Source organism: Halichoerus grypus, chromosome 4 (assembly GCF_964656455.1).
Source record: "Halichoerus grypus chromosome 4, mHalGry1.hap1.1, whole genome shotgun sequence".
Taxonomy (NCBI): Eukaryota; Metazoa; Chordata; class Mammalia; order Carnivora; family Phocidae; genus Halichoerus; species Halichoerus grypus.
Window position 1 is genome coordinate 73,046,461 of NC_135715.1, and position 71,518 is coordinate 73,117,978.

Here is a 71,518-nt window from a genome sequence, read left to right on the forward strand (position 1 = left end):
TTAGGACAGGGAGAAAAAAGCCCTCATTTTGTCCAGGACAAGTTTGCAAGCCAGCTTTGTTGTTCTACAGCTCATCCTCTGACACTCTGGCCCCGTAGCCATTCTCAGCTGGGTGGAACTTAGAAGCCAGGGCCAGGAGTAACGGGAATCCTGTGACCACGGTGCCGTCATTTACAAAACATCTAGGAGGTCCTTTTAAACTAACTCAGTGTTTCCATCTTTGCAGTTTGATAGGTAGACTAAGAAATATTTACCTGGCATGACTCCCGTACATCCTGCTAATAGGTGAGAAAGTGGGGGTGGTTTCAGCCCCAGCGACACTTAGGGGAGCAGGCTGCTCTCCTCAGTGTCGCTGGGGCTGAAACGCACCAGCATCAGGTTCAGCTGCTTCCAGCAGGGGGGTGGCTCAGGAGGTACTGCTAGGAGACTAGAGAAAGAAAAGGAGAAGCCAGGACTCTCCTCCCCGCCCTCCGTGCTCCTCTAGGGCCCTGGGTCCACCAGAAAGGAGTTCCTGCAGAGTCACCACTTTGTCCCTGCAACCTAGAGGTGATGGTGACTTCCTGCTAGTGCTAATCAGAGTCCCCTGTTGGCTCCTCAGCAGGGAAACCAGTCTCGTATATTTCTTTCCCTCTGTTTGCAATACTAGATGTTTCCATTGTCCTAGTTGGACCTTGCCTGATAATAAAGTTAAATTGTCAGCTTAAAGCCCAAGAGTGGAGGCATTCCACGGTCCCAGAGTTCTCAGTCAGACCCAGGATGTGGCAGAGGGCTGTGGGTGAGAGACCCAGAAAATCACCAGAAAGCTGTGACATTTCTTCCCTGTCACCACGGCCTCCCCCCTACCCTCAGATACTGGTATCCCGTTCTATTTCTCCGAGGCCTTGCTCTGAGCTGCCTGTTCATTGATTCCTCTGAAAATGTCGCCTGATAATTAATTAAGAATTAACCAGTTTCCAGGGTACTTTTACAGAGGAAATAAAATGTTTTTTCCCCCTGATTAGTAATATAGTCTCCTATAGACCTTTGGAAAGAATGTAAAAAGGAAACTAAAAGCCAATTATAATTCTGACTCTTCAGAGCTAACTTCTTTTAATACTACGGTGATAATGTGCAGTCTTTCTTCTTCAACTGCACGTGTGCACAAGTGTGCGTGCGTATTCGTAGCTGAGATTATATATAGCTTGTATATGGTTCTGTACCCTCGCTTTTACCACTTCAGAAACAAAGGCTCTTCAAAGCCAGAGAATCCCTACCTCCCACCCCAACACGTGAAATTCACTCAATATAACAAACACTGATTGAGTGCTCGCCCACGTCTCCCTACTAAGTGCTGGGATCGTGTTGGTACAACGAAAGAATGGGCTTGGAGACAGGCTGACAGGAGCCACATACAGAATCCAAAAGAATGGTCCGTGTGTGCATGCAAATCAAGTGACAAACTGAAACCACGGCATTTGGGGGAAGTGGGAAGCTGCCGAATAAGGCTCTGGGGGTGCCCCCCTATCTGCCTCGTTCTTAGCTGGCAGAGAAGTAAACCATGCTCTCCCAGAAGAAGAAGCAGGGGTGGAAAATGTGCCTCCAGCCTCCCCTACACAGAATAAATCCTCCATCTGGAGGAGAGGCGTCTTCGGTAATAAGTGTCTTTTGCAATAAGCACATCGTTTGTACAATTTAGCTTTGGGTTCTACCTGGTGTCCGGCCCATCTCCTGCAGAGTGAGCATAGCATTGTGTAGAGTGAGCTACACATAGAATTCAGAACTCCCTTGGGATTGCTTGGCTTCTTAATCCAGGAATAGTTAATCTCAGCTTTATTTTGTTTGTTTGTTTGTTTATTGAAAAAATAAAGCCTCTTACATGTGGATATTGTATACAGTAACATACAGCGGCCAGAGGAGACGTCAATAAAAATCCCACCTCCTTCACAAAGATGCAGGGATTCCCCTCCCCCATTGGGAGATTTTCTTGCCTGGGAAATGTTTCAGAGAGAGGCCAGGATGATGACCCAGGAGATATTATGTTAATGAAAAGCAAGATAAATGCTCAAAATGATTTGCATAGAAGGAACCTGACCCAGCTGATATTTGAAGAGGAAGTCCCAGAGGAGATGCCCCACATAATGGGCCTTCCTTTGTCAGCCCTAAATCGGGGAGAAGTGTCTGACTCTAGAAAAACAACTTCACAGCCTGTCCCCTCCAGCCGATGCTCGCAAGGCTCCAGACCAGCGTTTGCAATCGGAGCAGTCATGCTGCGGTGGTCTGTGTGTTTGTACTAATGTTTGCCCTGGTAATGCCTGGTGACACCTCTAGGGCACTGCTCCCCGTGGGGCCCGGGGAAGCCCTGGGCTCTGGCACAGCCTGCCGAGGACAGAGAAGGGTGTCGCCAACGGCTGGTTATTTCACGGTCACCTGGAGCCTTCCTCGTGGTGGGAGTAGTTCAATGGCAAGTTACCAACCTCCAGGGAGGATTTCCAGCCGCCCTCCCATCCTCTACTTCCCTACTCCCATCCCTGCTGACAACAGCATCTAGGGCTAAGAATAGGGTCCGGCCATGGAATTGCCGATGGAGACCAGGCAGGGGGTTCAGGACTCGCAAAGAGGTTCTCTGGACCTCATAAGGTGCCCGGAGCCTCGGAACCTTCCCACCACCCTCTCTTTGCGGGAAACACCACCTTTCACGGGAGCCATGATAATTTGGGATGCTTAGAGAAGCAAACGCGTCCTGACCCTTGGTGAGAGAAAAGATGGGCAGTGCCAGTGCTGAGCGCCTGCTGTGTGCTGGGCAGGTTGCTGGGCCATGGTTCCCTTGACTCTCCCCAAACACCTGCCACCTTGGTGCAAGAGCCTGCTGCAGGTGCGGAAGCGAAAACTGGGGAACGCTCAAGGTCCTCCAAGCTGTGGTTCCGGTCTGCCTCAGCCCACTTCCCTCAGCGCACCTGCCCACAGTCATTCCTTCGTGATGTTGACATCTGTCGAGCCCCTACTGCCTGTCAGGCTCTCCCCGAAGCGCTAGGACTACAGAGGTAGGCAGTCTAGCGGCGGAACCCAGTCTCACGCGCAGAGCCAGATGGACGGCACCAGGTGCGCGCGGCGCCAGGACGAAACCTGAAGGCGCGCGGAGAGAGGAGAGCTGCCCTCCTGATTTGGAAGTGACCCCGGAGGCAGCGAGGAGGCAGACACTGCGGGGTGAATGACCCAGGGGATGAGGGTGGGAACAGCCCCCGAGCTGAGACCCAGCCAGCACCCGGAGGAATGTGAGCTCAGCGGCGGGCCCCAGGGGTGATGTCCCCGGGAGGCAGCAGGGTGGTGACACAACTCTGGAAAGGTTGCACAGCATTGCCAGCTCGCTAAAGGCTTGGGGGCTTATCTCACCTGCAGGAATATAATCAGATTAGCGTTAAAAAAAATATTCTGACACAACCCAAATGTCCACTGATGGATGTGGATAAATATCCATTTAATGGATAAACAAAATATGATATACCCATACAATGGAACTTTTTTTCAGCTTTACCAAGGAAGGCAAATCTGCCACATGCTACGTGGGGGAACCTTGAGGACACGATGCTAAGTGAAATAAGCCCCTCACAAATGGACAAATACTCATATGAGGTAAATTCATAGAGGCAGAAAGGAGAATGGGGGTTGCCGGGCTGGGGAGGAAAGGGGATGGGGAGTCGGTGTTTACTGGGGACAGAGTTTCAGTGTGGGAAGATGAAAAAGCTCTGGAGATGAATGGTGGCCATGGTCACAAGACTGTGTGAATGTGTCTATGCCCTTAACGTGGTGAAAATGGTAAGTTTTAGGTTACGTATATTCTCTCTCTCTCTCTCTCTCTCTCTCTCACACACACACACACACACACACACACAAGACCATGCCAGTTGCCACCTCCTTAATCCCTCTACATGGAAACATCTCCACCTAAAACTCACCAGGGGAATAGTCTTAGCACTCCAGAATGTCTGGCTGGTGTTTGTCTTGATGAGGACGGTGGTGGGTTCCTGTGCAGATCCACCAGGGGGCTGCCTGTGGCGTGAAGCCCCCAGCCACGTGGACTTTGAGTCATAGACCTTTGAGGGTGAAGGCAGGACTGTGGCTCCCATCCCCAGTGAGTCACTTGGGGCAAGTCCTTTCTACAGTTTTGAAGCTCTGGCTATGTAAATGTAAACATGACCAAATGAGGCTGGTTGTGGGCAGGACCCAGCACGTGGTGGGCATGGGGGAGATTTGGCTCCCCCACACTTCACCAGGCCTTCCTGGGTCTCAGGAGGAAGATGCCCTCAGGGCAACATCTCTTCCGGCCCCCCCCCTTACTTTAGCCGATCAAGTTATGGGGTGTGTCCTGATGCTCACCCTCTCCCCAGACATTTTCACTGAGGAGCATCCAAGGCTGGCCTCCTGGCAGTGAGGAAGTTACATAACAGGGTTAAACACATCTATGAGGTCTGTTCTTATAGAAGAATAATGTTCTGACTCACAAACAAGCACGCTCCTAGGTCTTGCTAATTCCTTTCTGAACTGCGCCCTTCCCCATTCAAACAAAACCACAAGGCTCTCTTTGTTTCAGGAATGGATGAACCAGCAGAAAAGCACAGACTTAAGGAGTCTTTGCCTGCCTTTCCATTTCAGAAACCAAAGCATTTGTATATCAAGGGCCAAGGTCATGAAGAATGCAGGCCTTAATCACCAGATTTAGCTGAAAAGTGAGCAATCAGAAGCAGTTTCCAGGGCTCCCGTGGGGGGCTAATAATTGATTTGGCTGAGGAGACAGAGGAGTCTGAGGGCTTGAGTCCCTCACCAACTGGTTCTCTGACCACGGGTAGGTCAAGTCACTGGGGGCCTCAGTTTCTCACCTGTGTCCAGGGCTCCTGCACCACCCACCCCGAGCCACTCCAGTGTCAGGGTCATCCATAGACCCTGACATTGGAAAACCCTCAACTGAATCATTTCTCCCAGCTGTGACATCTTAAGTCTGTCTCCAAAAGGACTTCCTCCACGTGCCAGGCCAATTTGTGTCTCCACATGGATGCCGACTTTGCCAGGAGAGGGTGTGGGATAGTGGGAAAGACCTGGCCAGGGAATTGGACAGAGGTGGGTTCAGAATTCTGAGCCAATCGCTTTTAGCTCTGTGTCATCTGAGCCCCAGTCCCTCACCTGGAAAATGGAGACAAAAGACTATGTCTGAGGCCATCGTAAGGATGAGAAACAGCATGAGCACCCAGCACAGTGCTGACACCGACCCACGGCAGCCTTAGAACGTAATGGCTAAAAGCTCAGCCTATGGGGTCAAACAGACTTGGATTTAAACCCATTTCCATCACTTCTGGCTGGAGATCATGGGCAAGCACTAAATAAGAATCATATTCATTATTGGCGATTGTTGGGGGAGGGATTTTAGCAATACGTAGAGGTTAAGAGGGGCTTCTTGTTTTCAAGTGGGTTTTGAGGACTATAGTCATAAATCACAATGCATTACAGAGCTCAGAGTCGCAAAAATAGGGCACAGGAAACTTAATCTAAAGGAGCAGAAATCGCCAGTAGTAGTGATTTTACATAGATAATCCATAGATCGAAAGCTCCTTCCACCCGGTAATCTTAGTGTCTTCTCTTGTGAAAAGATTCTTTCAGCTTCTGGGTTCTACGCCCATAAAGCCAGGCTCCAGGGTAAGCCCAAGAGCAGCCACTTCAGAAGGAGTGGATTGTTTCCAATAAACAAGGCAGGGTTCACCCCTGGGGCTTCCCCCACCCGAGGTGTGGCCGTCCCCCAGAGGCTGGGGTTCCTACAGGGACACCTATCTGGTCATCAGCCCCACAGAGACAGCCGATTCTGGAAGGTCAGGTGACCACTGTGGAAGGATGTTGCTGCAGCCCATGCCCAGAGGGCTGTGCTTTGCTCCCCAGGAGATCAGGGGGGCGCACCTGGCCCCTCTTCCCAGATGAGTCCCCAGCAGACTTTCTTACACTCTAATGCAGATTCTGATTCTGCTGATCTGGGGGACAGCCTGAGGGGTGTGCCAATGCTGCTGGACCCAGAGCCCTCCCCCGGGGAGACCAGTTCTTCCTTGAGAATCCCAGATGAGTCTGGGCAATCCAGACAGAGCAGAGGACCCCGGAGTGACCTCCACCATCTTGCAGAGACCATGACGAGAGGCAGCTGGTTTGGCCCAGTTCCTGTCCTTGCTGATGTTACAATCACACAATCACACAATCGAATTAAAGGTGACATAAACCATTGAAATAGGACTGCAGAAAAGGCAATAAAAACCAAATTGCAAATCTCAGTAAGAGTGAGTCACTAAAAATAAAGACTGTTGAAATCAATGTCGGGGGGTAACTATAAAAACCAAGGTGGGGGGGGATCTAGATGATTCTACATTCCTATTGCTCCCCAGATGTCTTTAATTCCCGACAGCACAGTGTGGAGTGGGTGTGACTTGCACAAGACTACATGGCATTTGAGGTAGCGGACTCACACTCAGAAGGCTTTAGACTCCACATAAAAAGGCTGGAAAAGAAATGTATCTGTGTATTTTTGAAGTAAAAATAAATACTGTCCTTGAAATATGTACTTTTTTTTAATCACTGGTTCCAACTGAATTGCACGGAAGGGTTCCCTTGTATCACTTCAAAAAGCAAGTTAATATTCCCATGTATCATAATTCAGTACATTGTTGGGTTTTGCCGTCACTAATGCTCCATTATATCATTCGTAAATTTTTTTAATCATGCAACAATAAACACTTTTTAGTCATACGGTTTTTTGCTTATTGAACAATGTTTTTATGATAATATTCGAGGAATAGGATATCTGCTTCAAAATGCCTTTCTAGATTTAGGTTAAGGATTACTTTCTGCTTTCCAAAAGAGTAATTATTTCCCCTTCCTTAATATAAGTCTAACCCCCATAACTTCGTGGATTAAAATTACCAGCATTTCGTTATTTCCTGTGGTTCTGACGGTTGACCAGGGCTCAGTTGGACGGTTCTTCTGTTAGTCTCCTTTGGGGTCTCTCCTTCAGCCACCTAGTCAGTGAGCACCTGAGCATGTCCAGAGAATTTGGTGTGAAATCTCCAGGCTCCTGGCAAATAAACTGCTGAGCTAGGCATGGGTTTTCAGAAGGCCAAGAATTCAAAAGTGTGAGAAGGAAAGAATGCTTTTAAGATCAGACATTTCAATCTACACCTTCTCCCTCACCCCCTGCCCCAGTTGTGCGTGAGGGATGAGGGATAAAGCATCACAGCACAAGTCAGAGCGTGGGCCCAAACCCCAAGACATGGGTGGATTTCAAGGGCACTGAAGTCCTTATTTAATTTATGCCAAGAACCTTGCTTTAGCTAGAAATGAGGATTCCAGCTTCCCCCTAAAGCAGTGGGAGTAGAAAGCTTATGTGAAAGCTTTTGTTCTGAATTTGTTCTGATCCCCACATTGGGGTGTGCAGTTAATAATTACTACTTTCTTTTTTAAACACCACTTTGGCAAAGCTGGAGTGTCACCAATATAGGAGGCAAACGTTGACACGGAGACCAAAATGTATAAATAGCCCCTCTGAAAGCACAACAAAGGCTGGGCTGTGACCTCCAGGGAGGAATCAACATTTCAAATGAGCCTCAGTGCTTCTGGAAACATAATTCTGTCTTCTCAGCCAGGCCCCATCCCCACCCTCCGCTGCACTGCTCCCCCCACATTCCACCCTTCCCCTTCCCCAGCGCCCTCCCACTTCCCACCTCCGAACAAAAGAGCAGGACTGGGAGAAGCTCAAATATAATTGCAGAAGGTTTCCAGCAGCACGCCACGGCATGGCTCTCAGATGACAACTTCTGGAAGGAATGTGGGACTTCGCAGAGGGCTCTGGCCTCCGCCCTACATTTAGGAAGTCAGCAGTGGCTTAAGAATGCCATGGGAAGAGTTTCCATGATTAACCCATCAAAAAATCATCTTCCCCCCCAATGCTGACCTGAAATTCTCCCTGTGTGTAGAAGCGTAGAGAGAAGGTGGAAACAAGTTATGGGTGGGAAGACAGCAGGAAGATGGGGAGAGGATCCATGGCCCTTGTGGCAAGGCCACGTCAGGGACCACCACACGTGGCTGCACCCCCTCCCAGCCCCAGCCATGGCCACCTGGGCTGCCGTCCTGCTGAAGGCTTTCTTCTTGGGTGGACCCAATGTGGATGGTTCTGTCCTAGTGGTTCCAACATCACCGGCTTGTGGAAACCCCGAAACCTGCCCATCCTCCAGCACTTTGTGTAGTATTTTATCATAAAACCATAACAGCAATAAAGTTGTTGTATCTAATATATATGCGACGTTCCAGCTACGTATCAAAATTATTTATCCCCATTTGGCAGAGGAGTACAAACAACTCTGTGCCCAACGTAACAGCTGACAAATGGCGAGGCCGGGGTTTAAGCCCAGTTTCACCTACCAGCAAAACCTAGGCTCTTTTTCACTTTGCCGGGTGGCCTCTGTTCGGGAAATATGCCCATCCATGAGAATTGCTCAGGGTTGCCCTGTCTAAGAAAGCCGTGCTCGTACCCTATGTTTTGAGTTTGTCCGTGTTCCCAGGGGACAGCAGCAAGGTCGGTGGCGCACAGAGCCCACTGTCAAAACTGAGCTCTCTTGAAGCAATAGTCTAGAAAGAATGTTGTTTACCTCGTTTTCCTGACTCTGTGCCCTAGATTCTGACAGCAGTCACCAGAGTCCGGTCATCAGTTTTAGGTATGGACTCTTACCAGTCCTCAGCAGGGGTCCCTAGCCTTCGCCCTTTACAGGATAATGAAGGATTGGTGAGCATGACTGAGTTTGTGCTATGGACTGAGGAGTTCTACCCATTACTGTGTGGTCTGCTCAACTGTAAGTGTATATGGCAAACTCTGGTGATGAGCGCTTCGCCATTCTCTTGTGTTTCTTTTCCCAGGAGGGTTTAGTGGAAACAGCCCCTATTTGGGGCCCCTGCTGGGCCCTTGAGGGGGCACTGAACAGAATCTTGAAGAATGAGAAGGAGTTCATTAAGAAAAATATACTCTCTTTAAGGATAGTAATTGTGTCTTATTTATCCTCCCAACATAGGGACTGGCCCTTTCTAGAGATATTCCGGAAGTATTGAATGAATGAAAGAATGAACAAATGAGCAAATGAATGAATGAATGAATGAATGAAAAACTCTCTGCATTGGTGTTTCTCACACTTTAGTACACATCAAAATCACGTGGAGAACTTGTTTCGTCAAAACGAGGTTGTTGGTCCCCAGTCCCACAGTTTCTGAATCAGTAGATCTTTGAAGGGGCCCCTGAAATCCCATTTCTCACAAGCCTCCAGATGCTGCGGCTGGTCCACAGACCCTACTCTGAGTAGCACTGGTTTACGTAGTATCTCCTCTCAAGTTTATGCCCAGAAGTCAGAAAATACTCAGAGAAAAGTATTTCAAGGGAACCTGGATCAGGAGATGAATAATATCTGACATTTGTATATTGCTTGATAGTTTCAAAAATATTTTAATATGTCTTATTTGATCCCTGCAAGTCTGTGACACCATTATCCCACGTTACAGGGGAAGAAGCAGGGGTCCAGAGAATCAAAATTAATTGCTCTAGGAACCACAGCCAGTAAAATAAGGAGTTAGGAAATATATCCAGGTCCCCTGAGTCTCACTATGAAGCTCCGTCCTCCCCACTGAAAACAGAGAATTTTTAGCATAAAGTAAATAGTAATATAAAGATTACCTCATGATTTTCAGTATGGCCTTCCTAGCAGTGTTTTTGAGAAGGAAAGGAAGTTCTGGGATTATAAATCACTTTAAGCAAGACCTAGTCACATATTCAGTTTAACAGCAATAATAAATTACTATTAAATTATTATTACATAAATCACATACTGCAATATTATTATTTTAGCTATCACTTCTGGTACAGTAGCTAGGAGTATGAACTCTGGAGACAGACCTCCTACATTCTAATCCCAGCTCTGCCATCCATTGCTGTGTGACCTTGAACAAGTTACCTGACCTCTCTTGCCTCAGTTTCCTTATCTATGAAAGGTATATCAGAAGAATAGCAGTACTTAATCATGGGATTTTTTTATGAGAACTAAATGAGTCAATATATGTCGAGTGCCTGACTCACATGGTAAGCTATATATACGTGTACGTGTGTGCATGTTATTACATATTATATCATGATCACTGACACATGCGCTGAAGGCATTTAGCCTTTAGGCTGGGGCCAAGTGGGCGCTGTGGGAAGCCATAATTCAGGCTAGGACTCCTGGGTGTTGAGGCTCAGTTTTCTGACCCAGAATTCTCTTTCTCCAAAACAAGATAGAATCCTTCCATCCCCAAGACCAGAGAGGAAGCATTCTTGAAAAGGAATATTAAGGAAGAATTTGCAGAGCATCTCAGACCCAGCCCTTGTCTTGGAGGCAGGAAGAGCTCAAAGGTCCCCCGGGGGGGAAGCGGGTGTGGACCAACCAGAGGAGCAGTATGGGAAACGCCGGGCAGTCCTGCGGGCTGAGGACCCCATCCCTTCACCACCGCCCCTCTCACCCGCCTCGACAGGTGCACTTGGCTGGGTCATCCGGGTTTGTGGCTGTTCCGGTGTCATTTCCAAGGCACCGAGGCTGAAAATTAGGCAGCCGGGGAAAGCAAGCCGGAGTGTCCAGTGCTGCCGCCAAGGGCATGCCCGAGGTCCGAGCCAGACGTGGCACGAACCGCAGGTACCCGGCTCTGGGAAGGGACTTCCCCAGGGTTGATTCAGCCCCCTCTCCGGGTAGTCACTTAGCCCTGGGGACTTTTTCTCGCCGTTAGTGCTCCCCAGCACATCCTTCCCCTTGTCACCTCGGCTGCTGCACGGATTTCTCATTGCAGCTTTCCTAGCGGTTGTGTGTGCTGCCCCCCTCAGGAAACCCAGGGGTCAGCTGTCGTGGAATTAAGGACAGCATTCACCGCCCCATTGGGGTCCTTTCCTCGGGAGCCCGACTCCTGTTCAGTACAGTATCTTCAGGGCATGAAAATGATCCAATAAGTAACATTATTTTGTGACAGAAACCCTTAAACCAGCGAGGCAAGACTTTCACAGAAAGCGTCTAGGGACAGAATGGAAATTCTGGAATCTATAGGACTATGTTCCAGATCCAGCTTCTTTCTCCGGAACACCTTAGACACTCAATTACTTTGAATATGAAGGGTCAGCTCTAACCTGGCCTCCTCTCATGAGAATGTTTTAGACAATCGGTAAAAATAAGAAATTATTCTTATTGGGATAATGGAATAATAAGCTTTACTGTCTGCAATAATGGACTAATAAGCTTTGCTGCTCATACAGGTTAATTTATAAAAGAAAGTCCATTTGCGCACGGCCTGAATTTACAACATATCTGTCACCGAAAGTGTGATTCATATACAATCTAATGCGAAATGTAGCTGTGTTTCAGTTTTCCTTTGATATAATATTCCATCAGCAGTAACCAAAATGATACTTTAAAGTTATGACAGCTTTTAAACATAAGCTTCATAAAAATTCTGCTATAATTGTATTTTTTAATTACTAAGGCAAAGTATAAAATCTGAACACCCTCAATCCCATGAGATGCTGACACACTGGGGAAAAAACATTTCTACCCATTACCACATAAGTTGAAATAAACACAAACTGTATTTTTGCACAGTAATAATTTTAGAAAATAGAAATGCTGTTCATATTTAAAATCCCAATAAGCATTCACTGAGACAAAATAAATGCAATATTGAGAATAGAACTTTGGTAAAATGACCATCTTATTATATCAGATTTTCCTAAAAGTGTTTTAATTACTTTATTATTAAAACAGTTTTTCTCTCTTTCTTTTTTTCTTTCTTTCTTTCTTTCTTTTTCTTTCTTTCTTCCTCCCTTCCTTCCTTCTTCCCTCCCTCCCTCCTTCTTTCCTTCCTTCCTCCCTTCCTCCCTCCCTTCTTCCTTTCTTTCTCTCTCTCTCTTTCTTTCTTTCTTTCAGTAGGCTCCATGACCTGTGTGGAGCCCAATGCAGGGCTTGAACTCCCGGCCCTAAGATCAACACCTGAGCTGATATCAAGAGTCAGATGTTTAACTAACTGAAACACCCAGCCACACCTCTTTGGTTTTTTAAAAATAACTTTATTGATATATAGTATTGATACATACCATAATACTTACATACCATAAAATCACTCTATTTTAAATGTATAATTCAATGAGTTTTATTCAAAGGACAGAGTTGTGCAACCATCACCACAATCTAATTTTGGACTGTTTCCATCACCCTAAAAAAAAAAAAAAACCAAACCCTTTTCCTTTGATAATTATTCCCCATTCTCACCCCCTGCCCTAAGCAACCATTAATTGATTTTGGTTTCTATATATTTGCTCTTTGAGGATAATTCATGTAAATGGAAAAACGGTAAGTGTTCTTTTGTGTCTGGCTTCTTGCACCAACCGGAATGTTTCTGAGTTCATCCATGTTGTAGCATGGATCAGTACCATGCTTTAGTTGATGGGTATTTGGGTTATTTCCACATTTGGGCTATTGTGAATAACGCTGCTATGAACATTCACATACAAGTCTTTGTGTGGACATGTTTTAATTTCTCTTGGTTAGTACCTAACCCATGGAATTTTGGGGTCATATGGTAAGTCTATGTTTAACTTTTATTTTTTTTTATTTTTTTATTTTTTAAAGATTTTATTTATTTATTTGACAGAGAGAGACACAGCGAGAGAGGGAACACAAGCAGGGGGAGTGGGAGAGGGAGAAGCAGGCTTCCCGCTGAGCAGGGAGCCCGATGCGGGACTCGATCCCAGGACCCTGGGATCATGACCTGAGCCGAAGGCAGACGCTTAACGACTGAGCCACCCAGGCACCCCCTATGTTTAACTTTTAAAGAAACTCCTAAACTGTGTTCCACAGTAGTTGCTCCATCAGCGATTTATAAAGGGTACCAATTTCTCCATATCCTTGTCAACACTTGGTATTGTTTTCTTTTTAATTCTAGCCATAGCAGTGGGTGAGAGGTGGGATCTCATTGTGGTTTTGATTTGTATTTCTCCTTCGATTTAAAAAACCTTTATATTCGTCCATTGTCAACATTGAAAATTTTTTATGCTTTTTTGTGATAAAAAAAGTCAAAGACTTTGAAGTCAATGACTCTGTTGCCTTGAAATGGTGGCAACTAAAAATGTATAAAAAGCCATAAGCTACTTGTCATCAAGATTCCCTCAATCAGAGAAGCCTAGGACAACGAAGCCATGCTACAGCATGCTCAAGGTATTAGGAAAAATGAATTCAAATGAAAGAAAATGAGGAAGATTCCTTTTATAACCCAGTTTTAAATCACATTATGAATAAAAAAATAAAAAGGTGATAGAAAAAGATTGGTTTGGGATCATTAAAATTCAGCCAATACAATCTAATCTACTGCTATTCCCAGAAGGCTTGTCTGTGTCTTTTCTGGGAATGACACGCTTACTTTTCATAAGTCTGTCTTCTGTGTATTACTTTAATAGCTAACATTCATCAAGCACTGCTAAGTGCCAGGAACTGAGCGGGTTTGCGTGTGTATTTTTTAAATGTTAACAAGTCCACGTGGAAAATACTTTTCCTATCCCCACTTGACAGACGATGGAACAGCTCTGCAGGGTAACTTGACTGAAGGCACATAGTGGCTAAACTAGCGGGGTCTGACTCACTGGCTCCTGGTTTGTGCTCCTGCTACTGAGCGTTATGGGCAACCAGCGCTTGGCCACATGGCTCTCCAGATGTCCTTACACATGTAGAATTAATTCTTTGCTGTCTTGTGTTTCCTTCTCTGGCTTTGTTGCATTACCAGCGTGAATGTGTTTCTCAGTCGGGTTTATCCTTTCATCCTTGCCATCAGTTTTGCCTGAAGCTCGTGTGCAAGCCCCTTGGCCACACTGGGTGTCAAGGAAACGAGGAGGGCCTGGCCTGCCCAGACTTTGGCTAAGATGAAGGTGCCATTATACCAACTCTAACTCAGCCGCTCTCTCCCCCATTCACGAAAGCAGGTGAGCTAGAGGCCAATTATAAAAAGAATAATTTCAAATCCATTCTAATTGGTAAAAAAATAATATTAAATGAGTGAAATCAGTGCCAATTTCTGCGACTTACGCTATTATTAATATAAACTTACATATACCAATGTGTCATGACATGAGGGTTGAGTGTGAAAGGGGTATTATGAACATCAAAGGCTATCAATTATAGACTATAAGTGATGTATCATAAATGTGAGGCACACATACTTTTTTCTTCATTATCCCACATTATTCTGTTGCATCCCTCACATTTACGATGCATCCTTCTAGACTATAATAAAATTGCAGTTATAATTACACATGGATCCATTTTATGGTGTCAGGTTTTTTTTACTGTGGGCATTAATACCAAAACCTTTGACCGAGTCAGTCATAACATCCATCAATTATGTACAGAACATTAAAGAAATGGTTAGACTGGATTTTCTACTGTGCTGTGACCTTTCTGCCTTAGAGGTAGCAAGGTCAACCCAATGTTACACATGCGTGATCATTTGATCATCTTTTTGAAAATGATGATGATGATTATATGGGATGTAGGTTGCAATTATAGAGTCCATAATGTAATAATTAATACAAGGAAATCAAAGACCTCGTTGTTACTCCTTTATGATACAGACTTTCTCTGTGTTATTTTTCATAAATTTTTTAGACTCTCTGCGCATCTAATTCAGTAATTGTAAATCACGATAGTAGTAAGCATACTACTTAGCGCAAAAGTTTGCTTCAACAAAAGATGCCTACCTCAGCAGAGCTTCCCATAGTGATTGAGAAAGATTCCTCCTAAAATCATAATAAAATACCTAGTGGTCTCTTATTAAATGCTCTCAACTCAAAGCCAGAGAAAAAGGGAAGAGAAGCCTCTACAAGGCACAAAGTCTTGCACCAAAGCTCATACATTTTATCCAAGAGAGTCCGCTTTCTCTTATTTCAGAGACCATTAGAAAAGGCTTAGTTGTGCATTTTACAGCCCACAACTGTTCAGCAAATACTTAATGTACACTAAACGTATGCAGGCCTTAGGCTGGTGCTAGAACTAGCTTGGCAAGGGTGCAGTCCCTGCCTCTAAGGAGCTGGCAATGTAGAGGGCGGGAAATGCCAAGGATTCAAGCCACTATATTGCGAGGCAGAGGAAAAGAAATGCCACGGAATAAGCATACGTAAAATGTCAGGGGCCCGAAGAAGGGAGAAATTCACCCAGTTGGGCTAAGTAAGGGAAGGCTTCATGGAAGAGGGGGCATTTGGGCTAGGGGTGGAAAGATGGCTCTGTTCCAGGCAGAAGGCAGGGCATGAACAGGCACAGAGGCAGAACAGCACAAAATATGGTTAGGGAACAGCAAGTAGTCATTTAGCTGCTCGGTAGTGGTGGGTGAAGAGAAAGTTAAAGCTATAATGATGTCTGATTGCACTGAATAGAAAGTCATTGTGAGAAAATCCACCTAAGAGGTATCTACAGGTAGGAAATGCAGACCAGTGGACTCCATGGAGACCGGAATTAGAAAGTTAGACAGGAAAGCTTCTACCCCATTTTTCACGGAACCCCACGATCTCCTATTTTTCTGCATGGTTCTTCCCGCAGGTCTGTTTTATTCTCCTGCCTCTCCCTGCAGACAAACTTGGCTGCATGAAGAACCCCAGCGTGCCTGTGGCATTTGCCTGACTCTTGAAATAAACAACTTTATAAGACTTTTTGTCTGAGTGACGTGTTGCAGGAGTAGGTTCAGCTGCAATATAAAAGCTTGTTTCTCTCACACAGTCAGTAAATCCAGAAGCACCATGTGCTGGTGTGTAAGGGCCCAGGTTCCTTCTATCTCACTGCTCTGCCATGCACGGTTTCCATTCCATGAGCCCCTCACGCTCCAGGATGCCATCAGAGCTCCAGCCATCACGTCCACCTTTCGGCCAGCAGAAAGCAAGAAGGGGAGAAGAGCACACACTCCTTCTAAGAGAATTTTCTGGAAGTTGCACATATCACAGCTGCTTATTTAGTGTGGCCATGTGATATGCCATGTAAGAGTGAAAGAGGATGCTATTTATTGATAATTATTCTGGGATAATAGGCATAAATGAGGACTCCTCAGGACCTACAGGGGATAAGTCACATAGGAGGAGGTATACATATATTCCACTGGCCACACCTATCTGTTGGGGAGGCTGCACATACCGTCCTTACTCTCTGCAACTATGTGCCCAGCTAAAACCTGGGAAAGAGCAGGATGAATATCCAGTTAGTATCTCTGACACATTTAACATCCAGCAAATGTCCCAGTCAGAATGGGCAAGTTGTCATAGTTTGTGGACTGGATTTCTGTAGGGCAGGCTTCTCCTCTGGCCCAATCAGCTGTGAACAGGAAGAAGAAACGAGGACAGGACTTTAGTTCTGTAAGGCTCCCCTTTCAGGGGCTGAGGAAGGAGCCTGGGCAGAGCAAGTAAACTGACTAACTTGTCAACTCCAGTAGGTTATAGATGCATTGTAGAGGGCGGTAAATGCTAGAGCGGAATCTCACAACCCAATTCAGCAGGTGGGACGAGGAAAATCGTCACAAGGAAATGGTGCGGGTGGAGCTTTACTAAAACAAGGTTACCCTGGCTGCGGTGTGAGGGCTGATCTGGAATAAGGACAGATGGAGAGTAGAAGTCCCCTAAGCAACCCCTGCATTAGGCCAGGCGAGACTGACTGAACTTGACTTTGAGCAGAATGTTAGAAAGTGGGGAGAACTATAAAGCTAGGTAAGCAATTATAGCAACAAGAAGGGGAAGTTGGCAGTATTATGGTAAGAGAAGAGTAAGAAAACCTATGACAAATGGAAATTACAGATTCAAAAACCAATGCATTTTGGTACATGCAGTACAGTGGCATTTGATACAAGTACGACTATATTACATAGCACCTTATAATAACCTATAGTCATAATGATGCCCTTGTTCTTAAAAAAAAATTCATTATGCCATGTTTCAGAATGCAATACTTTGTAATACATTATATAAAATACTTCTGTCCAAAATGGTAAGACATTTTGTGTTCATTTGAGAGGTATGTATAGGCATCTGGAAGATTCTCTTAGGAAAAACATCTTATTTCCCAAATAATAATTAAATGAGTCCTCACTGTACCTGAAGCAAACATGTTGTCAAATGCATATTATCGTATAGCACTTAGATGTGTAGATTACACTCACACTTCTGACTGTCAGATAGAAACCATGGCTCTGGAAACCCAAGTTCAGCATTCTAAAACCTCAACCACGTGAATGTATAAAACTCATTCAAAAAAAGTCAAGACACTTATTTATCATAGAAATGCAGCTGAGGCCTTCATATGATCAGCAAGACACTCAACATCAGTTCTAGGTAAATCATACCTATTGAGAGGTGTGAGTTTCCAATTGAAAGGCTAGAGCTGACATGACTCTTTCCAAAGACCAAGAGTTGGGTCCTTGAACAGAAAATATGGATACTAGAATGATCAGAGCGTGAAGGACATATGCAGAAATCTACAGCCATGTTTTTTGCTTGAATAGAGAAACAATACACAACTAGTTATGCCCAGTACTAGGCTCTAAATTTAAAGAAAACACATGTATGGAAACTTAAGAGGAGGCCTCTTTGGTAATTTTGAAAAACAACTGGGAACACTATGTTAGGATGGTTGAAAGTAAAATACACACAAAGAAGCTTCTAGAAATTTGAGCCCCTGCATCTGACTGCTGAAGCATTCCTCCATTTCTAATGGAGATTTTTTTTTTTCCCACATCCCTCACAGATTATTTTTGACTTAGCCAAGCAGGGAGCCTATTTTAAAGCTTCCAATTTGAAAATCATGGAAGCTTTATAAAGTACTCCACCTGCATCTCTTTTTGGGGACACAATCCTTTATTCTCTAAAGGATGAAAACCTCCAGCATATAAAAACTTTGTTAAGCTGTCACTATCAATAGGGGGAAAAAAAATAAGTTGACGCAGAAGAAACAAATTGCATCTTCGAGTAAGTTTTCTTGAAGCTCTTGTTAAAAGCTATAACCTCTGATGTTAACTAAATTTAACCCATTCTGACCCTCGTGGTGGCCCTTAACCTCTTCTTTCTTCTGCTTCCTGTGGCTGCTGGAGAAAACGGGCCCAGCCCTTGGAAAAGCGTTCTCTGTAGCACACAAAAGACCCAGCCTTCCTGCTACCCCGCCAGGAGGCCCCCGATTGACCAAGGGGTCAGCACCTGTGCGGAGAGGCAGGTGACAGTGGACTGCCTGCAACCTTCCCCAGCCAGTTTTAAGAGTGTCTACCCTTCAGCCACCACGCTGCAGTTTCAAGCATTCAAGCCACTGCAGTTCAGGTTTTCTTTGCAAACACAGACTTTACACAAATTAATCTATTGCTGCTCAACTGACTGTAAAATTAATAGATTTACTGTTCCAAAAAAAAAAAAAAAAAAGAAAAACCAAGAGCTTTCACTTCCACTTTGGTAAGGTCACAGATGCGTCCTAAGCTGCCAACAAAACAGCCTTGAAAATCTCTGCCGCAGAACCGAGCAACTTTCGGGGAGGGGGCCGGAAGCAGCCAAACAATGACTGAGCCATACAGTGGGAAGTCTTCCCGATACAGTAAACGTGTAAAAGGCGAAAGATTTATGCGAACTCTGCACTGGAGGAGCTTCTCAACAGAGTACAAATTTGTTTTATCGCGAACCTTATATTGGCGGTCACTCCTGCCTTCCATGAAGAGCCTTGTAACTAGCAGATCTCATGTGTTTAAAAACATTATTAGGTTTTATTTAAAATGTGAAATGCTAATAACTTGGTTCTGTTTCGCTCTGATTTACACACTAGTACACATTCTACATGCTTTAAGGTTTCCTATACTAGCTCTTTAGATTTCTGCAGGATGCGCTGCAACGGTGATGGAAATTATTTTAAACGTTTCAAAATGACTAAAGTTAACTGAATCACCCCCCAAATGTAGTACCTTTGAAATGGAAACACATGGCTCTGTTGTTTTTCTAATGGAGACTTTTGGACCTATTTTCTGCTTCGTTCAGTTGCACAAGACTTTTCACAGAAGATAAATGGACCTTCCGTATACAACTACTCTTTTATTTAGCAGACAAGAAAGCTTTTCAAAAAAAAGTGTATTACAATATGTCATTCATTTTGGATGAATTTATTTTGCTCATTCACAACCACCATCACGTTTTAATAATTGGTGCCATCATTTTTTGCCAAGAGGAATGATTAGTCTGGAGTCCAATGTTATGGGAAATTTTGCACATGGCAAATGTATCCTGAATCTAATAATAGTTTGAGAGGACACGAAGGGTTTTAACACAGATGTGGTCACCAGATGTCGTCCAGCTCTTCTGGGGAATCAGCAAGAGCAGCCACATGATGGATTTAGGTCAAAGGAAGAGAGTCCCTCAGTCTTTCAAAACATTGAAATAAGCTTCTTAGGGAAGGCTAAATCTCCCTGCCTCGAGTTTTCTTTTCTTCTCTCTTTTTAAAGTGTGTGGAGGCTTACATATTTGGAATAGATTAATCATAGTTCTGCCTGAGGGTAAACAGTAGAGATTCCATAAGAAGGCTTCCGGCTTTCATGTGTTATGATAATGGACACATGGTACTGGGCTGAGGGTATCTTCAGGATGTTTTTGACGAGTTACCTTACACTCCGCCATAGCCCCTCGCACACCTTGCTTCCCATGTCCCTTCTGACAAGCTTGTAAACGTAGACTAAGGGGAGCGTGGACCCTCTCAGCTGTTTAGAAGGCACTGTAGTGAGCAAGTTGTTGCCACTTGACAACTGCCGTCAGCTAGATTTGGTTGGTACCACATAGGATCTCACACATAATAGACTGCAATTCCCCTATTTTAGCAGAACTGTCCTGATAAGAGCTTACGATCTAAAGTTGGTGAGGGTATATAAACTAGCTATAATCCATTAACAACTAGTTGTTGAAGAATATGCTGAAGATGTGAAGCCACACAGGCTTTGACTCATCAATGTAACTTCAAAATAAACACAGGGGGACGCTTAGGTGGCTCAGTCGTTAAGCATCTGCCTTTGGCTCAGGTCATGATCCCAGGGTCCTGGGATCAAGCCCCGCATCGGGCTCCCTGCTCCACGGGAAGCCTGCTTCTCTCTCTCTGTGTCTCTGTCAAATAAATAAAATCTTTAAAAAAAAATAAAAAAATAAAAAAATAAACACAGGGCTTGATTAGCGTCAGATTAGCCTCTTAAAGTAATTGCTGTAGTGACCGTGGCATCATGAAGATACAGCCTAGTGTTAATAACTTTTTAAAGAAATCACCCATAGAATAATGACTTTGTGGAACAGATATATTGCATCTCAGTGACCTCAGGCTGAGACTGTCTCATGGGCCTCCCTGGTCCAAAGGTTCCCCCCATGCCGTGGGGAGAGGGGACTTTGGAAGCTAACAGGCAAGGCAGGGGGACAGAATATTTCCTTTAATCCTTCATCAGAGCAAAACACCAATATATGCATTGTGTGAGAAACCGTGATTTGGGACCAACCATGGAAATTAACATGGAATTTACTCTGTGGAGGAAAATGTAGAAGTTTGAGAGTCACCTGGATTTCAGTCTTATTGAGTCACACTTTTATATTTTGGGGGTTTTTTTGTTTTGTTTTTTGTAAATTATCGGTAGAAACAATAGCCATTGGGAAAGCTCTGTAAATTTCCGAGCATCCTATTCTATGAATGTATTCAGTTTACAGAGGATTTGTGGCATAGTATAATACTTCCCCTAAACCAAGAAGTTAAGGCCACAAATACAAGAAGGGGACCCAAAATAGCCAGTGGCCTGCCTTACTATCTTTATTCAAGGGTCTTCAAAACCCACCACAATGGAGCTAAATCCAAGACTCTCAATGACTCTTTAAAAGCTGCCGCGACCCATTTCAGCTGGAGGTCAAAGCAGAGTTCAAGATAAGAGATTAAAAAAAAAAAAAAAAAGTCTTCTGAGGGCATGTCTTCAATGTGCACCTTTCTCTGCTCATCTCCTTCCAGGAACAGTAAAGCACCTCTTTCTTGAGATACCTAATGATGGCAGTCTAGAAAACTTCCCAAATCATCTACTTGGGACACATATGCCTTCAAAGAGGGGTGACCAAACGGGTGCTAGCTCCATCTACCAACAATTACTTTGAGTGAATTCATTCAAATTACAATCTTACCGAATTTCAAGCCCTTAGTTTGGGTATTAAACCTCTTCAATTTTACACATTTCACCAGCTATCCTCACAGACTTGTAACTCCACTGCTTCACTACTTTAGTGTAGCAGTGTAAGAAACATTTAGCATTAAGAGCACCAACTCTGGCTCCACGCTGCCTGCATTTTATTCTGGATTCTGCTACTAGTTGTGTGACCTTGGGCAAATTACCAAACTTCTTTTTTTTAAGATTTTATTTATTTATTTGACAGAGAGACACAGCGAGAGAGAGCACAAGCAGGCGGAGTGGGACAGGGAGAAGCAGGCTTCCCGCTGAGCAGGGAGCCTGATGTGGGGCTCGATCCCAGGACCCTGGGATCATAACGCGAGCTGGAGGCAGATGCTTAGCGACTGAGCCACCGAGGCGCCCCAAATTACCCAACTTCTTTATGCTTCAGTTCCCTCATCTGTGAAATAGGGTAAGAAGCTTGTCCTGAGGATTAAATGACTTGATAGAAATAAAGCACTTAGAACGGTGTCTGGCAGGCACATAGGTAAATACTGGAAACGTGCGCATTTGTAATTGTTGAGCACCTACCATTCCCAAGGCATCAGCTAGTCACTCTACCCCCGTATCTAAACAAACTTCCTATCTTGGTATTAAGGAATAATTTGGGTGGCCTAATTCTTGTTTAACTGGGAAATGGCCCACACACAAATACTAATCTTAGACTTTGAGCCACAGATGAGTTGTTTTCTGGGTTTACCACTTCAGTATTTCAATAAAATAGTCAGCACCTAATGTGCCAGACACTGGGATTTGATGAGGAAATAGAAACTCGGGCCTTTGCTCTCCAGGAGCTCTTAAGGCCGAACTAGTGTTTACATCTGTAATAAAGCACGTAAAAACTGATTCAAGGAGCTATTTAAGGAGAATAAAGCAATGTGTTCGGCGGGACTATATCCTGTAGATGCAGTTTCCTCCCATACGGTAAATTCTCTAATTAGGTGGCTTCACCACGTCACGATTGCTGATCCCCACTGGGTCGCTGAGGAATTTCCTATTGAAGACGAGGTGAGAGGTCAGGTGACTGACACCAGTAGTGCGACGACGGAGCGCACAGCGGCCTCGAGGCAGGGGTGTGCCCCCGCACGGGCAGGTGACAGCCCGGAGCACCCGAGGTTTGCAACTGCCCTACTGACTCTTGACAAACCACTGCACTACCACGGGCCCGTTTTCGCTTTCGTGAAACTGACGGCCTGTTCGAAGCTCTCCCAGTTACAACATTACTTGAATCTTACACGCCCGAACCCATCTCCGAATCTGTCTCCGGCGACCCCCCGCTTGGGAATCTAGGGCAGTCTTTCACTTCTCGGGTCTGTTTGCTCACCTGCAAACCGGAGGCAGTGTTCCTTAAGTCACAGGAACTATAAGAACATTTATGAAACCTTTTATTCAACATTAAATTAAAAGAGAGAGCCCGCAGGAACCGCCCTTCGCACTTTCTGTCGGAGGACTTCCGCCTTCCAGCTGAACGGCGCTCCTCCCTGCGTCACCTTTCCTTTAAAGACGCGGGCTCCGCCCACTACGGAGGGCGAAGGGGGCTGCCGCGGGGGCCGTTCCCTGGCTTCTTCCGCCAGACCTTACCAATCGCCGGCCCGGCAAAGGTAAAGCTAAAGGCGAGGGGCGCCGTGCCAGTGAGGGGGGGCCTGAGGCGGGAGGACGTGGGCTTAGGCACAGGCCTACGGAGGAAGCGGCTTCACCTCGGCTGTGTCCCTGGAAGGTCAGTGCCGCCCCTGCCGCCGGACGGAGCGCGGAGAGGCGCCACAGACCCTGCCGCGGGTTCGGGGATTCGGCCGGTCTGTAGAGCCGTCTTTGGGCCCGGAACGCTGCCCCTGCATCCGGGAACCGCAGGACCTAGACCCGGCGCCGGCCCTCCGGTCGCCTGGACGTCCCGCCCCCCCCATCGCGGCGCACGTACAGGCACGCGTGCACGCTCGCCGTACGTCCCCACGCCCCGTCGCTGGCCGAGGCGTGCCGGGGGACCCTTTCCCGGTGTGGGCGTGGCCGCGGCTGACACAGGTGACCGTCCGGTTCCCCGCAGTCTCTGCGGGGGGAGGAGTAGCGGGCAAGGTTGCGAAGTGATTGCGGGATTTCTGTTTTTCCCTGCTTATCGTTTAATAGACTCCGTGGCATAAGACTCTCGAAAAAAGTAAATAAACTTTCGTACTGAAATTCGCAATTGCACATTCGTGTAGTGAAAAGCTTCAGCCTAAGATTAAAGTACAGAGAGTGGAGGGGCGTTTGAAAAGTCAACGACTGCTTACTGTGCCAGGGACGGGACAGATAAATCAGATTCGTTCCCAGCTTCAGAGGACTTACCGTCTAGTGAAGGAGAGGAACAGCGATAAGATAATCACAAAATTGTGATTGTGATGAGTGCTAAAAGGGAAAGATGAACTACTGTGCGAGCATTTAATGTTGAGCATTAATGCTGAGCTCAACAAACAGATGAGGGAGCAGGAGGAGTGGGGGCTGATGGGCTTAGTTTGGAAGGTGATCAGAATCCCCCGGGAAAAGGAGCACTAAGCAACAATCTGGCGTTTCCTAAACCTAAGGGAAGAGCATTTCAAGAATCTGGACGGCCAGTGTGGTTTAGGCAAATAGGAAGTTTGGTATAGAACGAGGCTGGAGAGGTGGCACGACCCTCTGGGCTTCATGAAAGATGTTGGCCTGTAATCTGGGGCAGTTTTATGGTGGGGAGGGCGGGGCTGTGTGGTGACAGTAGCGCAGAGACAACGGATTGCAGTGTTCCAATTGGTAAATCCTAGTTAGGAGACGGGTGGGAATACACACGAGATGGAAGATATCTTAAACCAGGGTGGTGGCAATGGGTATGGAGAGAAGCGGTTGGATTTGAGTGGAATTAGGAAGTAAAATTTATGAGACTTGGTGTTGGGTTAGCTAGGAGGGTGAGGGAGAGCAGAGACGCAAAAGACGGTGCTCTGGATGAACTGTGATGCCGGGCACTGAGATAGGAAGTTCTGGAAGAGCAAGTGACCATGTGGAAGATTCATGTACAGGAATAAGTCCAACGTTAATACTGACTCTGTAGCTCTGGATTTAAAAGCTTTAAAAAAAACATTTCCTGGATGGTCAGTAAGCTATTTCAATAAAATAACTAAAATATAAGTTAAAAATTTTATAGGTAAAGAAATATGGTTAAGTAATTGGCCAAAGATACATGTTGGCTTTTTCCAGTGTTGTAAATTGGTGTTATAGCTCTTAAAAAGCCAACCTGAGTATGGAGAGTACTTTGTACCCCTTATGTGCCCCTTATGGAAGAGCAAAACCAGAGCCACGGGAGAGCACCATGAAGGCTCAGTGACCATGGTTCAGTCCTCTGGTATTAAGGCCGCAGAGCCCACTGGACAGAGCAGATGGACTGTTGGCAGGTCTGCAGGCAGAAGCAAGGACTTTGTGAAACTCCTTTGAAAGGTGTGAGAGAGGATTCTTAAAGTCATAGGAATTGGCAAAATTAATTTCACAAATATTTAGTCCACTAGAATCTATGTAGCTTTGATCCAGCCTTCCTGGAAATAACAAATATCAGTAAGTATGAGCTTGTGAATATCAGCTATATAGGAAAGAAGAGCGGTGAGCATGCAGTTTAATCCCTCATAACCACATATTTAAATCATATTCCTAGAACTTTCATTACAAATACATTATCAGTACCTCCTGAACAGGTACTTGGTAATGCAAAATAATGTATCATAAGGGGAATGCAGCTGTCTTTTGGGGCAGTAATCATTTGATCACTTTTTTTTTCTTGTACAAAAATGTTCATAGCAACTTGATTCATAACAACCCCAAACTAGGAACATTCTAAATGTTCATCAGCAGAAAACTGGATTTAAAATTTGTAGTATATTCATATACTGGGACAGTTCTCAGAAATAGAAAGGAACAAACTAATGACACATGCAACAACACAGATGAATCTCAAAAACATGCTGAGATGCCTTACAACAAAGAGTACATACTGCTTGATTACATTTATATGAAATCTGAGAACAGACTATGATGGAAAAACACCAGAACAGTTGTTGCCTCTGGGTGGGGTTGGAGACTAACTTGGAAGAGGCATGAGGGAACTTTCTGGGGTGATGGTAATATTCTACATGTTGACAGGAGTTTTGGTTACAGAGGTGTTTGTACTTGTCAAAACTAATTAAAAGATATGTTTAAGATTTGTACTTTTTTTTTTTTTAGATTTTCTTTATTTGAGAGAGAAAGAAAGCAAGAGACAGAACACAAGCGGGGGGGAGGGGCAGCGGGAGAGGGAGAGGCAGACTTCCCGATGAGCAGGGAGCCTGACATGGGACTTGATTCCAAGACACTGGGATCATGACCTGAACCAAAGGCAGGCACTTAACCCACTGAACCACGCTGGTGCCCCTGTACATTTCATTATATGTAAAATTTGCCTCAAAATGGAAAGAATCGTTAACAAATGTTGAACCCTAGTCAATGGAATGCATGCTGCAGAATTTGAGGATGAAGGACTCGAGGATGCCAGTGTCTGCACCTGCTTTGAAATGCATCAAAACATAAGTGAAATGGATAGAAAGGGGAATAAATAGATGGATAAATAATACAAAGATAGCAACATGTAGAATCTAGATGAAGGGGTATTGGGGTGTTCACTGTATCATTTTCTGTATATTTCAATTTTTCTGTATATTTAAGCATTTCCATAATAAAAGTGGGGAGAAACAGTCCTCAAAGAATATTGTTCATTTTAAACAACTGCAGACTTAATGTGAAAGTATAAAGAACACAACCCTAAGCTCTCCCGAAATACACAGCGTATGGAAGTAACCATATATTTATTTAATAATTTCCCACTTTATGGCTTACTGTTTAAAATCCTTTCAATTTCTTATGAAATATGTGGATCAGACATTAAAATTATTCTGTGTTGTGTGCATTTGGAATAATGCAATTGTCATTTTTCTTACATGGTCCCAGGCCAGTTAGTGATGGTGTTGAAGAGGTCCAAGCAGAGGAGTGAGGACTGAAATGAGTGGGAATTGCTAAGACAGAAGAGTGAGGGGGCTTTGAGGGCGCTTGTCAGTTCATCCTCCGGTGCTTGCAGGATGTGGAGTTTTTCAGTGATCCAATCTCACGTAAATAAGGAACAACAAAAGAGAAATTACATGTTTTCTCCCTACAATGTGGAGTCAGTTGCAGAATTTAAAACTCCCAACAGATGCAGATAACTGCAGCACAGGATGATCTCAATCAGGTCTGAGTTCCGTGAAACCAGACATGGCTATCTCTTTCTACACGATTGTGTACTTTAAGTAAATGATTTTAAGATAATTGGCTTTTCAAATAGTTCTGGATGTCTCAGAAGGGACAGCTGTGGAAGTAAGTGACTAAAGGCACTTTAGTCATAAGGCATATTGTCATAACATGAGAACCTATTTCGATTTAGACTGCTGGTTCATTCGGCCTACTATTTGTTTGACAGAGATATCAAAGACATTTAATTGGAGAAATTTCATGAGAGAGCAAGGCTTTCTATTTTGCACCCACCTGGAAAGCTTTCTTAACCTTTTCTTAACCTTTGCTCTTGTACTCCCAGACAGCCTAGCTTAAACCACTTGAACCCACTAATGTTATAATGTTTTATCATGTATTTTCTTATGTCTTCTTTTTTGAGGGGGTCTTGACCCAGTGGTCCTTAACAAGAGAGGAACAGGGAAACATCTTGTGTTTGAAAAAGATGATGCTGATAGGCCTCCAGTTTCTGAGAACTGCTACTCCAAAACGTGTTCACTTTTAACTACTAGTTAGCCAGACATTGCACAAGTTCTACTTCGAATTGAAACCATCTTCATTCATGATGGTGAGACACTTTTAGGCTGCTCTGATGAAAACTAGATGGAGAATAAAGGTGATTTGCATTACCAAACAATTCAGACTTTGAAATCTGTAAAGTTCCCTAGACATAGGCTTCATTTAGATATAGCCTTGAAACTAATGAAAACTAACATTTTTTGAAGATCTATAAAGCCAGAATGCCAATTTATTAAATTCTACTGATGTCTATAATTTACACAGATTGGAACAGTCATATTGGCACGAGTAGGGAACTTTTTCCTTCCTGTGGGCAGCTGGCTTCTCTTTTAACTTTTTAATTATGAACAAAATTAAACATACAGAAGAGTTGTAAGGCTCAATAACCAAACATCCATGTAACCATAACGTAGATTCAGCAGATGTTGCCATGCTGCACATGTATTTTCTGCCAAACCCTGTCTGAGCAAGTGGCAGATGTCATGGTCCTCTACCCTGAATACTTCAGAGTCCCCTCCCAAGAATGGCATTTTCCCACCTGAGACAATTCACAGTATTTCTCAGAAAGCACCCGCTCCATCAGGAATCTTGTCATTATTCAGCCTGTTCCCTTGTGTCTCAACATCTCTGTAGTTGCTTTTTTCAAACACATTGCATTTTATAATTATGTCTCCTCTGTCTTTTTATTCAAGAATAAACCCCTTCTCTTTTCATTCCTCCTAACACTTTTTTTTTTTTTTTTTTTTGACACCAATCCACTTGGCTTGTCTCACAGTCTGTATTTGTCAGATTGTTCCCTTGTGGTGGTGCCTGATTTGTTCCCGAGTCTGGCCCTTGAATTCCCTGGAGACCGGAAACCAGGCCTAGAGGCCGGACCAGGTTCTGGTTAAACCTTTTTTGGCAGGACTGTTTCACAGAAGGCACCACACCCAGGCCATGGCACAGGAGGAGGTAGGCACTAGGATGTCGGGTTGTCCCATCGCTGGAATACTGAGTCGGACCTTAGGTTAAGGAGGGTGACAGCCAAAGTGTGTTTTTCCCATTTCAATTTGCAAGTCATCTTTGAGTCACCCTTTGGCACCATATGAATACCTTGTTTCCTCGTTAGCTTTTTACCTAGTGGTTTTTGCATCCCCTTGCCTGGATCTGTGATTTGATTGAAGGTGGCAAAATGGTGATTTCTAAATTACTTTTCTTCTCCATTTATTAGCTGGCATTCTCCTCTAACGAAGAGCTTTTCTTCACCACCTGGGGATGATTGCTGATTACAGTTCTTCCTAAAAAGGTACGATGAATGCTTAGTCCTTTTTCTTTACCAATTTTCACAGTAAGGAGTCTGGGCAATAGTCACATGCAGTTCTGGCAAATGATCTTTCTTTTTTATAGATTTTTGCATATTCCATGTGTTAAAACAACTTTCAGCCATTGTTCTTTAATGTTGAAATTACCTCACATTTGGCCAGTGGGAGTCTGTCCATGCTCCCAACCTGTGAATGAAATGTAAACAAGCAAAATTGTAGTAATATGGGGGAAATCAGAAAACTGGATATTTGATAATATAAAGGAATGATTGTTAGTTAGGGTAATGTTATTATGGTCATTAAAAAGACAAAAGAGGCCTCACCTCTTAGAGATGACTTACTGAGGTATTTGCTGGCAAGATAGGATTTACCTTGAAATAGTTCATGGGCGGCTGGGGGCGTAGGAGAGTAGTTGAAGCAGAGAGGAGGCAGGTTTGGCTACGTGCTATTAAGAAGCTGCGTGATGGGTGCTTAGGGCTTTATTATACTATTCTTCCTGTACATGTTTGAAACTTTTCCTAATAAAAAGCTTTTTAGAGGCGCCTGGGTGGCTCAGTTGGTTGAGCCTCTGCCTTCGGCTCAGGTCATGATCCCAGGGTCCTGGGATTGAGCCCTGCATCTGACTCCCTGCTCAGCGGGGAATCTGCTTCTCCCTCTGCCCCTCTCCCCATGCCCCCGCCCCCCCCGCTTTCACTCGCATGCTCTCTTTCTCTCTCAAATAAATAAATAAAATCTTAAAAAAAAAAGATTTTATTTATTTATTTGACAGAGAGAGAGAGAGAGCAAGGGCAGGAACACAAGCAGGGGGAGTGGGAGAGGGAGAAGCAGGCTTCCCGCCAAGCAGGGAGCCCGATGCGGGGCTCGATCCCAGGACTCTGGGATCCTGACCTGAGCCGAAGGCAGGCGCTTAACAACTGAGCCACCCAGGCGCCCCAAATAAAATCTTTTTTAAAAAAGCTTTTTAATTATTAGAATTTAAGTTGGTATTTGCAATTCAAATTTAGTAATTTCACAGCTTTTTTCTTAACATTGTATTTATATTTTATCTATGAAAAGCTTATTTTGAAGAAATATGTATATGTTCAGTTTTGCTGACATAAAGCCAAAATTTAGCTAGTATTGGAGCTTAATTGCTGTATAAGTCAAGAAAATTTAAAACTTTTGAAAATTTATATTTATTTTTTTTAAGATTATTTATTTATTTATTTGAGAGAGAGAGAGCACAAGCAGGGGGAGCAGCAGAGGGAGAGGGAGAAGCAGACTCCCCACCAAGCAGGGAGCCCTCTGCAGGGCTCGATCCCAGGCCCCTGAGATCATGACCTGAGCCAAAGGCAGACGCTTAACCGACTGAGCCACCCAGGTGCCCCAAAAAACTTCTTAAAATTTAAATAACAGTACAGAATTTAAAAATATAGTTACAGTATTTTTCTACTCTTTACCTTTTCCTGGAAAGTGTTTTTAAAGCTTTAAGAAAAAATTCTACATAATTTTTCTGAAATAGTCTTTATTTTGTAAATAAATGTATTTTATTTACTAGTATAAAAAATACTTTTTCCATGTAAAAGATTGAGGAAAAAATGATAATTAGGAAGGATAGGGGAAAAAATCACTTGTGTCCTCGACTACAAACAACCAGGGTTTTCACAAATTTCTTTTCATCTTTTTCCTATGCCTAGTCTATTCATATGCTTACTTGTTTTTAAAAATCCTACGTTTTGAAAAAAAAAAAGCTACATTTTGAAATAATATTTTCTGTTTTAATGTGTTGAGGATTCACTACCCAGGACGCAGTCAGCTTTCATCCGTTATTGTCAGTGCCATCCTAACTCATAGTGAAATTTGGTGCTGTGGCTATTTTTCTGATGATAAATGGAAAAAAGTCTTCTCTGGTCTCCTCAGGCTTTCTTGCTTTTTTGGTCTGGGGGCTTTGTCCACCAACAAATACCTGACTTCTTTTGTTAAACAGTATCTCAGCTATTTAAAATCCAGTCTGCTCCGATTCTAGAGCCTTTGCCACATCTGCAGCTAGAGTACCAACCAGGTCGCAACTGTGAGCTCATCTCCTTCGCTGTGGGCGGAACATCTGGCCATAGATCTCACTGAGGTCAGTGGGCGTTTGAAGGGCCAGCCGGAGTGTGAAGAGCGTGCGTAACCAGCGTCTGTGTGTATTGCTAGGGAATGACGCATCTGAGGACCCAGGGCTCAGACGCCAGCAGACGCCGCCTTCCCTCCGGCTGTTCCCTTTGGCTCAAATGTTCACTCAGCATGTCTGTGCCGAGCTGGGCTCTGGGCTCTAGTGTTAGGAACACAGCAGTGAACAAAATGGACAATTACATTTTCTCGTGAAGCTTGCATTCTAGTGAGAAAGATTATGGACATGTGTGCAAATAACTATATAATATGTCTGGCAGTGGATTTTTTCAAAGGCAGGCTAATGGATTTGAAAGTGATGGGATGTACAGTATTCTACAGAGTGGATGGGGAGGCCTAGCTGAGCAGTAACACTTGAGCCAAGGCCTGAGGTAAATGAACCACACAGCTGATGAGGGAAGGGAACTCCTGGGTAGGAGGATCCAGAGGAATACTGTTTGGTGTTTGCAAGGAACAGCCTGGAGGCCAGTGAGGTTGGAACAGAGCTGGAAGAGGCAGGGTAGGTGCAGTGGGCAGAGTGGGCAGAGGTGGGCAGAGGTGGGCAGGGGCCACTGTGGGCCCCTTCACGGGCTTGGCTTTTCCCCCCGAGCAAGATGAAAACCAGTGGAGGGTTCTGAGCAGAGGAGGGATGTCATCTGCCATGTATATTTTAAAAGGATCACTGTGCCATGTAGGTGATAAATTATAGGGGGTAAGGGCAGAAGCAGGAGGGCCGTCAGGAGGCTGACTGTAAACCAGGTGAGAGAGGGTGATATTTTTGGAGCAGGGTGATAGCAACGGAGGTGAGGAGTGGTTGGATCCTGGCTGTTTTTAGACGCTGAACAGCAGGATGCACTGCTAAATTGCTAAGAGAAAAAGGAGAGTGGAGGATAACTTTGCTGCTTTGGGCCTGAGCCGCTGGGAGGGCGTGTGCTCTATGACCTGGCGGAGACTGAGGGAGGAGGCAGCGTAGGGGGAAGACGGAGAGCTGGCAGGGGACACGTTCGCTCTGGGCGACATTAGCTGTCTGAGTGGACAGCGCGGGCTGGCAGTCAGCCCTACAAGTTAGGGATTCAGGGAAGAGGCTGGAGCAACAGATGTGGGTGTTGCCCAGCTACGTGAGGACAGAAGTGAGAGTATGTGCGTCCCATTGCTTCCCGTTCAGTTTACTGTGTCTGTTTTGTTTTTTTCTCTCTCACTGGTCACTAGAGGCCTAAGGCAGGGTGATGATGGGGCTAGGTCCAGGGGTTGTACAACCTGGTGGCATCAAAGCTAGGGACCAGAGGGCATTTCTAGTTTTAGCAAACACTCCAGGTGACTCTCCTGCAGGTGACCCAGGGACCATTCTTTGAGAAGCACTGCTGAAGGCCCCCATCCCTTCCTCTTTGGTCGTGGACAGGCCCACCTCCCTGAGTTCTTGTGTTGCTCACCCCAGATGACATGAGTGGGTTCTCCCATCCCTCCTCCAGCCTGCACTTCTAGGCTTGGCCCAATGTGTGCGTGGAAGGAGAAGGACACTTATCGGGGGGAGAGAAGCCAGTACAAAATCAGAATGCCATTTATAAGAGCAGCGGTTATTCCCATGAAGTAAACCAGGATCACAATGTGTGCCTAATGTGTCCTTAGCGTTTGCTCGTCATGCCGTACCTTGTGAGTCGTCGTAGAGTTTCTGAGGTCGGCACTCTGATTCACATCAGCGTATTTCCTTTCTGAGAGTCTCAGTTAGTGCTCCCAGGGATCACCTTCCTTCGTGGGGAGTCCCCCTTCCCAGAATAGTGCTCTTGTCTTCTGTATACCAGCAGATGTATTGATACATTGTTAGCAGTTGATTGTATTAAAAGCTTATGAATTGGTATTTATGAATCACCAAGGATTTTATATACTGCATTCTCCTAAGTAAACCTTTAGGATGATCCTTGCTTTTGGAGTTGGCACTACAAGATCCTTGGGAAATAGAGTCAAATGAGATAGTATTGGGGTAAGAAACGATGGGAAACGACAGCACTGTGCTAATATGGTTTGTTCTGACAATAACTTGTGCTGGGGACAGTACCTCCGTGACTTAGCGTGACCACAGTCACCTGACAGTCCACGTCATTGGTGTAAATTCTCCAGGCACGGATCCACAACGTTCACAGATGACCGAGGCCTGCAGTCTCACACACGCCCTCCATGCAGCACAGCATCAAAGCTCGGGGATGAACTGATTGAATCGTAACAAACCTTCTCCCTGCTTTTTAGGATGGCTGCTCTTCTTCTAAAGAGGCTCACATTACAAACCATAAAGACTGAAAATAATTGCATTAGCAGGTGTCTTGGTAAATACATCCTGCACAAGACCATACCAGCGCAGCTGTCCCTTGGAGCTTCTGTCCCAAGACTGTCCTACCTGATTCATGCAAAAGCTTTCAGTACTGTTGCAGACACCCAGGATGAAGGAAAGAAGAAGAAAAAGAGTGAGCCAGCTTTTAGCAACATTGGCAGAAAAATTCACGAGCGAGTCATTCACGTGCTGGATGAGGCAGGCAATGATTTGGGAAACATGCACCGAGCAGACGTGATCAGGCTCATGAATGAGCGGGACCTGAGGCTCGTTAAACGGGACAGCGGCGTGGAGCCTCCACAGTACCAGCTCCTGACGGGGGCACAGATTCACAAGGAGCAACTGAGACTTCGGGAATTGGAAAAGGCCCGCCCCAAACCTGGTAGGTGTCATGCTGTCTGCAAACTGAGTCCTCGGGACCGCAGACCAGCAGTTGAGAGCGGCATCTGCCAAGGTGCCCGTGACCACGGGCATGTAAAAATACAGGGAAGTTCACGGTCTCACCACCACTGCCCACATCTTTCTTCAGCTCTCCCTTATTTCCATTCCTCTTCTTTTTCCCTTGATGCCCTGTGGTCAGCATTCTCTTCCTTTAAGCCTGTGTAAAAGGAGGGGAAAATAAGGTAAACACCCCAAAGTGATGGAACCTCTTTTCCCCTTGGTCCTTAGCTCTGTCTCTGATCTGGGGGTGGCAGAGCCCTGGCGGCGGGAATGAAATGAGACTTGGAGGAGGCGGATTGGAGTCCCTGTTCCAGGGCTGGGCCACCCTCCCCCCCCTTACCCCACATCTCTAAAGTGGAGGTGCTTGGCTAATTGCTTGGAAGCACTTTCTAATCTCCGAGGTGATTCATAGAGCATCTCTCACACCCCAGTGTTTTGTTACAGTATTGGTAAGTAATGCTCATTTGCACATTTTGCCAATCACCTTACAATGCCCTTGTCATTGATGCCTTCATGGAACCATGAATTGGATAGTAAGTGAAGATTTTTCGTGATTCCCACTAAGTGCTGATCGTTACGAAAGATTGTTTTCTGTTAAACAGCCTGGGACAGGGACCAGGAGACTGGTCCCAAAGCTGCCACAGTGAGGTGGTATGTCTTAAGAAAATCACACACTATCTGTGGCTCACTTTTGTAACAGCACATTCAACAAGGATGTTGACTAGAAAACAAAAAGTTTTCAGAGGCCAACTAGGATGATACAGACTTCAAACTGTATCACAGAAAAATAGTTGAACAGCCCAGAGAAGCTTGGAGAAGACACGTTCCTGTTGTGATAGTTGAAGGGCTAAGGTGTTGAAGGCATTATTTTGTTCTGAGAGAGACCTAGGACCAGCTGCAGGGCTTGAAGGAAGCAAGGAGCTATTGATAAAAGGACTTTTTTAAAAAGAAAAATTACTTTTATTTTGGGAATTAGAAAGCATACAGAAAAATATAAACACCTACTATCCACCATCCAGAATGAACAAACATTAACATTGTTGTGCTTCAGGTTCTTAAACAAAATAAAACATTACAGAGTTGTTGAGGTTGTCTGTGCTCCCTCCCCACCATCATGGACTCGGGGTGTAGGTCCGTCTGTGTCGTTAAACTTCGGTTACATATAAACAGTATATAGCACGATTTTATACACACAAAAATTATGTCACGCTGTTTTCAGGAGCCATGTTTATAGAACAGCTGTAGCTAATTTATCATCATTACTAAATAGAATCCTAAGAATATACCATATACCATGGCTTTAGGGCCTTTGCATGGACATTGGGCTCGTTTGCAGTCTTCGTTATGAAGAACAGTGAGCCTGTCAGTGTCTCCGGAGTCTGTGGGGCAGATCATCAGCAGTGTATGTATGAAGCTTCTCTTCCTACATCCCCACCCACACTTGGTATTCTCATCTAATTTTTGCCATGCTGATGGGTGAGAAAGCCTGTCTTACTATTTATTTGTACTTCCTTTCACCATTTAAGTTACCTCCTCTGTGACTTGCCTATTTATAGTCCCTGTTTTTCTACTTTCATGGTCCTCCCCCCACCCCCGATTTATAGAGTTCTCTGTTCTGTGTGATGCAAAAACCTTGTCTCAGAATTTTTTTTTTTTTGTCCTTTTTTAATTACCCAGTAGTGTTTTGATAGAGGAAATTACCAATTTTTTCCTTAACAAAATCCTTCTTCTATCCTGAGGTCACAAACATACACTTTCTTTTCTTCTATTTTAAAGTTGTATTTTTTTTCACATTTAGTCAGTCCTCCTGGGTAGATTGTTTTATGGGTTGAGACCTAATTTTTCCCCCATATGAAAACTCTGAATTGTCCCAACGCTTTTACTGAATAGTCTGTTCCTTCCCTGTAAAATAATTTTGAATAGTCAGGGTTTCCATTTTCGGAATACAGGACATAGGGAGCTCCCTCCTGTCTGATGCAGTCTGGATGACCCCACTGTCACTAGGAGGCCATCACAAAAGGAGTCAGATGAAAAGAGTACTTCCCAGATGCTGCTCTAATCAGAAGGAAAAATAAGGATAGTCAAGTTTATCATAAAGCTAGACTCGTTCCTTTGAAAGGACCATTTTTTCTTCATCAAATGAGGATAATAATAATGGAAGCATTTCATACATTACAGAATATCTATTTTGCTTTTAAAGTCTGAGACCTAAATACTCTTACTTGGCAGGTAAAAAATTGGTACCTTTAAGTTTGTCCATCTCCCTTGTTTAAAAAAACATTTGAAACTAAGAGAGGAGCGTTGGGCCCCTGTGCCAGCCTGATCTCTCAGGAAGTGTGTGACACAGCTCAGGTGTTGTGAAGAGACCAGTAAACAGTCCTAGCACCAAGTCTCACTGTTTCAAACTAGGACCTACCCTGACAAAGGAACTCACTTTTTCTTCAACTATTGGACAACATGATTTGGACACAAAGAATAAACAGATTCAGCAGTGGATTGAGAAAAAATACAAAGTTCAAATTACCATAAAGAAAGGGAAGAACACAGAGGACCCAGAACATAAGATGGTGAGTACAAGCAGGTATGAGGAACTGGTCGTGGTTGTTGTTTTCTGATCTAAAGATACAATTGTAGAAAATCTGGATAATTAGCAAAGGCAGAGACAAGTAACTGCTAATTCTACCCAGTGATGGCAGTAGCTTTCCAATTCTGTTTTTCAAAATATAAGCATACTCTATGTACATCACTTTTTCCATTGAAGCATAATAAGTATTTTGTCACCTGAAAACATTGCACTTCATAATTTCAGGGCTATATACTTTTCTTTTTTACAAATTGCATAATAATATCTATCATTTAAAAACATTCATTTTTGGGGAGCCTGGGTGGCTCAGTTGTTAAGCGACTGCCTTCAGCTCAAGTCATAATCCCAGGGTCCTGGGATCGAGCCCCACATCGGGCTCCCTGCTCAGCGGGGAGCGTGCTCCTCCCTCTCCCACTCCCCCCTGCTTGTGTTCCCTCTCTTGCTGTGTCTCCCTCTGTGAAATAAATAAAATCTTAAAAAAAAAAAAAACACAAAACATTCATTTTTAAAAGTCTGTCTCCTGTTTAATAATGCCCCTGAGAAGTATTACATTTAAGTCAAATTGTCTTTCTGGAAAGTAACAGTTTACACTCCCAGGATAAGTTTACAGAGTATCTATTTTGCTCTCAGAGTCCAAGACCTTAACAGCTAAAAGGCAGCCTTAGTCTGGTGGTTTTCACCCTCATTCCAGGTTAGAATTGTGAGGCCTAGGTTTCAGCCCAGAATCTCTAGAACTGGGTGTCTGTATTTTTCTAATCACCCCAGTGACTCTGTGTTAGTAATGTTTGGGGAACTGCAGTTTGGGGGATAAAGAGGTCCTCTGCCAATGCCCAAACCCACTGCTTTGTACCTCTTTTTTCTGAGATGGTAGCTGGAGCCAAACATAGTCCCTCAATGTCATGCCAGAGTGGGAATTTAAAACTATCAACCTTTAGTGCATTAGTTAGTTACATGGCGTTTGTAAAACTGCCTGGTTGTCGTACAGGTTTCGATCAGCTTAACCAGAGAAGTACAATTTGATTTACGTAGTCACTTAAATAACAGCAAGTCAGGAATGCTGATTTTTATGTGTTTTAGAGCATTAACACTAGAAAGCATCAAATACATTGGTTTTAAATTCATCTTTGGCTGTTTTCCCTTCCTAGGAGGAGATCTGTAATCAAATACTCCAGACTATGCCTGGAATAGCTACCTTCTCATCCCGGCCACAGCCTGTTCGGGGAGGAAAAGCTGTAATGTGTGTTCTTCGTCATTTGAGCAAAAAGGAAGAGAATGCGTATAGAGAAACTCAAGGAACCCAGAAAGAAGACACTCTGAACAAAGAAAACAGAAACAATCAAGAATCAGATGTTGTGCATCAGTGATTTTAATAAAGAAAAGTGTGCTCTGAGCAGAAATAATTGAGCTGAATGCTGTGGTCTCATTTAAACAAAGCAGTGGGAGGGTCAGTTGAGGGCAAGGAGCGCAACAGTCGAGAGCACCTTGTCTTCGGTACAGTTTGGTGTCTCTCCGTTTTCAGGCGCAGATAAGCCTTGTCCTTGCTTCCTTTTAGGAGGAATATAGCCACTGAGACGAGAGGCCAAACTCCGTTTTTCACGAGATGGTTTTACCTTTCAAATAAGAAAACAAGATAATGGGAATTCAGAATCAAGCTGTGTGAACTGATCTTCTAATAGCTGTACCCCCCACCAGGCACACAACACTCCTTTAGAAGAAAATGAAGGCCACGCCGTCCCTTCCATAGCAGTGCGGGCTCACATGGTACTAAGGAGCTGAAAACATTCTAGATTGCATCTGGCTGAGGTAACTGATGTTTAAAATTAACAGCCTGCCTAACTCAACTTACTTTGAGCTTCTTCTTGTCAGGGTCATGCACAACAGCATGCCTAGTGAGACTTTGCTACAATGAAGGAAAAAGAAAAAGAGTTAAATCTTTAAAACACTGCCATTTTGGTATCTCTTAATATGAAAACTCCATGAGTTATTTAAATAAATTCAACCTTCTTTCTGTTACATACCATTGAAGGATATGACCTCTGCTTACAAAGATTCTCCCACCACAGCAGAATTCTTCCTCAAATCCTAGACCTAATCACTACCTTTCCCAAGGACCCAGGTTAGGAACTTACACAGTCTCAACCTCCGGCGGCTTCTTAGTTTCATAAGTAAGAGGAGGGGAAACCAGTTCTGAGTGAGCTACTCCAAGCTGAAGAAGGTTCTTTTAACTGAACCTATGTCAGCAGCATTCCCAAACCCCAGTGGAAAATGTGACCAAGGCCTTGCTGTCCTCGATAATGCTGACCACCATCAGCCCCCGGTAGTTTTCTAATGGTCTGGACGCACGCTGCGCCTGCCTCAGTGGCTCTTCAGTCTCGGTTATAACTCACGGTTCGCACTTGTAAGAGCACCTGCCAGACAGAGAGTCTGCAGAACCGCACAGGCCCGTCCCGTTCTTACCTATTCAAATCACACCAAGACCCAGACTAGATTCCCAAGTGCTGTGGTCCCTCACGTCCTTGTTGCCCACTTCTCTCGACCCCTAGAAGATGACAGTCTAAAAGGACACCCAAGTACCAGCACACTCTTAGAATTAACAAGCATGTGGCACCACAGGCACTGCTTCTCAAAGTCAGACACGATCACCGAGCGGGTTTGTTAAAACACAAATTACTGGGCCCCATCTCTGGAGTTGCTGATTCAGTGAGGGGGCGCCTGTGGGTATGCGTTTCTAGCAAGTTCTCAGGTGATGCTGAGGCTCCTGGTCCAGGACCACGCTCTGAGAACCACGGGCATAGGCACATCTGGTGGTTTTGCAGACTTGAGTTAAGAACCGCTCCTGCTGAAGCCAGAGTGGAAGGGCCAGAGCACCCGGCTTTCCCCATCTGTAGGCCCTGGGGCACCATCTTGGAGTCCAGGGCTCCCAAGAACCCAGCTGGGAAGCCACAGACCTAAAGGACTGCATTTGTGAGCACGAGTACTTACTTTCATTGCAAATGTTTTGCCACAGCCAGGATGTTCACAGGTAAATGGGCGCATTTCCTCGTGAAAAGAGAGAATGTGGCTCTGGAGGTTAAAGACAGTTGTGTAGGTTCTCCCACAGCCTTCTCTTGGACACCGGCATACGTCCCTTTCTGGGGCGTGAGTTTTCATATGCTGCTTAAGGTGATCCTTGCGCTTAAATGTTTTCTGGCATACTTCACATTTTGTGTCCTCTGGTGGAGTAGACAGACAAACTTAACCAATTTCCCCAGGTATCACCATACAGAAAAAAATGAATTTGAATATATAAGTAATGTATCTGATGCCGAAAATGTCATGATTATCATAAATCAGAAAACTAACTCCAGTTTTTATTGCTTGGAAGTTTGACTCAATTCTCCCACGTTCTTATATTACAGAAAGTCACTCTGTTCCCTTACCAGGGAGCAGGGGTTCTCAGCATGGTGGCTGCGGGCAAGGGGAGATTAAAAAGAGCAGTTTCCTTCCTTGTCCTCCAATACATAAAGCACTGTTTCGCAAACTGTCCCACAGAACACCCGTGGTTCTTGACTTGCCAGAGCCTTTAAAACTACTAATTTAGGGGCGCCTGGGTGGCTCAGTCACTGGTTAAGCATCTGCCTTTGGCTCAGGTCATGATCCCAGGGTCCTGGGATGGAGTCCCTCATGGGGTTCCCCGCCGAGTAGCCTGCTTCCTCCTCTCCTTCTGCCCCTCCCCTCCCCTACTCATGCAGTCGCTGTCTCTCAAATAAATAACATCTTAAAAAAAAAAAACAAACTAATCGTGCACAGCACCTCCTGGCATAGCTCCTCCCGAACCTGGGACCACAGCTCTGTCTGCTCATTTGGCAAACAACTGAGGTACCCAACACGTCACAAAACATCACACAGAAAGGTTATTATTTTAAGGTACATGTTTAACATTTCACTCTAAACGACAAATATTTACACTGTGCCATACATGTCTGCTTTACCTTTATGGGTTTCTCTCACATGTTTTAGAAGCTCTGTCCATGTTTTTGCCACAAAGGAACATTCCTTTTGACACATATAGCCTGTTTAGAAAAAAAATACACTGGTGCATTGCCTCTTGTGAATATTCAGTGTAAACACCAATTGTAATTAGAAAGGAAACTTAGAAGCCTATATAGTTTTTCTCCAGTCTCCCAATAATATTCTGTTAGTCTTTAGAGGTGGGAATAAAAACTAAGTTTGTTTTACAGGGAAACCAAATAATCGCGTAGCAAGGTATTCCACATAGGGTTTTCCGTCAGCAGACTTGACAGGGGCACGCTGGTCCCGGTACGTTGTGTATACCGCCCACGGGCTCTCAGCTGCCGTGCTTCCCCGCCTCGGTGCCTCGCAGCCCCTTTGCCCTCCCTGCTTTATGCCTGCCTCTTGTTTTCCTCAGTGAAAGAGCTCTGTGGTCCTCTGTGCTTGGCCAACCACCAACACTAAGTCTCAGGGGTTGTGTGCCTACCCCTGGCCTCTAGTCTTACTATCTGGTAAGTTCCACAAACCAGGAAAGACTCAGGCTGCAATTAAGGGAGAAAATAAGAACCCAGGGGAAATGCTGCAGACAAAAATGGACATTGTGCGAGGCGCCAGGACTGGAAGAATCTGTCACTGTAACAGCCAACCTGTGTTTCACCAACTAAATAGCAGAGAGACACTAAAAGGAACAAGGCTACCTCCTACTCTTCAGCTACTAGTCTCTTGTTAAAATAAAACAAAAACAAAAACATACATTATATACTTAGAAAACTGGAATACAGAATAAAAAATCCCTCACGGAAACAGAGAATAGATTTAAGTAATTTAATCAAGTCTTTTTGAAAAAGTTACAATCTGATTACTCCAAAACCTCAAACTATTATCCAAGCCCTGTGAATGCCAGTAAGGAGAAGGAAGACGCAGGTAGTAAAGAGGTAAACGGTGGTGAAAAGCCAACCGAGGCTGGAGCACTAACACTCTCAGAAGCATAGAGTGCCACCAGGTCCTTGTGGCAGATGGTGAAACACTCGCTTTGAACAGCGACGACAGGAGTGGAAGAACAGACAAGGATGTGCAGTGCCTGGTCGGGTCTAAAACCTGAACCAGCAGCATGCTGCCCCTGCCTAGATAGCGTCGAGTTTCTCCGCGTGACCACGGCGTAGAAGAGAAAGCATCTTACAGTCAAAGAACTAGACACACACGCACACACTACTGGGGTCTACTCGAAGCGGGGGGGCCCCCAGGGAGCACCAGACATACCCTTGTGGACCTTGCTGTGTCGCTTCAGCCTGCTGGGTGAGGCGAAGTGTTTCCCACATCCTTCATGGGCACACCTGGGTTAACAACACGTCACGCATGAGCCAATCCATTTTTGTGGAGCATCTGCTGAGGGTGAATATTACTCTGTCCTTTTCCGCTACCAAAGTCTCTCCCCACACCAAACCAATCATAAAGAGGAGATTTAAAATTGACACCGAATCACAAGTGAAATTCAAGTTACTTGACCAGCCTTGAGACAAAACAAACTGAGAAAAGAGTCATAACGACTTTTTTTTTTTGCGCTGTGATCAAATTAAAACTTTCATCTTTATCCTTCTGAAAATGGACTGTATCCTGGCTATGACAAGATGGCGGAGGTATCGGGCTCCCAGCTCGGCAGGGAGCCTGCTTCTCCCTCTGACCCTATCCCCTCTCATGCTGTTTCTCTCTCTCTCTCTCTCTCTCAAATAAATAAATAAATAAAATCTTTAAAAAAAAAGATGGCGGAGGTAAACCCCTGAGGTATTCTGAATGGTCTCTACTGGGTTTAACGCTGCTGCCTGGGGATGGTGTGGAAGGAGAGCAGCGGCAGACGGGTCGGCTCTGGTGAGCCATGCAGGGGCACGGGCCGCTTCCGAGTGAAAGGCCCCAGCGGCACAAGAGGTGGCAGGCCTGCCAGCGAGGACACACACAGGCCCTGCAGTGACCCCAGGCAAGGCGCAGCTCTGGGGGGCCAGGAAGGCACCGGGCAAGACGGCGACACGCAGAGCGGCCAGCCAGTGCCCTTCAAGACGCCCCTCCGAGCAGGCGGCTGGGGCTCCCTGGCCCTCTCGGCAAGTCCACCCTCATGTGTCCAGTCACCGTTCCTGTCCCTCAGGATAGGCCGCTCTAATGCACACTAAGCCCCATGACTTCTGCTCTGTAGGAAAGGAATACTTCGTGTCTGCATAATGACAGTTCACACAATTAAACGGGCTCTTTGGGGCGCCTGGGTGGCTCAGTCGGTTGAACGTCTGCCTTTGGCTCAGGTCATGGTCCTGGCGGTCCTGGGATCGAGCCCCGCATCGGGCTCTCTGCTCAGCAGGAAGCCTGCTTCTCCCTCTACCTGCCGCTCTCCCTGCTTGTGTGCACTCTCTCTCTCTCTCTCTGACAAAATCTTTAATAAAAATAAATGAGCTCTCACTGAATAAAGTCGTTTCTTAGCTTTCCTTTCAAGCTTAACCACAATTGTACTAATCTCACAAATCCTTCAGAAATACATTAACTATTTCTGTTAGAAAAGCAAAAGCAAACATTTGAATGACCCACTATATAAATGGGCATTCACAGTATAGAAAAGTGTTGATTAAGATATGGTTTCTGGGGGCGCCTGGTGGCTCAGTCATTAAGCGTCTGCCTTTGGCTCAGGTCATGATCCCAGGGTCCTGGGATCCAGCCCCACGTCGGGCTCCTGCTCAGCGGGAAGCCTGCTTCTCCCTTTCCCACTCCTCCTGCTTATGTTCCCTCTCTCGCTGTCTCTCTCTCTCTCCCTGTCAAATAAATAAATAAATAAAATATTAAAAAAAAAAAAGATATGGTTTCTGAACACTTGCACCCAACCTTTGCGTTTCAATCTTATTCCCACCTGAACTGTAAGAGATCTCAGCCACGTGAAGCACCTACTTGAACAGCGGCTCATTGGTGTGCTGGCACTGATGGATTCTCAGCTGCTGGTGTTTCTTAAAGGCCTTCTTACAACCTTCAAAAGTGCACTGTTTAATAAAGGTTCATTAGTCTGGAGAAAAATCAAAGAACCGTTCACAAGAGAATTCCCTCAAGATAAACATATTGTGGAGACTCTGTACTTGCTACTTGCTCCCATCGAGTTACTGTCAAATTCTAGGCCAGGAGGCTTTAAAGATGAACACATCTGAAACAGCAGAAGTGTTTCATTTTGGGGCAGTCTACCAATAATAAACTACATTAGCACAAAAATGTTTGCTTTCAAAATAAGTCGCTATTATGACAGCTAGTAGTTGGGCTAAATTCAGGTATTTGGCAGACAAAATCTGGTTGATGAGCATTTTAGAAACAGACAATAAGCATAAAAATATTTAGAGAATTTAAGCATAGAAAATCATTCATACTTACTACATATTGTTTTTGCTGATTTTCATGCTTGCGTTCAAAATGTTTCTTCAAGTTTGATTTTGTGTTGAATTTCTGATCACAACCACTAGCTGTACAACTGTAAGAAATTGTATAAATCAAAATGTTAACAAGCCAAAGGAAGAGGATTTTTAAGATGCATCTATCCTCCAACTTTATAAAAGTACTTTCCAAAGTACAGTATAAAATAGTCTTTAACAAATTCCAAAGTGCGAAGTCAGTGTCAGCCTCTCAACTCTGATATGATTACCATGTAATGAGATGCATTTTCATGTCAGGCCCTGAAATGAAGCACAGTGCATCAGACCTGCTTAATAAACTGGGCAGAGGGAAAGTGGAAAACACTAGTTCCAAAAGCCCACTGCTTAGGCTTAAATCGTGTTTAAGTTAAACTGTTCTCAATTTAGAATCTGATAACCTTAATTTTGCTTGAAATGTCACAATAAGCTGCATTTCCAAAAAAACCTCAAAAACACTAGTTTCAGCTTACCATCAGAGGTAAAAACAGATATTTAGAGCAAAACCACAAACCATTATGCCCTCTGGCATATCATCAAGCCATTTTAGTCCCCCTTAATGAGCGTTTCTATATCTTGCCCTTGAATTATCTAAATTCTTTGTGCAGTTGCACTTTTTTAATGTGTGCTCTTCTTGTGATGAGTTCTCCTAAACCTGGTGGATGAAGCAGGACTTCCTTGAGAGCCCTAATCTCAGCTATCATTCACGGATAAACACTGGATAATAGGCCTGTCGGGCACTGTGCTATCCACAGGGATAGGCGGAGACACCCAGGCTGACAGTGCGCAGGGGCCGTGGGAGCTATGCCCCCGGAAGCACACGGGAGGGGCGCTGTGGCGGAGACTACTAGGAATTCCAACAGGTGTTGTCTTTGACTTCAGGAGTAGAACTCAGAACAGAACCCAGTTTTAGCTGGGTATGTGGTCAACAGAAATAGAGCTTTTTCCAGCCTTCCTTGCAATTAGGGGTGGCCATATGGCTGTTTCGGGCCCATCCTGTTAAACAACCACAAAGTGTCTGAGAAGGGGGCACACCTCTTTTGCTCCTTCATCCACCCTGGTGGCTGGAACGCCTGTGTGACAGCTGGAGCTCCAGCAGTCCTCTTGGAGCATGATGTCAAAGCCCCAAGATGAAGACGACAGAGACAAGTTACAAGGAGCCCAGGACCTCCTGACTGTGGAATACCCCTCAACTGTCCACCTCTGCACTTCTGCATTTCAGTTAAGCAAGAAAAACAGAGAGTGTCTTGTTTAAGCCACTAGTTTTTCTGTCCCTCTGGACTTGAATCCTGACCCAGGCATCTAACCCAACACAAGTGTGGGGCAAGAGGACAGGGCCTGGCAATGTCGTGACAGGAAGCAGACAGCAAGCACAGGGACCCACAAGATGCAAGCAGAGTTGCAGGCGGTGCTGCTGGTCAGTTAAGCACCGCTGGACCACAGTTTCATGTCGGAGAGTCAAGCAAATGGGGAAAGATCATAAAAAGGCCAGGTCACCAAGGTCATTTACACAACATACTAAGATCCTGGACTTCGTTATGAAAGCTACGCTGAAATCCCCTGCCCAGCTTTAAGAAAGGAAGCAGTCTGGAGGCAGAGAAAACACCATTCAAGTGGGAGTAAGAGCCCGGAGTAAGACCGTGGCAGCTGCAGGAGGGACAGGGTCTGAGGGAAGAGTAACAGAACCTGATGAGCTGCGTGCTGTAGAGGACGACTGAGAGGGTGAGGCGCCCAGGGGAGCGGCCTTGTCTCTGCTGTGGGTCGTCGGGTAGACAGGGATGCCACCCAACAAGAAGGAGGGAGAAGAAGACCAAAGGAAGCAGAGCTCAGACTGGACTGGGAGGGATTCGGGCCACAGGGAATTTAAGGAGCCAGAGAGACAGCCCAGTAACACTGTCCAGCGGGGGACCTGGAGCTGAAGACAGGCCCGGCGAGAGAGAGAGCCGACAGGGATTACCACAGAGCTGCCTCGTTCCAGAGGGAAGAACCCTCAGCTCTCCCATTCACCCTGTGCATCTGTACCCAGCCTGTTTTCCTTGAAGATTTCGTCTTTTAAATAGTATACAGTAACTTAGAAACCAAAAAGCATAAAAAGGGACACGGTTGCATGACTCCTCACCACTCCCAGGCAACGTTTTTGGTTTTATTAAGTAACCTTTAGAGTTTTAAACAGACAGAGGTAAATATAAATGCAGATTCTTCCTGTCCACCTCTCTCTCCTCTTTACACACAAAAAGGCAGCCCTCTGTACACACTCTTCTGAACCTTGGTCTTTCAGTGAATATGCCTTGGAGATTCTCAGTTTCCCAGACAACATCTGCATACGTTTTCCCAGCTGTAGAGTACTCTACTGTGTTGATATGCTCTTCAGTCCCTCGTGACGAGCAGGTGGGTTGATTCCAATGCTCTGTGACTACTCACAGTGTTGCACGTAACCTCATACATGCATTTAATACAGGCACGAGTGTATCTGTAGAATAAATTCGCCAAAGTGAAACTTCCATGTCAAAGACCATAGCCCAGCTCTATTTTCCAGTGACGCTCAGTTACTCTTTGCTGGGCTAGTTGAACTACATTTTAAAATCCATTAAGCTTCACTTGGGGTCATCTATTTTGATGATACACTGTGTGCGTGACTGGGGGCTGAGATAAGGACATCTGCCCCCTCGGTAGTTTGTCCCGTTCCTGCTGGCTAGCACACTGGTCACACAGAGAGGTGGCTCTCCACGTGGAAAATGACAGCGAAGGTGATCCCGTACCAACAACCGACAACTCACCTCCTCAGACTGTTTGGACCTTAGTGAGACATGAGACACTTCACCTTCACCATCATCTTAAAACTAAAAGAAATCAACTCAGATCATTAGAAAACCTTACTGCGTGAGGAACTGTCTCACAGAACACAATTATGATATCAAATTCTTAACATCTGCAAAACCTGCCACACAGCTAGTTCTTGACATGGTCTCCTATATGTAGCTCTGGATATCTAATAAATTATTATTTTTTTTCAATGAAAACTAATTGTTTCCATGGAACATTTTGTTCAGTGGTTCTCCAAGTGTGGATGCCAGACCACAGCATCATCACCTGGGAACTTGCTAGAAACGCAGATTCTCAGGCCCCATCCCCTACCTACCGAATCAGTAACTCCAGGGTGGGATCCAGCATCCTGTGTTTTTAACAAGCTCTCCGGGTGATTCTTATGCTCCCTAAATCTGAGATCCTCTGCTTTAAAGAAGTAGTTGATTTAAAAGACAAGCAGTACCTCCATCCTTTCAGAAATAACCAGCAACTCCAAGAAGAATAAAATAAAGCCTGGTGTGGGAGAGGTGCAGGGGCTTAATGTGAAGAAATACAAGATAAAGCTATTAAAAGCTCTACTTCTTCAGGCTTCTGTCTCTTATCCCGGCAGCTTATTTATTGGTTCATAAAGGCCCTGTACCTGTGGAGCCAAGACTCTGCCAGGGAACCATTATCCCATCTGGTCTGAACGAAGTGTCTTTTTGGGGTGGGTTTCCCAGTTAGTATATACTTTAAAGGGAGAAGAGAGGATGCAAACTCAAGAGAACTTCAGATAAACTCATTCCTGAAGTTATCCCACATGAAGGGCGCACAAAACCCCCTCCTCTCTTCCACACATTCAAACCCAGTCTCCCCTTGGACCAGGAGATGCAAATGAGAGAAGCTGCACACTCTTGGTCTCGGAAGTGAACCATCCATTTTCTTACCAGGTCGGTATGCCAAACACAACCACTTCGAAGGCCTCAAAACTGTTCTCTACTTACACAAACAGCTTTTCCCCAGTGTGAATCAGGATGTGGCGGCTCAGATGGTAGTCCCTGACAAAGGCTTTGGCACACCCTTCATGGTCACAAACAAACGGTCTCTAGCAGGAAGGAAAGAAGAAAAACATGTCAATCCTGCCCTAGTTCGTAGCGCCGGCATTATTTAAAGACCTAAAATGTGGACGCTGCCTCCAGAGATGGTTTCCACTCAGTAAGTGCTGAGCACCGAGGCTAGAGAATGTTTTACAAATGCTGTAGCTTTCTCACAAAGGCGGTGCGGCAGGTTTTGTTCTAGGAATAGCGTATGGAATAAGCAGGCAGCCTTCACAGTAAGAGACAGCACTGCTAACCTGCTCCTAACCTGACAACAGGCTGCAACGCACCCCCCCCCCCCGCCTGAAGATGACTTGTCTGCACGTCCTATGCATAGGTACAGCATGGCCTATATGCACGCATCTCCACCACAGCGTGTTTTTATCCATTCGAAGCCTAGGCAGAGGAACGTGGAGGTTCCGTCTCATCCCAGACAAGCACAGTATCTGTGCTAACAGAATGCCTGGCACACCGCCAGGAAGATGTTCACAGGTGCCAGAGCAAAGCAATCAGCTCCTAGCCTAACTGCAACCAACACTTAGGACCCAGGGAGGAAGCGTCTCCATTCTGAACCTACAGGAAAAGTCAAAAACATCCCCCAAATTACCAGTTTTGTTTATTTAACTATGAAAAACATAACCCCCGAACAGTCCAAGAGGGAGGTACCAAGGCCTCAAATGTTAGTACTAGTAGCAAAGCAAGTAGACAGGAAGACAGAAGAGTTGTATGACTGGGGGAAGATCCACAGAACTTTGCACGGTATTCCTAAGTCTTACTTTTTTTGTTTTTGTTGTTGTTGAGGGCAGTTTATTGTCTAGAGGGCAGAGCTGAGGGAGGGGTCGCAGAGCTACTTCCCCCGTGCCCCAAGAACACAATCTATCCTTCCCCTGGACCATGGCTCTGGGGGTGACCCACAGAAGGGACAGGAGGCTCATGCTGCCCCAGGGGTTCTCAAGGAGGGACACAAAAGTGACCACATGCTTCCTTACTTGGACATACAAGTTTCAGAACCCACAATTTGAGGGACAGAATGGGCAAGAGAAAGGACAGGGTGGCAGAACTTAATGGGTGTTTTGAGTGAAGACAGTCACTGGGTAAGACTGCCAAGACAGCTGGGTGGCATGGGTAAAGTCAAGGGCACAAAGGAGCAATGAAAACAGTCAGTGAAGAAGAGAAAAAGAGTTGGAGGAAATGATCAACCTTCCAATGCTGGAGAGGATAAGGAGGATGGGGGCCATGAGGACACATGAAGGAATGGCCCCTAAGTTACATAGGTGCTAGGAGCAAAGGCAGGGGCTGCAGGTCCCTGGTTTAAGAAATTAAGGGCCTTCAGGGGCGCCTGGGTGGCTCAGTCAGTTGAGCATCTGACTCTTGATTTCAGCTCAGGTCGTGATCTCAGGGTTGTGAGATCCAGCTCGGCACTGGAGTCTGCCTGAGATTCTCTCTCTCCCTCTTCCCCTCCCCACCATCTTCTCTCTCTCTCTCTCTCTCTAAAATAAACCAATCTTTAAAAGAAGGAAAGGGAAGGGGAAAGGTCAAGGGAAAGGAAAGGAAAGAAATTAAGGGCCTTCTGATGAGACAGTGTGAAGCCGGGCTCTTGTCACATTGGGAAATTGGGCAGATTCCTTGGCCTCCATGAGCTTCCCTTTCCCCAGGGGTCATCTCCAAAGGCTTCCTATTGCCCTCAAAATAAAACCCAAACTCCAAACCCTATTTCTACCCTGGCCTACAAATGATCCCACCAGACCTGCTTCTCAGACCTCCTTTTGCATAGTCCCCAACTCAATCACACCGAATCGCAGGTTCCTTTTCTGCCAGATTGTTTTTCCCTTATGTCTGCATGATTGGATCTTTTCCTTCTCATTCGGGTCAAGAGAGACCTTTCCTGACCATCCTCCAGGAGCTCTCAATTTACTGCATCTCATTCCTTATTCCTTTGCCCCAGTTAAAGCATAAGGTCGGTGACAGCAGATGCCTTCTCTGTTTTGTTCACTACTCTTTCTTCAGGGCTAGAAAGGTACTTAATTATGGAGGAATGAACGCATGCTGCTTGCCAAACCTCCAGTACTTAGAAGTCACCCTCCATTCCAGTTCCAGGAGGCCGGGGATTAAGTCAGGTGTCTGCTGGGGGTAAGCGTAGGGGATGTAGAAAGTATGAGAGTAAATGAATCCTTCCTCTGCACCTATTTACAGATTATCGGGAGGTGATGACTGGCCAAGACTCAAGATCAAAGGGGAAGCGGCGGTTTGGTAAGCCCCCAGCCCATGACAAGGATGTCTCGGTCTCAGAACGTGTCTACCTCTCCTCAGCTCCTCCCAAACCTAAGGCAGAGCTGGTTCGCCTCCGGGATCCAGGGTGCCAAAGCTGAACATGTCTTGCATAGGCATGTGCACCCACGTGCTGCCCCGGGCCTCATGGGTAGAGCCCACCTGGTGGGCCACTGCATCATGAGTCCCTGGGCCTGGACGCCACGCCCCTCCGCGGCCTGGCCGGCGCCCGGTTACCTCCCCAGTATGCTTGCACAGGTGCGCGTCTAGCTTCCAGGCCTTGTTGTAATTGGCGCTGCAGTCAGGGAAGGAGCAGATGAACCTCCTATTGAGCGCGGAGGGCGTTGGGGCGGGGTTCTCGCCGGCCGCGGCGAAGGCATCGGCGATGGTCAGGGATGACACGGCCTCCGCGACCGAGGCCGGCGGCTCCAGGGCGCCCGGGGCCGTGGCTCAGCCACGTGCCCAGAGGCACGTGCAGCGAACTGGGAGGACCCTACGCGCGACCCCGCCGCACTTCCGGGACCGCGACCCCAGCGAGGCGGGACGGGAGCGCCGGCGCGCGCGGACAACAGGCCCCGCCCCGCGCCGGCGCCGCATTCGCGCATGCTCCGGGAAGCCGCTCGCGGGCCGGCGCCCCTCCCGCGCGCGGCTCTGGGGGCCATGGCTTCCTGTTCCCGGGCGACAGTCACCCTTACCTAAGCCGCACTACAGAGCAGGAGGCACAGCTGGCTTGTGACCTGTCTCCCATCCGCCACCACCCTCTGCAAAGCACTAGCCGTGCATAATTTAAACTAATTTGTCTTCACATTATTGATTTGTCTTCTTTATGGATATGTTTGGTCGTATGCTTTCTACGTGCTCCCTAAACTTGTCTGCAGGTTAGAATCATGTGGAGTTCTTTTACAAATTCCAAACCCAGAGCATACCCCGGACCAGTTAAACCACAATTTCTGGAGGTAGGAAACAGGAATCAGAAGTTCTGGAAACGCGCCCAGGGATGCCGGTGTGCCGGAAAGTTTGGGAACCACTGCCCTAAGGTCTTTGCTTCTCCAGGTGTGGTTTGCGGACCGGCAGCACCATTAGAAATCGGAACCACAGACCTACTTGAATCAGAGCGATCTCCAGGTGGTGCGATGCCCATTAAAATTTGAGAAGCACTGTTGAGAGACTTGAATGAATATAGGTGTCTTGGTTTACGAGGATCACATGTTTAACGGCTGTCCTTGAATGAGAGTAACAATGACCGGATGGATTGTCTGATGTTCTGCCAGGTGCGTTTTTTTTTTTCACATCTTGCATCATTCCAAATCATGAAACAGGTCTTTGTCAGAGGGTGACGAACAGGTCCCTGCAGAGAAGTGCAGTTTCGAAAATAAGCCAGGGCTTACTGGCCAGCGCTGATCTGGGATCCTCACATAGTACTCCCTCCTGAGCTCAGTCCCCTCATCTTTACAGTGAAGATGATGATAATAATGCCTGTCTCAGGGGGTCATGAGGACTGTGAGAGGGTGTCTGGGACGTGGGTCCACCTGTTGCTTTTCTTGATTGCTGCACTAGCCCCGCTCCATGGGACAAGTCCACACACATCCCTCCCTCCCACAACTCGGAGAGTCTTAAATGGTTTCCTTTGTGTTGGTTTTGGCTCACGCCCTCTGCACCCTGGACATGGTACTCTTCGAGATACTCCCTTAGCCTCCTGACCCCATACAGTGTGCCCACAGCTCTCCTCCTGCCTTCTTGACTTTTCCCATCTCTTTAGTTCTCTTTAGTTCTTCCCACCTTCTTAGCTCAGTACCCACATTCTCCTTCTCAGCCCTCTGCTATGATGTACTGTGGTGGGAGAACCTCCCACTACACCTAACTTTGGGTTCCAAGTTTATTAACTGTAGGAGTTTAGATAAGGTTCTTTGAATCTCTTTTGTCACCTTTCAAGTGGACTATTAAATAATACCCACCTGTTGTAATCGTTTTTGGAATGAATGAGATTATGTGAACCAACAGTTCTATTTATTACAGGGCACTGTGCTAGGCCCATTGACCACCAAGTTTCAGTTTTCCCAGCAACACTTCATATAAAGCAGCTAATAGGATCCAGGCCATGCCTTTTTCCTTCTGTCTCTTTCTTTCCTGGGAACAAATCCATTGCTCCACCGCTTCCTTTCTGCAGTTTATTCCCCAGTGCATTTTTCCAATGCCCACATTTCTAAATGACAAGTGGATTTTTTTACTTTTATTTTAACACCAAGCAATCAATCTTACCTCCTCCATCTGGCTATACCTCCTTCCCTCTCTTGCCCTGTCAACAGTGGTAGAATTCTGTCTCCTACTCATGAAATCTTAGAACAGTGGTTCTCAACCCTGGCTGCGCACATAAGAGTCACATTTGAAAATGATGACACCTGGGGCCTCCAGTGAAATCAGAGTCCCTGATCCTCCTCCTTCCTCTGCCCATCACTGGCCTAGCTGACTTTTATGCCTGTCCTATCCATTCCCCTTCTCACGCTCTGTATAGTTTTTCTGGACTTGGGACCTAGACACCTAAAACAGCCTGTCATGCAGCTGCCAGCATACCTCCCTAAAACATCTGAGATTTTATAGGTTTAAGTGTGTAAGACTGGTAATTGCAAAGCATTTTCAGTCCTCTTGGCTATTACGCCTTGCAGCTCAGGTAACAGCATTCAGGTGGGAAATGGGGGCCCTGAGCTCAGCCCCCCACCAGGCTCCTTCCTGCTCTGGACAGATCAGGTCCTATTTCCTCTAGATAAGCCTTACCTGATTACTGCAGCCCTCACCCATCTTTTCTGCCTTTGAACTTCTGTAGCCCTTTCCTTCTGTGGCACTGAGTAGAAAGTTTTCGAATGTCTGGGTTATCTTTAACTATTCAGGCTATAATTTCCTGTTTCCCCGATCTTGATTTAATCTCCATAAGGGCAGAGACTGGATCATATTTTGAATCCTCAATAGCAAGGTGACTTGCACACATTATTTGTTAGTTAAATGAGCACACTATGAAGTATTGTGTGAAACCTTAAAAGTTTTACATGAATGTCTTCATCAAGGAATCTTTCTGTGCAAGGAACACTCAAACTAATCTACTTGAAAAGAGATTTAGGGTAAGCATTCAAGGGAACCTCTCTGCACTGATTGCAGAAAGACCTCATAGGATCACAGTCATCTGCAGACAGTCCGCTTCTCAGTCTGACTGTCGCTACTTGGGTCTGCTGCCCTCCGTAGCCTCTCTCCGGGCATCTCTTAGACGACTCCAGGAAACTCCTTGTTTCCTGTGTAGGTGTATGCCTGGGTGTGTGCATGTATGTATGTGTGTATGCATATGAATGCATGTGTGCCTGCGTGTGCACGCGTTTTTCCCTTCCCCCTTTTCCCCCAGGCTTCATGCCCCCACAGTCGCAGGTCTCTGGTCATCCTTGTCTGTTTCTCCACTCTTCTCTCTAGATCAGCTTCTTCTATGAGACTCTGAGTTTCTGCCCTTGTGACTGCGGTTTTCCAAGGGCTTTGGCTCAGCCCCGATTTTACAATCTGGCCCCTTAACTCCCCATGGCTAATGACTCCTGAAAGAGAATCTTGGGCCCACCTGAGGTTCAAGCTCTTTTCCCCAAACCCAAACAGCTTCAGCCTGGAAAGGATAAGACTATGCATCTTGTAAGTCAAGCCAAAAGGTTAACACAGAATTCTGATATGCCTCTTCTAGCTAGAAAATTGCATTTACTAGCCTCAGCTTTTTATCCACTTTGCCATGGGACTTTGTTCCCCCCATGAAGGGAGCTGGAGATATTTTCTCTCTCCTTGATGCTAAGCTCAGCTGTGTGACTTGCTTTGGCTTGTAAGTTAAAAGTGACAGTGTGCTGCTTCCAAGCCTAGGCCTCAAGAGAATTTGTGTGTTGCTCTCTTAGGCTTCTGGCATTGCCCCCAGGAGGACATTTCTGCTTTAGCCTGTGCTAGGGAGAAGAGAGACGTGAAGAACAAAGCTGAGCCGATCCCAGTGTCGATCAGTCTACCATCAGCTGACTGTCCACCTATCTACACATCTTGACCATAAATGATTGGGAGCCATTATATTGTGGATAGCTTCTTACGAAGCAGTTTTGTGTCAATGGCTAAGTTGTACTCTCTTCTCTTGTGCTTTCCCTCAGCCAATAAATGTGCTCTAGTGTCTCATCTTTAAAACAAAAACAAAAAACAAACAAAAAACAAACAAAAACAAAAAACTCCTTTATGTCTCTGTGCTTCTGCTATCCATTGCATGGTTTCACTTCTTCCCTTCCCAGCCAAGTTACTGAGAGGAATAGTCTGTGCCCTTCTTCCTCTTTGCCTCTTCTTGCTCTTATCATCACCATCATCATCATCTTCAAAATTTTAAGACTACTTAAAAATAGAGTGAATAGTACAGAGAAACCCCATGGATCCATCACTCCACTGCAACAACCATCAATTTGTTTTCATTCTAAATGCCTCCATCCCCAACTTTCCCCTGCTTTTTTTTTTTTTTTTTTTTTTTTTGCTGGACTATTTTAAAGTCCAGCAAAATACTCCTTTAAAGAGTATTTTTTTAAAGATTTTATTTATTTATTTGACAGAGAGAGAGCACAAGCAGGGGGAGCAGAGGGAGAAGGAGAAGCAGGCTCCCCACTGAGCAGGGAGCCCAATGCGGGGCTAGACCCCTGGACCCCGGGATCATGACCTGAGCCGATGCTTAACTGACTGAGCCACCCAGGCGCCCCTCCTTTAAAGAGTATTTTAAAGCAGTCTCCTACATCATCTCATTTTGAGAATTAGCTCTAACTGCTGATTCTAATTCTATAATCATATCTTCATTCTATTATCAGACCCCACAAAATGAACGGTAGATCCTTAAAATCCCCTAACACCCACAGACGCTTAAACTCAGCACATTTAAAACTTCCCTCCTCTTTCCCTCTCCTCCAGGGTTTTCTGGTCCCAATGAGTGTGGCCACCATCCACCCAGCTGACTGAACCCATGGCTTCTTCCCTTCTTTCACCTCCTGCATTTGATTTCACCTCCCCATCTTCTGTTTCACCCGAGGAAGGCCCTGATCCTTCCAGGTGCCATTGTGGGCTGTGATCCCATCAGAAAAGCAGTGTTCAAATTAGGCCACTCCCCAGCCATTTGGAGAGAATTCTGCTCAGAGTGATCCTCCCCAAAATCGCTCCAGATCTCCCCAGTTCTCCCCCACTTATTCAGCAAGACTTAAACCTTCTAACACTAACAAATATGGTACTGAAGAAAAAGAATGTAGAGAATAGGATTAGAAGGGTGATCCTAAAGTTAGAGAGGCACAGTAAGGTACATTATTGTCAACAGAGTGGGAGGTCCAGGCTCAAGGGGGTGACCATGGGACCAGAGAGAAGGAGGCAAGTAGGAGACATTTGAATGCACAGGTGTTGGATGGGCTTTGTAGTTTGGCAGATCTATCTTTGAATCTTGGCTCTACCATTTACTATTTGACCTTGAGATAGTTACTTAATCCCTCTGAACTTTGTGTTATCTGTACAATGGGAATAATAGTATATATGCCACAGGGTTGTTGTGAGCATTACACGAGACAATTAATTCTTGTGTGGTGCTCAGCACAAGGCTCAGGACATAAGTAATCAAAAATTAGTAGCCTTTATTTTTTTCTCCATTTGCTGCTGCCTTATGTCTTTCACTCTCAAGCTAGAGTTGTGGTTGGCAGGCTTCTGTGATAACCCCCAGTAATCACTACTTCCTGGTATTCATGTCCTTGTGTAATAACCTCTCTCCTTGGGTGTGGACTGGACCTTGTGAGTTGCTTCTAACTCACAGAATAAGACAGAGATGATGGGCTATGATAAGGTTACAAAATATTGGGATTTCCCCATCTTCCTAGCAGACTCCCTTCCTCTTCTTGGCTTGTACACTTTGATGAAACAAGCTGCCGTATTGGAGAAGCCCACAGCAAACAGTTGAGGGTGGCCTCTGGCCAACAGCCAACTAGAAGCTGAGGCCCTCACTCCAGCAGGACTGAATAGGAACTGAATCCTACCAACAACCGTATGGGCTTAGAAGTGGATCCTTCTCCAGTTGAACCTTCAGATGAGATCCTAACCCTGACTGACTCCTTTATCACAGCCAGGTAGAGACCCTGAAGCAGCCAACCTAGTAAAGCTATGCCTAGATTCCTGACCCACAGAAATTGTAAGATAATAAACATATGTTGGTTTAATCCATTAAGTCTGGGGGTAATTTGTTATGCAGTATAAGCAATACATAGAGTCAGTATCTTTCATTACACAAAGTAACCCTAGACCTGGTGATCCTGAACTCACACTAAGGGGAGAGCATCTGAACAAGGAGGGTTCTGACAAGAGAGGGGACCCTGACACAGCATCCAGCCATTATACAAGTCTCTTCCTAACCGAGTCAGATGCACAGTGTGACAAGAATCAGTGCAGTTATGGTGATAAGTGGACAAAATAGCTCTAATGTGTACAGCTCTGGAAGACCTTCAACATGTGGTTCCTTTCATCCCGATTTTACTCTTATCTCCAATGTTTACTTCTCTTGGGTTGGTCCAGCACAAACAAGGTGGTTAGCTAGAGCCTTTGCCCTTGGGAATCAGGCAAGGAACCAGCACATCATCCCCACAACACACCTTTAACTTAAAGAAGCAGAACCACATGCTCTTTCCTCTTTTATAGGCATGTGATAGAAAGAGCTTGGGATTGGGCCCCAGTCACCACTGCTTGAGGATGACTTTGGGCAACTCTTCCCAACCTGCTTTGCCTCATCTATAAAACAGAGGACACCCTGCCCTACCTCCCTCACAGAGTTGTTGTGGGCATCATGTAAGAATTTGGTAAGCTCGTTAACCTCTCTGTACCTCAGTTTCTTTATCAGTCAGTTTAGGACAATAGTACCTACCTCATAGGTTGTGAGGACTCAATGAGAAGACACATGTAAAGCATGTAGCAATGCGCGTGGCTCAAAGGACTGCTCGGTGAATGTTAGCTCTTGTCGCCATCATTACTGTGATCTGCGTGAACATCATGAAGTGCTATACATCTGTAAACTGTTACTGACACTAGGTTCTCAAATATTGGCTCAAACCAAAAAAAATGAATGAATGGCTGAGCACAATTACATTGGCCAAGGTCAGCCCAAAGTGAGCTGGAAGACAATGGTTAGGCAAAGTTCCCTCCACTTTGCCTTCAGATTGAGCAAGAGAGATTCCACCCCTCGGCCACATTCTCACTATACTGCCCATCTCTCAAGGAGCCTTGAGGAGTCACTGATTGTCTAATTGCCCAGTTAAAGGACGTCCCCCAGGCTGTCACCTGTATCTTTGTTCTTGCTCCCAGCTGTGCTGTGTCAGCAGATTTCTTGCCCTCTCTCAGCACCTGTTCTTTGAATGTCCCCCATGACTTCCCCTGGAATCATCCAGTGCACACCGTGCTTAGACCCAGTACCATTCTCCTTCTTGGTTGTCTACTCACCGTGCAGTTCCATCCTGGCTTCTCAAATTAGCCCTTCTCTAGCTTCGGTCTGTCCATCACATCTCCTGCAGCTGTTACTGCCCCACCAGGGTACCGCCACAGGCCTGGACTTCGTCATTCCCTCCCACTTCAAATCCATTTTAGTCTGGAGTGGCCAGATTCCATCTAGCGAGCAAGGCCTAATTACCCTCTGATTACCCACAGGGGCAGGTGCTTGAATGCGCAGTTTCCATCCATAGCCCGTACAAGATTTTTGTGTTTGATAATTTCCTCTGCTAGCTTTTTTCACTGAGCCACCAGACACCGCCACTGGCAGAGGTGAGCAGGCACCTTTAGGGAGTTCTTGCCCCATTTCTGAATGGATTTTTGGTTTCCATGAGGGGCAGAATCCATCCCTTTCCCTTCACCCCCACCGCCAGCATCACGGTCCAGCCCATCATATCACCTGCTCTCCAGGTGCATCCTGCATCCAGGCTCACTCTCTCTCCAATCCTTTCTCCACATGACCGCCAAGAGGTCCTTCCCAAATGCCAGGGATCGCAGCAGTGCCCCATAGCCTTTAGGACAAAGTCCCAACTCCTTAGTAATACCCTTGCAAGGCCTCAGAGAAGCTGGTATTATCTCCGGCCTTGTTCCTCACCAGTTCCGCTCTGTCCACGCCGTGCTTCCTTCATTCCTCACACTTGCCCAGCTCTCACTTCCCTTCAGACCTCCCTGGATACTCTTCCCTTGGTTTGTATCACTCCTTCTTGCTCCCTCCTGTCCTTCAAAACTAGCAAATGTCAACTCATCCATCGGGTGGCAGCTTAGGGTCAATTCCTCCCAAGAGTTTGCCAGACCTGCTCCAGCTGGCCAAGTGGCCTTGCTCCGGACCCCACAGTACTTGGCATGTCCCCACTCATGGCACTGGATGCGCCTCACTGAAATTCTTCAATTCACCTTCCCTGGCAGCATGCCAGCTCTGTAGGGCAGGTTCCATGGATCCTGTTCACCATTGTAACCCCAGCATCTAGCACAAGGCCTGGCACATGGTAGGTGCCAATAACTATTTCTTGGTTAGATCAGTACATTTCCTACTACCGCCAAGAAGTAGTGGAAATAACAGTGGACGTTTTTATGACATTTCACTTTGTCAAACATTATTGGTCCAGATAGCATTTTATATAAAACATGAATTTTTGCCTTGAACAAAAGATGTAACTATCACTTTCTAGCATGCTGATGATGTTTTTACTTTCTACCTTTCTTTCTCTCACATGCTTCATGGGGTCCCTGTATCCTATGAATTGACTTTGAAATACCATTCCCACCTTTCCTTCTCAATCACTGAGGTCAATTTTTGACCCATAGAAATGGTCAAAAACTCTACAAAACTCTAAATACACCATCTCTTTCATCCTTCCGCTACGTTGGTGGGGCAGACATTGTTATTCGAACTCACCAATGTGGAAGCTCCATGTCCCCGGGGTTCTTCATCAGCGGGCAGCCTAATGGCTACATGCCTGCCCATTCATCCCTGCAGTCCCCACACTATGTGACCTCTTCTTGTCCCCACACCTGTGGGTTCCATACAGTCCTGTCAAATAGCCCTTTTACTAATAGTGGAGATGTTTATTTATCACCTACATTTAAGAGTGACACCTGCACCCTTCTTGAGGCTGGAGAATCATTTGTACTTCTTACCTCGGCACAGAGCAGGTGGCAACTTTTAAAATATTCTTTGTGACATTCATTTACTCAAAAAAGATCGATTAAATCTCCCCGGAAAGCGAGGCTCCAGGGGCTAGAGCAGCCCCATTACGGAGATGGGGAACAGCCGAGATAGTTGGGCACAGCTGTGGGTACGGTGCTCTGTCTGAGGCCAGCGCTCCAGGCTCTCTCTTGTGTTTCTGAACTCAAGATCCTGTGTTTTTATTTCCTCCACTGTGGGGTCATGACTGTCACTTTCCTTAGATTCACTGGGGTATGTGAACGGTGACGTCCAGCCTATCCGACCTTCCACAAACGCCACTGCCTCTTCACCCTGGCCGTATGAGTCACATGCAGCTCTGTTGGCCTATTTTCTCTTTACATCACTAAGTCCTTCTTCCTGGTCAGACCTTGGCAAAGGGAAGTTCTATAATCCAGTTGCTAAAAATGCCAAGGAGGGGCCTGTTATACAGCCCTTTCTGAATAGCTGCTGCGTGATTGGATTAATTAAAGAAAGAAGAGAAATGGAAGACAGATGGGTAAATGAAGTTGGCCAACTGGATGCAGATGCTTTACCTAGAAGTGCCCTCAATCATAAAGCCCCAAATTCTGCAGACACAAGACATCACCAGAACAATGATACGACAAGGTGTCTTCTCCAAAGCAGCCCTCCTACAGAGGATGAGGAAGCCTGGGTTCTCCAGCCCAGATTACTGGGGGCCTCATGGCCTCCAGCCTCTGAAGAGTAGGGTTTTAAAGTGGAGGCAGGTTCTTTCTCTCTTGGACCTTTCAAACTATTGGGCTTGTCTTATTCCAAAGTTCACGTTCAAGGGATTCCCAGCTGCTATGTTGATCTGACCAGCAGTGCAAGACAAAAGTCAATGATAAAAGCATGGGGTTGATCTCACTCCATCCCTTCTCCCTGGTCTCTGGGCCAGCTTTGGAGATGGGAGCCATCTCTCTTCAGGTGGAAGGTTGTGCACATTGGGGTGGGAAGGGGAGGGTCTCTGTACTCCTTGGAACATTTGGGGCTGTGTTTGAGAATGTGCAGGATGCATCCTGGAAAACCAATATTCCAGTGTCTGTGATGGTACAAACTTGGCCCAGAATCTCAAATGGATCTCTATTAATGTTCACTTACCTAGGGAGAAGAGAAAATTGCTGGTCTTAAATGTTAATCTTCCCAAACCAGGGATTTGAGCAGGTGTAAGAGCAGCTGCTGCCCCTCTTATCTAGGCCCCTGCCCCTGTATAAAAGAAGAAATGCCTTCATCTGTTTGCAGCTAGAGCCAATGAAATGGTTCTGTTTGACTTTTCTTTTTTTTTTCTGTTTGACTTTTCTGTTTTCCCAGCCTTTTGTCATTCCTTCCCCAATGGAGGTATTTCCTCTACCAAATGTACAAAAAAAATATTCCACTGCACACCAAAAGCTCTCCCTTTGTCACCCTCCTGCCTACCGCTACAACTGGGAGGTCATCTCCAGGGTCCTCTCCCCAGAAAATACACATCTAAGCAAAAAAACTGTCCAACAATCTCATGGATTTGGACCCCATGTTAAGAATTCCTGCTCCAGGGCCGCCTGGGTGGTTCAGTCGGTTAAGCATCGGACTCTTGGTTTTGGCTCATGGCATGATCTCAGCGTTGTGAGATCAAGCCCCAGTGATGGTCTCTGTGCTGGGCGTAAAGCCTGCTTAAGATTCTCTCCCTCCCACTCTCTCTGCTCCACCTTCCCCCTGTGTGCACACACTCTCTAAGAAAAAAAAAAAAAAAAAGAATTCCTGCTCCAGTAGGTGAGTAGAAAAAGATTTTTCATAAGTAATGCTTAGGGCAGCTAAAACGAAAGGGAGCCAGCAACTTGGTCTGGAATTTTAGATCTTTTGGTTGATTTGTTGTGGTTGTTGTCATCATTTTAAATCCTAGAGTTAGTAATGATTTTGAATGGGTTGTCTCCAGCTCAGTGGTGTCCTCCAACATCGCAAAGGGTGGACAGCCCAGGAGGGGAAGTACTGTCAATTTCGAAGGGAGCGTGTTCTCCTGTGTGATCATTTGTGACAATAAATCTTGTCCATAAACCAGTGGCTTGCTTATTCACCTCCCACAGCGATTTACCATTTATTATGGTGTGATTACCACAGAGCGACATGTGTTTATGGTACCTGTGATAAAGGGAGGGAACCTGCACGTAATGGCTTCAGGTTGGTTCCTTCAGATATTTATTGGGGGTCTCTGTGTGAGATGCTGTGCCAGCCCCACATGATGCTGGGGTGTGTTCCGCAGAGCCTTCCCACTGACCACCAGGATGCCTGGGCCAGTGCCATTTTGGTGGTAAAAAAATATAAAAGCATGAGTGTGAAATGCCCCCTTGTTTACAGCAGGATTGCTGAAAAAAAAAAAAGACTGGGGCGCCTGGGTGGCTCAGTCGTTAAGCGTCTGCCTTCGGCTCAGGTCAGGATCCCAGGGTCCTGGGATCGAGCCCCGCATCGGGCTCCCTGCTCGGCGGGAAGCCTGCTTCTCCCTCTCCCACTCCCCCTGCTTCTGTTCCCTCTCTCTCTGTCAAATAAATAAATAAAATCTTTAAAAAAAAAAAAAAGACTTTCTGTGAATTTCAATCATGTCATCACATACAAACTTTTTATTAAGCTTCCATTTAGCAATCAATGAAAGTATGTAAATCTGGAAGAAAGGTAGGGCAGTGTCCTCTGGAGAAAACTGAAGGACTGGTTTTTTTCTTTCAAAGTTATTTTGAGCAATTAAGAATCTTTGGTGATCTTTTGTTGCTGGTTGTATTTGCCAAAAAATGTTGTTTGAATATTATAATTGTACTAAAATTTACTTAAACACTATTGTTTCTATCTAAATTGCTTTGGGGGGAAGATACAAATGTAGGGATCTGAAGGGGCACCTGCACCCCGATGTTTATAGCAGCAATGTCCACAATAGCCAAACTATGGAAAGAGCCCAGATGTCCATCGACAGATGAATGGATAAAGAAGATGTGGTGTGTATATATATATATAATGGAATATTACTCAGCCATCAGAAAGAATGAAATCTTGCCATTTGCAATGACATGGATGGAACTAGAGGGTGTTATGCTAAGCAAAATAAGTCCACCAGAGAAAGACAGTTTTCATATATGATCTCACTGATAGGTGGAATTTAAAAAACAAGACAGAGGATCATAGGGGAAGAGAAGAAAAAATGAAACAAGACGAAACCAGAGAGGGAGACAAACCATAAGAGATCCTTAATCATAGGAAACAAACTGAGGGTTGCTGGAGGGGAGGGGGATGGGGGATGGGGTAACGTGGTGATGGGCATTGGAGAGGGTATGTGATGTAATGAGCACTGGGTATTATATAAGACTGATGAATCACAGACCTATACCCTTAAACAAATAATACATTATATGTTAAGTAATTGAATTTGAATAAAAAAATAAATAAAATAAATTGCTTTGTGGGGGATGACAGTAAATAATGTTATATTTCTTGAGCAGCATAGCATTGAGACTGACAAGGCAGGTGTGGGGTGTACGTGGAGGGATTTCAGGGGTTCAAGGAAGAACTCTACCCCATGCTTAAATGTACACACTGAGGTACTTAGGTACCTGGAAAAAAAAAATCCCTGGAAGGCTATCTCAGCACCCTCCAGCCACAGACCTCTAAGAGTCCCTGTAGTTGAACAAGTTGGGTTTATTGACCAACCCAGTGAGGTCTGGAAGAGTCTGGCTGGAGATACAAACTGGAGAGTTTTGAACTCTATTTTTAGGACCTTTAGCTATCTAAAGGCCACCACCCAGGTCCTTTTACATTTCTGAGGCCTGACACCAGCCTTCTGGGGGCCAGCACCCACGACCCTCTCCAGAGGCGGCATGCCCGGGGGGGGCTGCGGGAGCCTCCTGCACCTGCGGGCCTGTGGGAGCGCCTGGCCCCCAGCCACGGGTGTGGGAGAGGCCGCCCGGCAACCTTGCCTGCAGCAGGGTCAGCCTGAGTCCGGCCCTCCGCTCCTATCTCCCCCGGGAGTGCTTCCTTGCTAAATCCTGCCCACAAATCCTTGTCTCGGGGTCTGCTTCTGGGGAACTGAGAGTCAAATCATTTGACAAGACTTATTACGAAAAACAACATACCTCTGCCTTTCCCACCTTCGCCCCAGGGCCCGTCCAATTTCTTCTTCTTCAGAAGCAACCATTCTTTGTTCATCTTAGCTTTTTTTTTTTCTTTTTTTTTGGTATGTTCACTTCCATCCCCTAATCACATTTTTACAGTGTTGTATCCTTTTCTATTGATTTTCCCAAACAATATGGAGATGAATACATACACGCACACGTGCACACGTACTTCTTCCACACTCCTAAACGGTTATAAAACACTAGGTTATTCTTATATAGAACTTATTACATGCCAGGCATCGTTCTACCCATTTCACATGTATAATTCATTTAATACTCCCCCAAACCCTAGGTTCTGCTATGATCCTTTTTACCCGTAAGGAAACTGAGTCAGAGTGGTTAAGCAAGTGGCCCAACCACACGGCTAATAAGCGGCGGTTACGGATTAGGTGTAGGCAGTCTGGCTCTCAGCTCAGCCACCGCGTCATACTGCTGGGCTTGAGTGGGAGCTTTAGTTAGACCAGTCTTCGGGATTTATCCTAACATGACTGTATCCGTGTGATTAACGGCGGACCCAGGTGGTAAACTGTGATTTCTCTTTCCTTCTTGCAGATCTTTTAATTTTATCCAGAATTTAAAGACTGTCTGGTTTTTTTGGTGTACCTCGTCTTTTGTGTCTTACGTACTTACATCTAATTCAACTTAAACTCCCCCCTCCCCAGTTATCAAAATGTCCTCTCAATGTGCTCAAGCACCTCGGGTATTCGGTCAGGTTTACCTCCTTGGAGAAATTTCTCCCAGACTACTTGCAACCTGCTCCTGTCTACACTGGCTGCTCCCAGGACCTGCTACAGGGCCATCATCCTGGGTCCCTTCTCTTCATCATCCATGGGGCTCCCTTCACCCCTCTTTGTCCCCCGGAGCCAAGTTTTCTTCCTTCTTGGTTTACTTGTCATCCTGGTGGATCACTCTGTGGCTTCCTGGGAAAGAGTACTCGGGAAGTATTTAAAAAGATCTTTTGTCTGGGGTACCTGGGTGGCTCAGTCGTTAAGCATCTGCCTTTGGCTCAGGTCATGATTCCCGGGTCCTGGGATCGAGCCCCGCATCGGGCTCCCTGCTCCACGAGAAGCCTGCTTCTCCCTCTCCCACTCCCCCTGCTTGTGTTCCCTCTCTCTGTCAAATAAATGAATAAAATCTTTAAAAAAAGATATTTTGTCTACCCTCCCACTATATTGTTTGGCTGAGTATAGAATTCCAAGTTTGAAATGTTTTTTCCTCAGGATTTTGAAGACATGGCTTCATTTCCTTCTCACCTCTAGCGTTGTGCTGGAAAGTCTGAAGACATTTTGATTCCTGATCCTTTATATATTATATGTCATCTAGATCTATATAGAGATCTCCTCTATGAATTGATTTTGCTTTTTCCTCGAGGCCTCCGGAAGCTTTCAGCATCCTCTCCTCCTTGCTGTCCTGAGATTTCCCAAGATGCAGTACTGCATCTTGTTGTGGTCTACTTGACCGCTGGACCAGGCAGAGTGGGCTCAGATGTTCTGGAAACCTGTGTCCTGTAGTCGGAAGATTCTCCTTAACTGCTTTTTGTTTTAAGGTTTTTTTTTTTTTTTTACTTTATTTGACAGAGAGACAGAGAGAGAGCACAAGCGGGGGAGTGGGACAGGGAGAAGCAGGCTCTCCGCTGAGCAGGGAGCCTGATGCGGGACTAGATCCCAGGACCCTGAGATCATGACCTGAGCTGAAGGCAGACACTTAACCAGCTGAGCCACCCAGGCGTCCCTCTCCCTAACTGCTTCTTAAATGATGCCCTCCAATGCCCTCATTGCTCACCTTTTCATTCCTATTTTTCATTTCTTCTGCTTTTTGCTCTATTTTCTGGAATATTTCCCTACCTTTATTTTCTAAACTATCTATTGAGTTTTCTTAATATTCTACACTATCTGTATGTTTTTATATCTTCTGCTATCAAGTTTTAAAATTTTTTAAATTTGTTCTCTGGGTTTGTTAAAAACAAAACAAAACAAAACAAAAACAAAAAAACGGCATCCTGTTCCTGTTTCATGCATCTGGTATCTTCTCTTCTCTATTTGAGGATATTAATGATGGTGGTTTTGAAATCTTCACCTCCCTGCCTGGATTCCGGTGTCTCTACTCTGCTTTCTTCCCTTTCTGTTGAGCCTTGTCTTACATTACAGAGTTTCTTCAGCTGCGTGGCGACCCTTGGCTGCCCCCTCAAATTTCATTCAAGACCAGTTGCTTCCCTATGCCCATGGGTGCTGACTGAGAGCTGCACCATGTCACTGGGAACCCCGGTGTTGTGAGGGCTTTTCTCTCAAGCTGGTTACGCGTGCCAGCTTTCTGCGGATGGTATGCTTCTGGCTGCTAGAATCCCAGAAGCTTTGCGGAGGACGAGACTGGGAATCTCCCTGTTTGTTAGATACATTTTCTCTCCGTCTCCCCAACTCCACTGTGCTAGATCCCCACCAATCCAGAGACCTCCTGTTTTACCCTCTTCACTGGGAATAACTCTCAGCTTCTGATGGGAAGAGGCAAGGGGAAACTGTGCACAGCAAGGATTGTGTGTGTGTGTGTGTGTGTGTGTTGTAATACCTAAAATTTCATGTGCTGCTTTGACATCTCCGAGCCTCACAGGTCCCCAAAGACCTAACTGTAAGTTCCCCTACTCTGACCAGGTATGTTCTCCAGCAAGAAGGACACCCCACCCGACTAGATCCCTTGTCAGCCGGCCCCGCTGCACTCCACCCAGCCCTCAACCTAACTTCACCTACTTGCCAGCCCATGAATTAAACAAACCAATCATATCCTGCCATGGGAACCAGGGGGCACCGCTCTGCGGCCCTTCATGGCATGCTGTGTCTTCCTCCCCCACGCAGTGACTGTAGGTGACAAGCCAACTGCCATCACCCCACGTGTCCAGTGTCAAGTGTCATGTGTTCAGCTATCACATACTGGCCGGATCCTTCTCTCACCAGTGCGGTGCACCCAGTGGGGTACAGTGTGTGTGCACGTGCACGCATGCCTGTACACGCACGAGCACGCCCACAGTGTACCTGGGCTCTGACCAATTCTTAAACACCCTGTCAGTTGGTTCTTCTATTTCTTCCAGACATAATGCTGAAGTCAGGCTGCCTGGAATTAGTTCTAGCTCCCTCTCCACTTCCTAGCTGTGTGGACTTGAGCAAGTTATTCGACTCTTCTGTGCCTCAGTCTCCTCATCTGAAAAATGGGGACATTGACAGTACAAAGTTATTGTGATAAGTACATAAGAACATGAGCACCTACATGCAGAGGGCTCACTTTGGGCTTCTTAATAAAGATGGTGGATGAAGTATGAGCATTGATGGCTTGCTTCTGACACCCTAATAAAAACACTGAATGGACATTTTCCCAAAAAGCATATTATCCCAGAAGGACAAAAGAAGAAGAGACAAGATTGTAGCAAGAAAATTTTGGATGCTGCAAAGCAGAAATTTGGCTGGTAACTGATTCAGCAGAGTCAAGAAGCCTAATGAGTTCATACGTGGTAAACACTCAGAACAATCAAATGCGGTAAAACCATTTTGGAGGCTCATAGGCTGAGAGAAAAAGAAGATGCTTTGGAGATAATGAAATAAATGCCCAGACTTCCTTAAGAAAGGACCAGCAGAGGTTGGCACCATCTAGGAATAGGAGATGAAGGAATGGGGATGCGGCTAACATTCCTGACAAAGCAAGAATTGAATCACATTAAGTTTGGGAGGTTGGGAAAAGAATCATCTTAACACAAAGAGCCAAAGGAATAAGTCGCATATTAAAAATTGTATACAGCTTCACCAGCATTGCATGTGGGGGAGAATGTCGGGCAATGCGCCCTCATTGGGAGGCTGATGACATGGATCCAGCATTTGGAAGAAAGCCCAGGGCATCAGAGACTTGAGAGAGAGGGAGGGATGAGGAGGCTTCCCTGGCCCAGGAAGGGGGCTGAAGTCACTGGTTCAAGATGCCTGTCCAGTTTTGATGATAGCCCACCCAAGGGCTTGCGATGCTTCACAAACGGGAATTGGCTCTGGAGCCCATGTTGCTTCCGAGAAGAAACGGTACAGAGCCATCTTGTGGTGGCAAAAGGACACACAGGCTTCGGGGGGAAAAACTTTATTGGATTTTATATGACATCAGCTGGTGTAAATACATCTGCATACTATTGTACCCTTGCTTCCTCCCGTACGGTCGGGCAGCATTTTAAAGTGGTCAGCAAATGTTTACAGCAATCTATACTTGTCCCGCTAACACATTTACCACAGGTAATTATCTTAACTACCTGATAAAAATGTAATTGGCATGTTGTAATGCTAGCTATTGTCTGAAAAGGCTTTGACTGACAGTCACTTACGTTGGATCCTTGGTTATCTTTATAGGCACATAATCCAATCCAAATTCGATCATTAGTTTGTGATTTGATTAAAGTAAACAGCCAAATTGGGTAATCATGATCCTGAGAGATTTGTTATTTGCCTCAAGGATGTGGTTTTGATTTTTATATTTTGGAAAATAAGAACTTGGCCCGATTGCTGCCAAATGCTGTGCAGCCACCTCTCTGGGCCGAGGATAAACCTAACTCGTCAGAGCTGGTGCAAGGCGTGGAATATCAGTTTGTCTGCTTCATGGATTCCTGTGGCCTCTCCTGGGAGCCTCGGTCATTTCGCGGGGGGCTTTTATCACACCGCAAACAGCGGCTGCACACCCGGCCGTCTGAGACCGCGCGGAGCCTGACACGGGGCGTCGGGGACAGGCTTCCGGAGGGCCGGCTGCGGAACAGCTGCTGTGTGAGCCCGGCCGCTGGCTGCTGCAGGTCTCCCCGCGCCTCCGGGCCTCCGTGAACAGCCTGCGCGGTGACGGGGAGTTTGGCCCAGGCGTCAGCTGTGACTGCTGATGTGCGCGTGCTTTTCTGCATTCGAACCTCAGGCCCCGTGTAAGCAAACGGCCTCCTGCCTGGGCTCAGGAGACGCTCCCATCTTGGATACTCACTGTGAGAGACATTTTTAAATTTTGTTTATTTATTTTTAAATATTTTATTTGTTTATTTCAGAGAGAGAGAGAGCAGGGGGAGGGGCGGAGGGAGAGGGAGAGAGCGAATCCCAAGCAGACTCCGTGCTGAGTGCAGAGCCGCACGCGGGGCTCGATCTCACCACCCTGAGATCATGGCCTGAACTGAAACCAAGAGTTGGACGCTTCACCGACAGCCACGCAGGAGTCCTGAGAGACATTTTTTTTTTTTTTTTTAAATGTGATGACTGATAAGTTTGTCTCACCTTGTCTATGTGCTTCCGCGGATGGGCAACTTCTCAGCAGCCTGCCCAGCGTTGGGAAGAGGAGAACTTCTGGGCTGTGTTTAGGAAAGCGAAGTCTCAGGACCACAAACAATGGAACTGTAAGAGCCCCAGCATGGTATAGATGTTTCCAGGCACTAAGGAACAGCCCCAAACCAGATAGGGTATGATCTGCTAGAAATGACTTTGACCATGCTCTTGAAGTCAACTAAGACAGAATTGAGTTCAATTTTTAAAACTAGCAGTTTTCTCCATGTCCTTAGGGCAACCCAGAATGTATTTTCTGCTCGTTCATGTTCACCCAGCCCCTACCCCGCACCAACCTGATCTTTGCCCAGCAGACACAGAGGCGCCGGCCTGACCTCAGCCCTTGGCCCAGGAGGGCGTCCGAGCCTGATGACTTCCTGCCGAGGCGTGCCCGCCTTGCCCATGTGTTAGCTCCTGGCTCTGTTGGTCTCACGCTGTTGCCTCATTATTTCACGACTGCTGCGTAACACCCACGTCTGCCCAGGGAGATGGCAAGTGCCTCAAAGGCAATGGGCAACAAGTGTAGGACAGGTGATGAGATCCATCTGGTCATTTGACAAACAGGCACTGAGTACCTGCTCTGCTCCAAGCCCTGGAAAGGCAGCAATGAACAAACAGGCCAAGGTCCTGCTCTCATAGAGCTTTGATTCCAGTGGGACGACAACGAACAAAGAAATACATCACATTTCTAGATGTCGAATCCAAAGCACGGTCCAAGGTCACCCAAGAGTCTGGGGGCAAGAGATGGGAACAAAATCAGAGCCTTCAAGGATGAAAGTGAGTCAGACTCCCCAGCTTTCAACGTCACTGGGCGCCTCTGTGCGTGATGCACACCGTCAGCGAGTTTGCAGGTGAGGGGTAGGCCCAGGGAAGTCTGTGCCTTGCTAACATTTTGGGTACTCCGGCCTCGAGGCCAGTGGTTCTCACAAAACCTGCAGCATCTGTCCTGCCAGGGGGACTTGATTGAAAGTGATAACACCTTGCAGCGCTCACCCCACACAACAGCCCAGCAGCAGGAGGAAATCAAGGTCATTCGAGCCGCAGAGTTCCAATTACCCTTGGCAAATACAGTTCACTTTATAGAGCAAACAGGATCGCCCAGTGAACTTAAGGGGCAAAAGAGAAGGAACTTTACCCACCATTAATGTTTTACTACCTTTCTCAAAAAGTATCACCTTTAACCCCCAAATCAAGCCTGGACCGAGGTGGAGGAGGTCGGGCTGCCGGGTCAGTTCCGGATGCCGTCTGTCACTGGGCCAACGCTGTTTCCATCAGGAGAACAAATAAACAGAAAGATAAGCTCTTTAAAGCACACCATGAAGCAGACCCAGGATTTCCCCAGCAGCGATAACCGGCCGCTCCGCCCTCATCTGGATGATAGGGGCCTGTCTGCCTGACTGCCTGGCACCGACCTGGGCCTTTGGAGTGACCAGAGCGAGGGAAGCCCTTCCATCCACCTACAGAGGAGGGAAGCCCCGGGCCGACCGCAGGCGATCTGTGACTGACTCGGCCCCAGCCCCGACTGACTCTCTGATGACCTGAAGGAGATGATGCTTGCACGAAGATGCCTCCCTCACTGCCAGTAACTGCCAGCAAGGATCTTATTTAGCACAAAGACTCCAAAGTCTGAGTCACGTCTGGGGGACAGAGCATCCGTGTGTGAAACGTCCGGGATGCCATAGAGCTCCCTAGGACGTGGGATGCCTGGGCTTCCCTTGATGCACAGCCCACGTGCTGAGCCAGGAACAGAGGAGAACTTTCTCACGTGCAAATGACAGGCACTTCCAGACACTTATTTTTTTTTTTAAAGATTTTATTTATTTATTTGTCAGAGAGAGCACAAGCAGAGGAAGAAGCAGGCTCCCCGCCGAGCAGGGAGCCCCATGCGGGGCTCGATCCCAGGACCCTGGGATCATGACGTGAGCGGAAGGCAGACGCCCAACCGACGGAGCCACCCAGGTGCCCCCAGACACTTACATTTTTATAGATGACTAATGCCTAATGATTTGTGACCTAAGCAATGAGTCATTAGGAGTCAGTACAGTTTATTATTCTTGAACCAAAATTAGCCCAGGAGTGGAATAACCTGACAGTTCCACTTTGGTTCCTTCCCAGAGCTCTGGCTGCCCGAGCCAGGGCTAAGCTCTGTGGCCTAGGCCGCATGGTTGGGATTCCTGCAGTTTGGGGGAGGAGCACTTTGTTATCAGCGCCGGCTTGAGTTGGTCATTCTTTACAATTGCTGGCTTCTCTGGCTTTTAAATTAGAACTCACCGTTGTTTTCGCTTCTTTATTGTCAATTTCGTTTGTTGTGGGTTGTTTGATTAGCCCTGCTGTGTGCAGTGGTGTATATAAGCATCTGCCTCTACTTCCCCAGTAATTACGTGTAAACATGTAAACGCACTTGTGTTCAAATGTAATCCATCCGCGCCCCTATTGCTAAATAAAAAATGCGCATAATTCTGCCGAATGGACTGGAGGAGGTCTGTTTTTATGCCCTATGGAAACTGTTTGAAGTAGGTAGGCCATGGTTTTTAGCTTGTCAAAGTGGGCTGACGTCAGAAAAGTTTCTCAAGCCACTCACTGTCCTAGAAGTCTGGAGTTACACTGCACCAAGGTTTGCACTGGTGTGCTAAGTAGATATTTAGTAACCAGCTCTTAGGGGTAGTGTGTGTGTGTGTGTGTGTGTGTGTGTGTGTGTGTGAGATATGTTTCATATAAATATATACATATATATATATAGCTTTATTAGAAATGTTACTGATGTAGAAGATGTGTGACACACAACGAACACATAAGAAAATATACAGCATTCTTGGGGCGCCTGGGTGGCTCAGTCATTTGGCGTCTGCTTTCAGCTCAGGTCATGATCCGGGGATCCTGGGATCGAGCCCCATGTCAGGGTCTCTGCTCAGCAGAGAGCTTCTCCCTCTCGCTCTCTCCCTCTATGCTCTTTCTCACTCTCTCTTAAGTAAATAAATAAAATCCTTAAAAAAAACAAAAACAAAACAAACAAAAAATACCTACAGGACAGAGATAATAGTAAAATGTAGTAAAAGCAAATTAGGACGTGATCATCTTTGAGTATTCTTACCTTTGTCTTTACATAATTTAATTACCAATAATGGTTATGTTTAATCACTGGTGTGGGAGATTCTTGCAAGCTGGTAGCAGCCGTCCGGGCCCACCATTGAGTGCCAGGCACCAAGAAAGACTAGTTATTTTTTCAGACATGGTGATTGTATTTCTGATTCTCACTTCCTTCAGTTTATAATTTGGCCAGCAGCTAGGCCTGGGCTCATCCCCTTCAGCACCAGCCCGCCACCTGGAGGCCCTGTGCCCCCTCCGGGGCTGGCCCTGGCTGCCAGTGTGCGGGGAGCTGGGCCCGGCAGGTCTGCCCTTGTGGCCGGAAGCCCAGCCCCCACCCCCCGCCAT

General features: G+C 45.9%; 2 protein-coding genes across 6 annotated transcripts; one reads left to right on the top strand and one right to left on the bottom strand.

Moving 5' to 3' along the window:
• The first annotated feature begins 22,779 nt into the window (after positions 1 to 22,779).
• MTIF3 (mitochondrial translational initiation factor 3) lies at positions 22,780 to 37,263 on the top strand. 5 transcript variants are annotated; one of them, XM_036077031.2, is made up of 5 exons: positions 22,780 to 22,883; positions 28,295 to 28,369; positions 32,757 to 33,220; positions 35,689 to 35,846; positions 37,009 to 37,263. In XM_036077031.2, exons 3-5 carry the CDS (start codon positions 32,758 to 32,760, stop codon positions 37,225 to 37,227), a joined length of 840 nt encoding a protein of 279 aa, XP_035932924.1. In that variant the 5' UTR covers positions 22,780 to 22,883; positions 28,295 to 28,369; position 32,757; the 3' UTR covers positions 37,228 to 37,263. The 5 variants fall into 5 exon arrangements, with proteins under 5 accessions (XP_035932924.1, XP_035932926.1, XP_077926665.1 ...); XM_036077033.2 differs by having other exon boundaries at positions 22,788 to 23,298; XM_078070539.1 differs by having other exon boundaries at positions 22,788 to 23,294; positions 28,293 to 28,369.
• Positions 37,207 to 49,877, bottom strand: GTF3A (general transcription factor IIIA; the record flags this gene model as incomplete). The annotated part of the gene is made up of 9 exons (XM_078070541.1): positions 37,207 to 37,473; positions 37,710 to 37,763; positions 38,846 to 39,075; positions 39,835 to 39,915; positions 41,114 to 41,187; positions 42,776 to 42,864; positions 43,244 to 43,340; positions 47,067 to 47,167; positions 49,665 to 49,877. Coding segments are annotated over 9 exons (1,104 nt in total), but the record flags the coding sequence as incomplete, so codon positions are not given.
• Positions 49,878 to 71,518: the final 21,641 nt, after the last annotated feature.

Coding starts and splice junctions, on each gene's coding strand:
- MTIF3 (XM_036077031.2), top strand. CDS start 32,758: ATGGCTGCTCTTCTTCTAAAGAGGCTCACATTACAAACCATAAAGACT. Junction 33,221..35,688: donor AAAGGCCCGCCCCAAACCTG/GTAGGTGTCATG, acceptor GTTTCAAACTAG/GACCTACCCTGACAAAGGAA. Junction 35,847..37,008: donor AGGACCCAGAACATAAGATG/GTGAGTACAAGC, acceptor TTCCCTTCCTAG/GAGGAGATCTGTAATCAAAT.